Here is a 62,777-nt window from a genome sequence, read left to right as displayed (position 1 = left end):
CTTGGAACTGATAGTCTCCTGACGTACCCCCGTAAGGCGTAGGCACGCCTTGAAAACTCCAATCTTCTGTTGATCACCACAAAAATACTTATAATACAAAAATAGAACTGCGAAATTGCAAAGTAACGAAAATTAACAACAACTAATACTGTAGTCTTTGGGTTGCCTCCCAAGCAGCACATTTCTTTAATGTTTTTAGCTAGACACAGTAATAGCTGTTTAGACCGCACAATTTGGATCAACAAGAGATATGACCTCCACTTGCTCACTATTAAACCCTTCATAATAGGGTTTCAAACGGTGACAATTTATCACGAACTTCTTATCCGTCTTCAAACGGTGGATTTTCATTGTACCATAATGAAAAATATTAGAAATGACAAATGGACCAATCCAACGTGAACACAACTTACCGGAGAAAAATTTAAGTTTCGAGTGATAAAGGAAGACTTTTTGCCCTACTATAAAGACTTTCTTGAGACTTGCTGGTCGTGAAAGAGTTAGCTCCTCTCTTTATAAATTGCTACGTTCTCATAGATTTCATTACTTAGTTCCTCAAACTCTTGTAATTGGAGTTTTCTATATCCCTCGGTATCCACAAGATCCATGTTGTATTCAAAATTGGAGACTTCATTGCCCAAAATGTCTTGTGTTCAAATTTCACTGGAAGGTGGCATGGCTCCCAAAAACTAATCTGTATAGGGACATTCCAATCGACATTTTATATGCGGTGCGGTAAGCCCATAGAGTATCTTCCAACTGCAAACTCCAATCTTTTCTATCAGGCCGCACCATCTTCTCCAGGATTGACTTAATCTCTATATTCGACATTTCGGCCTGACCATTCATCTGCGGATGATAGGGTATGGATACTTTGTAGAGTACGTCATACTTACATAACAAAACAGTGATCGTTTTATTGCAAAAATGAGTGTCCCTGTCACTCACTACAGCTCTCGGCATTTCAAAGCGGACAAAAATGTTAGATTTTATGAATTCTGCAACCACTCTCGAATCATTAGTCCAGGTGACCTTTTTCTCCACCCATTTGAAAACATAATCGACAGCAAGTAAAATGTACAAGAAATCAAAAGACGAGGGAAAGGGACCCATGAAATCTATACCCCAAACATCGAAAATTTCAACAAACAATATGGAATCGTTTGGTCTCTACGAGAAACATTCCTTACCCTTTGACACGTATCACAAGATTTACAAAATAAATATGCATCCTTAAAAAGAGTAGGCCAATAAAAATCACTCTCCAACACCTTATGAACTGTTCGCTTTGGCCCAAAGTGCCCTCCACATGCAAATGAATGACAAAAAGTTAAAATAGAATAGAACTCACATGTACTTACACACCTTCTTATCACTTGATCCGAGCATTACCTCTACAGCTAAAGGTCATCCCAAATATAGTGTTTGGCATCACTTCTCAATTTATCTCTTTTAGTCTTTGGCCAACCTGCGGGGAATTGATTCGTTACCAAAAAATTGACAACATCAACATACCAAGGTACCGACGAATCAATGACTAGTAACTGCTTCTCGGGAAACGATTCTCTCAATGGCAAATCCTCCTTATTCGTAAGCAAACGGCTTAAATGATCAGCCACCATGTTCTCAACCCCACTCTTGTCCTTAATCTCTAAGTCGAACTCTTATAGAAGCAAAATCCACTGTATGAGCCTAGGTTTTGCGTCCTTCTTCGCTAACAAATACCTCAAGGCAGCAAGATCAGAGAAAATAATTACTTTTGCATCCAATAAATATGACCTAAATTTTTCTAGTACAAAAATAACGGCTAGTAATTCTTTCTCTATCGTGGAGTAGTTAAGTTGAGCTCCACTCAATGCTCTCGATGCATAGTAAATCGCGTGCGCCGCCTTGCCAATTCTTTTCCCCAGCACTGCTCCTACGGCATAATCACTTGCATCGCACATTATTTCAAATGGCAGGCTCCAATCTGGGGGTTGAATGACGGCCGACGATGTCAATGACTCTTTCAATTTATCAAAAGCCACCTTACATTCATTGGTAAAATCCAATGTCACGTCTTTTTGCAGCAACTTGAACAAGGGTGCTTCGATCTTTGAGAAATCCTTGATAAACCTCCTATAGAACCGTGCATGGCCCAAAAAGGAATGTACTTCCCACACACATATGGGAAAAGGCAAAGTAGAAATAAGATCTACTTTTGCTTTATCTACCTCTATTCCCTTAACCAACACAACGTGCCCTAAGACAATACTATGTTCTACCATAAAGTGGCATTTTTTTTAGTTAAGAACTAAGTTCGTCTCTATGCACCTTTTCAAAATTAGAGCTAAATTATCGAGACATTCATCAAAACTATCCCCGTATACACTGAAATCATTCATGAACATCTCAATAATCTTTTTTACGTATTCGGAGAAGATACTTACCATGCACCTTTGGAAGGTTGCTAGAGCATTGCAGAGGCCGAAAGGCATCCTTCGGTAGGCAAACGTACCAAATGGCAGGTGAATGTGATTTTCTCCTGGTCCTCCGGTGCTATCGCGAACTGGAAGTACCCTGAAAAACTATCAAGAAAATAGTAATAAACACGACCAGCCAACCTCTCTATCATCTGATCAATAAAAGGGAGAGGGAAGTGGTCCTTTTTTGTTATGGCATTCAGTCGCCGGTAGTCGATGCACTAGCGCCATCCCGTGGCTTCCTAACCGGAACCATCCCACTTTCATGGTTCTCTTCTACAGTACTTCTGCCTTTTTCGGGACTACTTGAATTGGGCTTACCTACGGGCTGTTCGAGATAGCAAAGATAATCTCCATCTCTAGGAGTTTAACTATCTTCTTTTTTACTACCTCCATCATCAGTGGATTCAATCTCCGCTGCGCCTGTCTTATCGGTTTCGCATCATCTTCGAGTCGTATCCGGTGCATGCACAAGGACGAACTTATTCCTTTAATGTCTGCTATACTCCACTCAATCACCTCCTTATAATCCCTAAGGATTCGCACCAGTTTGTCCTATTGACTTGGAGATAAATGTGCAGGAATGATCACCGGAAGCGTCTCTCGGTCTCTCAAAATGCGTACTTTAGATGTTTCGAGAGAGGCTTAAACTCTAATTCCGGTGCTTGCATAACTGAAAGCAACAATTTTGTCTGCATTTCTGGCACAAAAAGAGAGGTAAGCTCTTATCTTGGAGAAATGGTTGGAAGTGAATGTAATGCTTCAACTGCACGGTGCAACTCATCTCTCATGTCCACATTAAGAGTTACACCCAATTCAAGAGATTTGGTCAAGGCCACTTCTAATGCGTTTTCACCATCCAATTCGAAAGTTTCTTGTACAATGGGCTCAATAACACTCAAGGCAAAGACTGAGTTAGATTCTTTCGGATACTTCATCGCCTCAAAATATTGAAATTTATAATTTCGCCATCAAATTTTATTGATAAAGTACCCTCATTCACATCTATTTTAGTCCTAACAGTGCCAAGAAACGGTCTACCTAACAAGATAGGTGACGGATTTAACGATCTTTCATCTCCCATATCTAGGATATAAAAATCTGCTGAAAAAACTAACTCATTTACCTGAATCAAGACATCCTCAACTAACCCCTCTGGATAAGCATTGGTGCTGTCAGGTAGTTGGATTATGATGGCTATTTCTTTTAGTGGCCCAAGATTTAGAGAAGCATAAATGATTTTTGGCATCACGTTGACTGAAGCCCAACATTGCTTTTCTAATCGATGTATTTCTTATTTTGCATGGGATCGTGAACATACCTGGATCCCCACACTTAGGTTGGAGCTTTTTTTGGAGAATAGCTGATACATTTTCTTCCACCGCTACTCTTTCATCCCCTCTCAGTTTCTTCTTATGAGTATATAAATCCTTGAGAAATTTGGCGTACTTTGGCACTTGCTTAATTGCCTCCAACAATGGGATGTTGATCTCTACTTTTCGAAATATGTCTAGGATTTCTTTTTCCTTCTCTGCCTTCTTCGTCTTTTTCAACCTGCATGAAAAAGGAGATAAATTAGATTTAATGGGAATTGATGCAGTAAGAGTTATCTCAGGGTTTCCACGAATGTGTCATTCTTCAATCTCCTTTTCGATCTCTTTTTCACTTTTACTCTTTAGATTCGTAGCCTTAGGCTCTTCCACTTCCTTACCACTCCTCAGTGTCATGACACTCACAATTTTAGGACTTGTCTCGGGTTACGATGGCAATTTTTCAAAAACTTGAGACTCTTAGCGATTAATTGCAGTTGCCATGTGGCTTATTTGAGTCTTTCCTGCTGGAATTGAGCAGTACTCGTGGCCAGACTCTTGATAATATCCTCCAAAGAACTTCCCGCATTAGAGGGCGAAGGTTGAGGCTTTGGTTATCATGGTTGCTGAAATCCTGGTGGATGATTTGAGAATGAATTATGTGCCCTGTTCCCATAGTTGAAGTTGGGGTGGTCTCTCCAATCCGGATTGTACGTGTTCGAGTATGGATCGTACTGCCTACGAGGCGTGGGCATGCCTCCAGCCATGTTAACTTTTTCAGCCCCATCCTCTTACAAAATAGGGCATGAGTCAGTGGGGTGGTCCACGTTTGTGCAAATTCCACAGGCCTTTACTTGATGCACGCTCCCCACAGCTAATTGCTGAACAAAAGATGTTAGCTCCGAGAGCTGCTGCTGAATGGACGACATCTCTACCTCGTTAACCCTACAGGTAAGGTTACTCTTGCGGAAGCCAAACTGTTGAGAATTTTCTGTCATAACTTCAATAAGCAACCATGTTTCTCTCGGTGTCTTATTTGCCAGTGCTTTCCCACTCGCAACATCAATGATACTTCTGTCAGATGATTGAAGTCCCTCATAGAAGTATTTGATCAATAGTTGCTCATTAATTTGATGCTATGGGCATCTAGTGCACAACTTATTGAACCTTTCCCAATAATCATATAGAAATTCTCCGGGATACTGCTTAATGCTGCATATCTCTTTTCTCAGACTTGCAGCTCGGGATGCAGGGAAAAATTTTTCCAAGAATTTCTTTTTCAGCTGGACCCATGTTGTGATACTAATTGCAGATAGGTAGTATAACCAATACTTCGCTGCATCCTTGAGAGAGAAAGGGAATGCTCTAAGTTTGATCTGTTCTTCAGTAATCCCTGGAGGTTTCATACTAGAACATACCACATCGAACTCCTGGATGTGTTTATGGGGTTCCTCACCCGAGAGGCCATGGAATGTGGGTAAGAGGTGAATTAATCTGGACTTCAATTCGAAGGAGGTATTCTCAACTAGAGTTGGAAATGTAATGCACAACGGCTGCTGGGTCAATTCCGGAGCAGCCAACTCCCTTAGTAGTCTTGCATTCGCCATAGGGATGTTTTTTTGGCTTGGATCACTTGAATTTTCACCACTCGAATCTGTTGACTCAACCTCTGGATCCAGTCTCTGAGATGCAATGCTAGTTGTTCCTCTCTGAGCTGTCTAATCTCTTTCCTAGTTCAGCGTGCAGTCTTCTCTACTTCCGGATCGAAAATCAATTCACATGTACGAGAAGAACGAGACATAAATTAGAAAAATACCAGACAAATCCAACGAAAATAACTTAGAAAGAAACAAATTAACCAAAATACTGTTCCCCGGCAACGGCGCTAAAAATTGACAGGTGTCGAACCTGTGCAATAATAATAATAAAACCTAACTACCACCAAAAGCAGTCAATAATCAATTCTAAGTACTGGAGTAGGGACTCTAGGTGTGCAATGGGTTACTTGATTCACCCTGTTCCCGAAGAGTTTGTTTAATCCGATATACCAGAATTAATTATTTGACTAAATTCACTAACTAGTAGACAGTGACAAGTAGGGTCGATTTCACAGGGAATGGGTAGGAAGTTGTTTCTTCCCAAATCAATAAAATGAAAGTGGGAGATATTTAATGGAATAAAAAATAAAAATAAAATAAACAAAACTCAAAAGCTAACTCACCAAGTACGATTTACTAAAAATAGCAATTAGTAAAGTTCTACCCAAAGGATCAACTTTTCAGGTACGGTCCAATTAAATGATCATCGATGCAAAGATATTTCATTCATTCGTCACTAAGTTGGTTATAGCTATCAACAAGCTCTAACAGCCAATTTTTTCTTACTTTCTTGATAGCCAAGGTACGACCGTTGACTGCTTCTCTAACAAGAAAATAACTCTAGGTACGACAGTAAGAGTTTAATTATCCAGTTGCATTAAAATTAGAAAAATCCAACTCTAACTAATAAACATGCTAAGAGGGTTTATTTAAACTAGATCTTATATTTTTTCAACATAAAGCCAATTATGATGGTTGTCACTAGTTGTTGACTAAACGAACAATTACGGATTTAATTTAGTTGACGTGACAGTAGGCTATTAGATTAAATCAAATATCCGGCTGTTGATACCAATTAATAAAATACCCATAAATAGTTAATCCAGGAAACACACGAATAGTAACGGATTGGACGAAATAGTGAAAGTTCGATTAGATCTTACAGATGTGATGGACCGCGCCTTCGCATCTACCTTTGGTAGAGGAGAAACCTAACCGCTCCTCATCATATCAATCTCGCGTGGGTTGATTGTTATCATCCACTTAATTACCGCAGAATTGGGAAAGATGAAAATAATGAAGGAGACAAACGAAAAGTCTTGCTTCTCTTTGGGTTTCGTGTTCGTACTAGAGAAAAACTGAAGCAAAGGTCTAATGAAAATCGTACGAAACAAAGGCGGACAGAGCAAAATTGTCTACAGGGAAAACTAAAGGTAATCTATCGATCACACGTAAATCTGGCTTTTCTCCTATTCACCGCAGATTGCCGCCGTTGAAAAAATCAAAGTTCAAAAGCTTTTTTGTAGCCTTAAGACCCTTGGTCTCCTTTTCTCTTTTTGGCCCATGTGAGTTTGGCTTTTTCAAAATCTCCCAAAGTAGCCATTGAAAAGAAAGAAAACGTTAGACCCTCTACTTTCTCTAGGAATAGAGTTTTTATCCCCTGCACCTCCGCGGCCCACGAGCCTAGTGATTTCCTAATTGCCCACTTTTTCTACCAATCTCGCGGGTCCATCTTTTAGGTGTATCTCCTCAGTTTTTGGCGTAGGCACGCCATGAAATAAAGAGTCTTCTGAAAATTTGCCTCGAGAGAGTACTTTTGAGAACAACCACCTACAATTTACACAAATATCAAATATGAGCAAAATCTCAACACTTAGCACAATAAGTAACCAAAATTATGACCAAATAACAGCGCAAATGGTGCCCAATAATTGCTCTATCATATTTATATGAGAATCTCCGAAAGATTCAACATACCTGAAGTATGTAAATCAAATTCTAAAGATATTTATTCTATTAAATTACAAAGGTCTTTATATGTGATAAAACAATTTTGATGTATGTGGTTTAACCGTCTCAGTGAATGTTTAATTAAAGAAGGTTATATCAATGATCCGATATGTTCATGTGTTTTTATCATGAAAAATGGGTCAAATTTTGTGATTATTGCTGTATATGTTGATGATCTTAATCTAATTGAAACTCCTGAAGAGATCCAAATTACTGTTGAATATTTAAAAAAAAAGAATTTGAAAGGAAAGGCAAAATTTTGCCTTGGTTTATAAATTGAGCATTTGAAAGGTGAAAATTTTATCCACCAAACTGCTTATACTCAGAAGATATTAAAGCGATTTTATATGGATAAAACACATACATTAAGTACTCCAACGATCGTCAGATCATTAGATCCTAATAAGGATCCTTTTAGATTGCGAGAGGAAAATGAAGAGATATTTGATCCTGAAGTACCATATCTCAGTGCAATTAATGAACTAATGTATCTTACTAATTATACAAGACCTGATATATCATTTGCAGTGAATTTATTAGCAAGATTTAGTTTCTCGCTTACAAGACGACATTGGAATGGTATTAAACATATTTTTCGCTATCTCCAAGGAACAATTGATCTTGGTTTATTTTATTTAAATATATCCAAACCTGAATTGCTTGATTATGCTGATGTTGGATATTTATCTGACCCGTATAAAGCAAGATTTCAGATTGGTTACCTATTTACATGTGACGGTACAACTGTTTCTTAGCGATCTACAAAGCAATTATTAACCGCCATCTCATCAAATCATGTTGAAATAATAGTAATTCATGATGCCAGTCAAGAATGTGTTTGGTTAAGATTAATGACCCACTACATTCGGAAGAGTTATGGGTTATCCTCCGAGAAAGAAAATCCTCCAACTATATTATATGAAAATAATGCAGCTTGTATAGTTCAATTGAAATAAAGATATATTAAAGAAGATAGGATGAAATATATTTCACCAAAATTTTTCTTTACTCATATTTGCAAAAGAATGGTGAAATTGATGTGCAGCAAATCCAGTCAGATAATAATTTGGCAGATTTATCTATCAAGGCATTACCGACTGCAACATTTGAGAAATTGGTGAAGAATATTGGAATACGTCGGCTAAAAGATCTCAAATAATATTTACATCAGGGAGAGAAATTAATATGCAAAAATAGTGTACTCTTTTTCTTTCATTAGGATTTTTGTCCCACTGGATTTTTTCCTAATAAGATTTTAACAAGACATATTCTTTGTGTAATGGATATGCAAAGGGAAGTGTTATAAAACAAAAAGATAGATGTCCATTTGTATTTCCAAAAAAATTAATTCATGGTTCATTAGATGAACCATTTCAGGAGTTATATTGGATGAACCGTTTCAGAGCTATTCATATACTTGAAGTATTAAATGTATGAATGAATAGAATTCATGTACCTTTGAGTTTGTACTACATATATATAGATAGAGGTACTCTAGCACCTTTTAGGATGACTTTTGATCAGTCGGAATAATAGAAAATAGTCCTTTATTCTCTCTACTTCTTTCTTTAATATTTCAATCCCTATTATAGTAATTTATTTTATTAGTTTTACAACAAAAATGATGTAAACTTCGATAGCTAATCGACAAGGATCCACGGACGAATCCAAGCTAGACAGCCATGGATCCGCCTTGTGAATCCATTACTCCATCTTCTGCATGGAATCTCACATGAGAATGCAACTGTGGATTCGAGGCCCGAATTGCATTCAAAAGTGAATACCACTTCCTTTTTCCCTTCGTCAACAAGAGAAAATCCACAATAATAATAATTGTCCTCCTAAAAATAAATAAGTAAGAACAAGAAAACTATAGAAAATATCCTTTCGAAGAACTCTAAATTAAACATATATTGATGCAGACAAGGAATATGAGAATTCAAATATCCTCGTTTTGTATCAAGTTCTATCACTTACAAAGAACTCGTCCTTGAGTTCCACGAAAGAACTTGACACAAAAACCACATGAAGACATAGCAACAAATCTTCTATGAATCTTGTAGGGACGATGCTTGTGATGGAACCTGAGTACCCAATTATGAACATAGAAAACTTCTTGCAATCCTAGGACTTGTATGGAGAGTTCAAATGCTACAATTTCTCCATTTGCTAGTGTCAAAACAAATTTTATGATTTTTCTTCGATTGATAAGGAATTCAACTTTCTTGGTCTTCACAGGAAAATAATCTTCAATTGGAGAAAATTTGTTATAAATAATTTCCTTACCAAAATAAAAATTCTTGCTATCCGGGACAACAATTGGCTTTATTGATTTAACTGAAAACTTACCAAAACTAGAACTGAACATTGTTTTATTATATATACATATATATATGTATGTATGTATGTATGCATGCATGCATGCATGCATGTAAGATTTCAACTGTTTTGAGCATGGTGCGAGACACGTTAGGAGAATTTATTATTTTTTGAGAGACAATAATATAATCTCATCAGTACTTTTTCGATGCAACAAATAAACAATCATTTACTTTATAAATCAACTAATTAAACATGTGTTCATCTGTCACTTTAGAGTTACCTTGCCGCATGAGGCATTGTGCATTCCAAAGATGGATATGATCACTAGAATTAGCGTAACCTCCTGACCCCATTGAGTTGGTCCAATAAATTTTGAGATGAAATCATGGGTTTAAAATTGTTAACCCAAAATTATTAATAACCCAATATGGCGAACGTTATATTTCGTTTTCTTCTCATTTACTATCCCCATGTGGGACATTTCACTCACCCCACTTTTAGAACTTTGCGCCCTCGCAAAACCCGTTACAATCCAAATTATCCACTTGGTCATGTATGAATTTTAGAGATGGCTCGTACAGGATCTAGAGGTAATTCTTATCAAGCGCGACACTTAGTTCCGTAGATTCTAAATGTGATCACTGTCGAACATGGCAACTTAATCCTACACAACACTTAACTTCTTGCATTTTCTTGCATAGTTGGAATCATAATGCCATTGAATCCCAATCTCATTTCAGACAAAAACCATACGAAATTTGCTTTGATACTATTTTGTAACGTCCCAACCCCACTGGATTGGCCCAATAACTTTTTGATTTGAAACCATGATTCAAAATAATTAATCTAAAGTTATTAGTAACCCAACGAATCGGACGTTATATTTCTTTTCCTTCTCCTTTACCATCCCAATGTGGGATATTTCACTCTCCCCCTCCTTTACTTATATTTTCATACTAAATTTGATAAACAATACTTTCTATTCTTAAGCTATACCTTAAGTCACAATAAGCAATTCATGCCTAATGTTTTACAAAATCTCTAAACCTTTTCTCTGATACCACTAAATGTCATGCCCCAATTTCCATTACCACATTTAAAAAATATTTAACTTATAACTTGGAGGGCGGCATCGGCATACCCTCTCAAGAGGATACGAGCTGTCTATCGAACTTATAAATACAAACTAAATAATTACATAAACCACAATATAAGCTACAAAATGTCCACTTTTAAAAAATCACTCATGCTTACGATAGGAAGACTTAGTTGCACTACAAGGAAACTTATGGAGATGGTGGGAAGCTGTGATGCAAGTAGCAAAGGAAACACAAGGAGTAGATAGGATCAGGCTTACGGTGAACCTTTTATGGCAGATTTGGAAAGTGAAAAACAAGTTAACATTCCAGTGTGAGGTAGTGGATGCAAAAGAAATAATTGACAAGGCACAGCAGGAATGGATAGAGTACGATGCAGCAAATGAATCAGACACAAGAACAACTTCAGCTCCTGAAATGGAACGACAAGTCCAGCAGCGGTGGGAGCCTCCCAAGGAAGGAACAATGATGATCAACACAGACGCAGCAATTTCAGCTAAAATGGTCAGATCAGGTTTGGGGATCATTGCAAGGAACTAGCGCGGGGTGACAGTGAAAGCGAAGGGAATTACTGACAGGAGGAAAGGGGATGCAGCCACAGAGGAAACTCTAGCAATCAGAAATGCACTGGAAATGGCTCAAGGAGCAGGATGGACAAACATAGAAGTCCAATCTGACTGCAAGTACGTTGTGAGCCTCATCAATACGGACAATGTCCAGGAAGGTAGACTCCAAACTCTCCTGGAAGACATTGATGACCTGAAGAAAAGATTTGAAAGTTGCAATTTCTCTTTTGTCCCCAGAACTGCTAATAGTTGTAGCCATGAGTTGGCACAATTTGCAGTCAAGGCAACTAGAAATTTTGAATAGGAAGGTTCATTCCCAGCTTGGCTTTCAGCATTAGCTAGAAAAGATATGGGGGTAATTACCCCTTTTTGTAATTAGCCCTTGTACTATCAAGTGTTAATATCTATAAAAATGTTATCGTTTGTCAAAAAAATAAAAAATAAAAAATCACTCATGCAACACTTTGAACTAAACTCACAACATCTATACATTACTAGAGTTCAATAGCTATATAGGTTACATTTTAGCAATTTAACTCTTAGAACATATAGGCTGTCACAAAAACTATTCTTCAAGTTCACATAGACTTGATTCACATCTATGGAAGAGTAAATAAGTGGAATGAATATCTACTTGCCCAATAAATAGTCCAATAATATCTCAACTAGTTCGAGCATATTTAATAAGATATATAACATTTAATAAAGTCACTTCACATAATTCAATCATAATTTAATATTTTACATGCTTACGCACACACACATATACACATACACACACACACATACACAATGCATGTCTGTGCATAAATCCATATTTCTTTAATCTTTAATTATGATATGTGGAATCTTTTTTTCTTTTTTTTTTCCACTTTGCCTTCATCTAAAGAATATGTTACGGTCACTTAATAACCATAATAGAGCCATTACCTACTATCATATCCCATGGTAGGGCCATACTAACATTTAAACATAGCAATTTTAGAGCCTTTTCTTGTCCTTTACTTATTTAAAGGAGAAGGAGAAGAAATATAATGTCTGACCCATTTGATTACTAATAACTTTGAGTTAACCATTTTGAACTCATGATTTTAACTTGAAAAATTATTGGACCAGTCTAGTGGGGTCATGATGTTACAAAACGGTATCAGAGCAATTCTCGCAGATTCAAAGCAATTCTCACGTGATCTCTGCATGGAGTGAGTTTGGTGCCAAATGGCATTATGATTTGACTTACGCAAGAGAGTGCAAGAAACAAAGTACTGTGTAGAGTTAAGTGCAATGTTCAACGAGAGCCTTTGAAACCTACAGGACTAAGTGTCATGTTAGATGGAAGCCACTTCTAGAATTCGTATGAACCACCTCTAAAATTCACGCATGATTAGGTGGACAGTTTAGGTTGTAAAGAACATTCCGAGGACGCAAAGTTAAAGTGAAATGTCCCACATCGGGACAGTAAAGAGAAGGGAAGGAAATACAACGACCAGCCCATTGAATTACTAATAACTTTGAATTAACTATTTTGACCTTGTGTTTTCAGCTCAAAAAGTTGTTGGCAGTCTAGTGGCATTGGAACGTTACAATTAAACTAATCTTTATTTAATTAACCAATGATTACCAGAAACCCATAGATATGATAAGACCAAAAAAAAGGACAAATGCATCTGCAAGATATACATTTCAAGATCGGGATAATTTCAGAAACTTCAAGGGAGGTTTCTAACTATTTCATTGGCTTCTCTCCAGGTTTCAAAAATTACACTAACCTCCTTTGAGGTTAATTATCTTGTAAGATTTAGGCCCAACCAATAATTAAAAATGATATTAGGAAAAAAATAATTTGATTCCACCATTGCCCGCATCTACTACATTATTTAGTTACTTTAATACCAATCCACACATTACAAAAAAAAACACTAAAATTTGCTATTTATAATTAGGGATCAAATCACATAGAATAGCAAAAAATAGTATGTCATTTTATATTTTTCATTTAATGCAATATCCAAATTATTCTTTTCAATTACATACCCAAAATCAAACATGATCAACAATAAATAATCAAAAAATTTGCAACCAAAATATTAGATAGACTAAACTTTAACATTATAAATATTCTTGTTAACATATTAAGATTAGTTGTTGAGATTTTTATGGTATTAAAATTCGCTTTTTCTAATTTTTTGGTTACAGAATTTTTTGATTATTTGTTGTTAATCATAAGTTGAAAAGAGTAATTTGGATCTTATATTAAATGAATTAGATAAAATAATATACTATTTTTTAATATCATATGTGATTTGATTCCTAATAATAAATAGCAAATTCTAGTGTCTTCTTTAATATTTAGATTGGTATTAGATTAACTAAACAACATAGTAGATGAAAGGCAATGGAGGAATCATATTACCTTTTCTCTTCTAATATCACTTAATGTTACAAGGTAATAAATCTCAAGGAATGTTAGTGTAATTTTCAAAATTTGGAGGGAGATCAGTGAAATAATCAGAAACCTCAGGGTCTTAAATCAATTTAAAGATTTTTTTAGAATGGTGTGTTACACGATAGGAGATTTTGTAAATGCTTGACAGCCAAAAATAGCTATATCTACTAAAAGGACATAGTTAGGTAAAAAGTAATTGCCCAATTGAAGAACATGGTGAATTAAACAATTGAAAGAAATTGACTTTTTAAAGGCTCTCCTACCTCCATTTGTACTAGCGAGTGCTTATAAAATTATCAGTCCCAATTTTATTGTGCAGTGTAGGGACTGACAAAATAGATGTAAACACCAACATAATAAAAGTAACCACTCATATAATGATATGTAAAAATATAACAAATTTTAAGACACAAATTTCAATTGATAAGAAAATTTATTGTGTTTTTACTTGTTATTCTCTTAGCACGGTGTGCGACACGTTTGGGGTGCCTGACAAAACCGGTAATGGTCCTACGGTTGTCGGGGCAGCACTGAAATACTGGAAAACCGGTAATTGCTTATGCACTGGAAAAGCACTAATGGTACCAAGGTTGTGGGGGCGGTGCTAAACTAATTGCAAAGAGCCAAATTTTCGTACGTCATGAATGTCCTCAAAAGGGGGCCAGAGTCAACCTCATCTTGATCACCTTCCAGCTCCGTAAAGACGCATAATGCAGCCAGATCAATTTCAAGCAGTGGTATCATAGTAGTTGGTTAATTAATTACGAGTGCTTTATGTAGCAGTAGCATTGTGGAGATCCTTAATTGAAATTGTAAAATAAGTTTAATATCAAATTGATTAAAAATAAAAATTAAAAATTAAATCGACAATCAATAAAAAAGTTTAGAAACAAAATTGGTCCAACAAAGAAGTTAGCTTGTTAGAAAGAATTTACTCTCTTAAACAATCCATGGGTTACATCTTGACGTAACTACAGAATCCATTTTTGACAAGTTTTCGCATCAGGTTTAACTCTTGGGTACCACTTGTCAGCATCACAATAACTGCAGTAGGTTCATTCATTTCACAAATCATTAATATATTCTCTGCTTTTATAAACTTTCAACTTGAATGTTATAGATGACTTATTACTGCTTAGTTCTAATATATTTGCAAAGTTCATTTAAATAATTAACTTATGGAGAGTACAAAGTACAAACAATCGACACAAATTTTTAGTAGTATTAAATTTTTTATGGTAAACACAGTAAAAATCTTACGTCTACCAAAGGAAAAAAAAAAAAGATCCTTTACATTGAAATTGATGCTCATACCATGTCTTCTGGAATTGCTACTCATACCATTTAAAGCAAGATATTGTCGGCAACAAAATAAGGTCCTTGAATCACATATTTTCCCTTCACATATCTTGATATAACTATTAGCAGACCTAGTGGAGCGTATTACTTCAAAGGTCAAGGTACATCTTTTCAGGTTGTGACGCGTCATAGTTGTTGCATTTTTATTAATATATGTAGAAACTCTAGACCTGTCAACGGGCTGGAATTTATTATTCTGGATCTGGACCGGCATACTATATCGGATTCAGATCCGATCCGTTTACCCGACGGGTCTTCCACTTTATGTTTCGGATCCGAATCTGAATCCGAATCCGACGGGTCCTGGATCCGGGTCGGGTTTACCCGATAAAAACTATCAAAACTTACAATTTCTAACAAAAATGAGAAAAAAATATATTTGTAAACTAATTTCTAACTAATACAAAAAAAAAAAACCAAATAAGAAAAGAAATCAAATTGACCTTACTCATATACATCACCCTAATCAAATTATATTGATAAATATATATATTTTAAATTATTAATTCATTTATATCCGCATCTGGGTCATATACGGGTCGGAATACTATATTTCGTATTCGATCCATTTTTGTTTGACAAAACAGATCCGGATCCGGGTCCGAGTTCGGGTCCGGATAACGGAATTAAATCCCTACCCGTATCCGGAATAATTTGACGGATCCGGTCCGGGTTCGGGTCGTTGACAGGCCTACTGATGACCAATAGTTCCGAGGGCCAAGTTTATATATATATATGTCTAATGCGGAGGTTCAACCTTGCAGCATTATAATCTGCTACAACGCAGACGGCTTCGAAGGTAGTATGCCCTGTTGCGTACAGAAATTGTTTGGTTTGGTTCCTCCTACAATTGCAATTTAATTGACATCCAGAGACCCTATGCCGATTCCGTTTAGTTCCACAGTGCTACCATTGTACTCTCCCCTAGCAAAGTGAATACTATGCCGGAGTCTCTGTGGTGGTGCCAGCCGTGCTTATTATGCACTATATTTTGCGGTCATTTTAGAAGTTTTTACTCGTATTTTGTTACTAAAAACCAAGATTTGTAGGTGATATTATTATAAAGAGTAAATCTTTTCTACACTGACGGTGTATACACTATTATCGTTGGATTCATGACATGTGTGCAAAAGTTGAAATTCAACTTTTGCATAGTTGTCAATCATCCAACGCTGATAGTGTATACACCGTCAGTGTAGGAAAGATTAAAAGTTGATGTTTGAGTGTGGTGATTAAATGTTAGAACTTTTGCTTCCTAGTACTCGTTAGATTTGTTGATTTTGTAGGTGAAAGGTTTGAAAGGAATTTGGTTGCCAAGACAAGTGACGAGCATCTCCACTTTGAAATTCATGGTCGTACACTGTCAAATTTGTGAACACCGTCTTCGATTGTGCCAAGATTGCTATTAAAAGCACGCAAAGAATTTGGTGGGATGCTATAGCTAAACCTTTTGCCATTGTTTTGTTATAGAGAAAACGAAGCAAAGGAGAAGAAAGAAGGAAACAAGCTGATGTCATGTGAAGTATAAAGCTGATGAGGAGAACGATTTATGGCGGGCCCCTTTTGAAAGTTTCATGGGTGCAAAAATTTAATTCTTTGCAATTATTTTACAATCACCCGCGGATAATAATTTTAATTTTGACTAGGACATGTCATCCATCTTTATCCAATGAAACATGTGCGAAAATTTTAATCATTAAAGGCCTAAAACTTATGTATAACCCCTCATGATTTGAATCATATGCATATATAATAAAGTCGTATTTTGATACTTATCTTATAGTACTTCCTCTTTCATACGTGGCACCCTAATTGAGTGAGTTTTTGTAATGCACTCTGTGATAAATTATGTGCTCTTATATTTTAATTATTTTCTCTCTCTCTTCTCAAAACAAGTTGTTACACTTTAATCTTACTTTCATCAAATTTCAGATAGGCTTATCTCTTTTTTTTCAGATAGGCTTATCTCTTTAATGAGGCTTATCTTTCCCACTTTATTTTCAAAATATTTTCTCATCCTAATACTCTCAATTAAACTTGGGATATCGATTACCTTCCGTGCTTTTACTTCTACATAATGTGTAGTTGTATACACATGTTTTTTTTTTCTTCATCAATACCTAAGTTCTTCATCAATACCTTAGTTGTTTTTTTTCCTCTTTTTTTTCCTTGGAACTCCTATGCTTTGTACAATTTTTTTCTTCATCAATAGGCAAGTTTTTCTATCTTTTCTTGGAACATTTTTATAGTTTTAACAATTCTTTGAATTATTTTATACCAAGTTTATTCATGATATAGGTATCACAAAAAGGGTGATGGATAGGAAGGTGAACCTAAAGAAGTTTTAACAATTGGGCATTTGTACTCTTCAAAAAACCATATGACTCTTGATAGTGAAAATAGAAAGGGATTATAATTTTATGGTTGATAGGCCGTTTGTGTTCATAAGTCAAGAATATTGTTGTAACATTTACAAGATTGTAGCTTTTACAAGTGAAACATGGTAACATAATTTCGTGATTGTTATTCATTATCACAGTTTTTGCTTCTTAATTGATTTGTTATTCACACAATAATTAGAACAGATTGTAAAAGGACTTACAATAATTCTTATACGTTGATGTCTATTTTGTTCATAATATAGGCATCACCGCAACTTTTTGTAACAATTTTAACTGTTTTTTTTTTGGTTTAATAGCAATATGATGCTCAAGATTTCAAAGCTTCTCCTTCAGGTTTTGGTTGAATTATTGCTTTTATCCTATAACCTGAAAGCTTTTGCCACAACCAACACTAACAGTCAATCCCTTCTATGTTGCTACTAACAACTGTAGACATCAAATTTGGAAGATAAAGAAAATGGAATAAATATAATTTGGTAGTAATAATTGAATGAATAACGGAAAATGTACAGGATATAATAGGGATTGTATATCTGTTTATATTTTATTATTGTTTGATGCTTGTTTTCGATTTGTTTGGAAGAGGAGCTATTAATGAGATTTCTTGGCCATGGGACGCTACTATTGGAAGATAGGAAATTTTGGATATACTATTAAAGGAGATTTGGTGGCCACCCATTGTGGCCGTGTAATACCCATTACACAAATTATTCTGATGATGTGTGTAATGGGTGGGCCAGCCAGAGTGTTCAACTTACTGACAAAATTTTGCCCAGCAATCTTGAAGGTTTCAACGTTCATTTATTGCAACGGTTATGTTTTTGCAACGTTCATTTTTTTCCAACGGTCATATTTTAATTCCCTATATAAACACACAACACACTCTTTTTTTTTCATATCCCACTATTCTTCTCTATTATTTCTTTTACTCTCTCACTCATTTTCCTCAAACTCTGTGCACAATTTTTTTAAAATTTCCATATTTTGTGATTATGGATGAAAATTTTAGTATTTTTACAAATATGTTAAATGCTCCAAATATAGAAAATATATCATCCTCACAAAATCAAAACCCCCAAAATTTTCCAAATTACCCATTTTCTGGTATTCCTACAAAAGTGCAAAATTATACATATCCCCTAAATTTATCCACTTCCAATCATCCATCAAATTTCCAAAATCTACCAAATTTTTCATATCCAATTCCCATGTATCCTCCACCTACTTATTTTAATCCAAATATGGAAAATCACTACACATCGGGGTATTATGACTTTGGTATGGGTTGTGGAGGCTCAAAAACTCCGACGGAGATAAGGAAGGATTTTAATTTTGCCGGCCAACAAGAAAATGCTGCGTCAACGGAATCAACGTCGGACTCTCAATTTCCACCATATTCAACACAACGTGGAGTGGATAACATTACTCTCACCAATGAGGCGATGGAAGAATGTGATTATAAACGCGTTCCATGGAGTGTGGATGATGACAAGATGCTTGCAAGTGCTTGGCTCACAATTTCTAATTGTAGCATTGTGGGAAATTCTCAAAATGATGAGAGTTTCTGGAAACGAGTCACAAACTACTTTAACGAGAATCGGCAATTTGGGCTGCCAAGAAAATATAAAGCTGTGAAATCACATTGGCACTGGTTGAGTCGAATGGTCAATGAATTCAACCAATACTACAACAAATTGGTTGGAGAACATCATAGCGGATGGAATGATGATCAGATCAAACAACATGCACGAGAGCTTTTTCACCAGAATAAGAATAAGCATTTTTTACATGAACATGTATGGGTGTTGTTGAAAAATGATCCGAAATGGAAAGCAAATACTCCTATGCAGCGTTCTTCAAAAAAGGTAAGAACTGATGAAAGCAGGGCATACACTTCTTCATCCAATGCGGATTCAAGTTTCGACATCGATGACAGTGAAGTACGTGAAGTTCATCCACTTGGTCAAAAAACAGCAAAGAAGGGAAAGAGAAAGGGAAAATAAAAAACGAATGAACAAGATATGGGTGGAGAACTTAGTCAAATCCGGATCATGTTGAAAGAGCACAAAGAAGAAAAATTGCAAGCGATGGAAAACTTAGCAAATAAGTTAGACAATTATAATTTCCGAAGTGATTATGAAATCCTATTGAAGGATACCACAGGCATGTCCGAGCAGCAGCTTAAAATTCATGAGCATATGTGTTCCATCCTAAAAGCCAAGTATAATATTTCTTAGTTTAGTTTTAATTTCATGGTTAGTAATGTAATTTTTTAATTTTCCATTTTGTATTTGAGTGCTTAATAATTTGTTTGCAACATGTACTTATAATTAATTTTGCATTTTACTATTTTTATTTTAATATTAAAACTAGCCGTTGGAAAACTAGCCGTTGGAAACTAGCACTATATATGTATTAGTAAGACTCCACACATTGAAACCATAAACTCAACACACTCCAAAATGTCTCAATATCCTGATCCCTCTCTTATAGAAGAAGTAAAAAAAATTTTAGCCGATGAAATGGAGGACGACACAGAGGATCAAATTATGATGCTGTTGGAGCAGTGGCAAATGCACCACACATCTTCAAGTTCTAATATGCATCCACGTAGTCGAAGATATTACGATCGAGAGCAGGGTGTCGGGCATGTCCGACTCTTTAATGACTATTTTGCCGACAATCCAGTTTATCCTTTACATATATTCTACCTACGGTTTCGAATGAGAAGAGAATTATTCCTTTGAATTGTGGAGTCCATTACAAATCATTCTGAGTTTTTTCAAATGAGGGCTGATGTAGCAGGCAAAAAGGGACTTTCTCCTCTTCAAAAAATCACGGCAGCTATCCGACAGTTAGCATATGGGGCACCAGCTAATCAGTCGGACGAATACATAAGAATGGGTGAAACCACTACAATCGAGTGTTATTGTGCCGATGTGTGATCGATATTTATGAGGCACAACACTCGAGAAGGCCTAATGCTAATGACGTTGAACGTTTACTTAATTTGCATTCCTAGCGGCATGGCTTCCCTGGCATGCTTGGTAGCATGGACTGCATGCACTGGCAATGGAGGAATTGCACCGTGGCATGGAAAGATCAATTTACTCGAGGTGATGAAGGATCTCCCACAATAATGCTAGAAGCAGTCGCATCAGCAGATTTATGGATATGGCATGCATTTTTTGGCGTCGCGGGGTCTAACAATGACATCAATGTGCTCAATCAATCTCTACTATTTAACGACATATTGCAAGGATACGCTCCTGATGTTCAATTTATGGTAAATGGCACCCAATACAGTAAAGGGTATTATCTAGCAGATGGCATATATCCAGAATGGGCAACATTTGTTAAAAGTTTCACATCTCCTAGAGATCCAAATAGGATCAAGTTTAAGCAAATGCAGGAGGCTGCAAGAACAGACGTTGGAGTGCTCCAATCTCGTTGGGCTATTGTACGTTGTCCTGCTCGATTTTGGCATAGAGCAAAACTGAAAGATTTAATGTACACATGCATCATATTGCACAATATGATTGTCAAAGATGAAGGAGATGCAATAAGAAACTGGGATGCTGATGATGACGATCCAACGATTCCCTTGACTCAAGGTTTGGCCAAAAATTTTCAATATTGCCTTCAGAGGAACGTGGAATTACGTGATCGAGAAATACATCATCAACTTCGATCAGACTTGGTCGAGCATATTTGGGAACAATTCAGAGGCAATAACAATGAAAACTAGTATTCATTTTGTTATTATTTGTATTTTATTTGATTTAAGTTATGTAATATTATGTTATGGAGTTCAACTAATTACTTAAAGAATTATTAATTAAGTATGGATTATTATGATATCTTCGCAATTGAGGTATCACATATTTGTTTAATGTTCTGCATAATTATTTTTCAAAAAATAACAATATATTATTTTTGAGAGATAGAAAAAAATATATTGTTCAAACTTAGAAATTAATAATATTATTTTTAGAAGATAAAAAATTCAAAAGGTAAAAAATTTAATGCAAGTTAATACTTTATTTTTTAAAAATAACAAAAGTATTTTTAAAAATTACTTTATTTATTTATGGGATGTAAGTTATGCATTATTAAAATAAATGTTTGATTTAATTGTAGACCCATGCTATTACACCTTGTGGAGTGTAATCCACTGTGAGTGGAAGTGTAATAAAAGAGGAGAAAGTGAAATGCTGACGTAGCATATTGATTACACTCTAAACAGTGTAAACCATTGTGGATGATCTGAAGAGCATCTTAATACATTGCTGGTTAATAAAGGGAAAAAATTCGTTGTAATAAAAAGCAAGTATTAATGCATAAATAAAGTAAAATAAAATTTATAGAAAAAGTGTATATTATGTTTAGTGGCAATTTCAGTTGGTTTATACAGGTTTAACTAGTGCTAAATAAAATAAGTGAAGTGACTAACTTGGAAGTGACAAGTGAAGCAAAAATCTTGAGTATTGAAAGTAATGCTGCAAAAAGAAAACACAAAACATGCAAAAGAAAGTATATGTTACTACAGCAAGATATAAATGCATAGATCTGTTGAAGTAAAAAGTAAGAAAAATTATATTACTACATGTGAGAAAACAAGAAAGTGAAGGTGAGAATGAGAATGAAATAAAATGGGAAGGAAATAGAGCACAATAAAGGTTGGTAGTGTATGTAAGGGTGTGTATTGTACTATTCAAGATTAGTTTGTTGATAATAATTTCATCTAAAAAGGTAGTTTATGAAAGCTAAACTAAGCTAGTACTTTGTCTTTCAATCTAATGGTTATAAACACATGGAGTACAATTGATAATTCATTAAAAGGTTGACTTTCTTGTGAAGGGCAACCTAATGTTGCCGAAAAATGTAAGTATTTAATCTGGTTATGTAATTAAGATAAAGTTGAGTAGTTCAAGAATGATTGCATTACTTGACTTATGACTTATTACAAAAGCAAAGCAAAGGAAAAAATAGGAGAACCAAGCAATCTGTAAACTGACTTATTAAATAATCTAATAATGCAATAAATTTGGAAAAACATTTTTCTCTCCAAATTAGAACTTCTAATAAATAAGCTTTATTGAACAATTTAATAATGTAACAGCATAGAAAATAAGAAAAAAAATGCAAATCTAACTGTTACCATGAATACAACAACAAAGAGCATTTTAATGAAATATAACAGAGATACACATATTTTTGTCATTTAGATGTTAATGCATTCGTTTGATCAAGAAAGGAAAAAATTAATTATAATAAAAAAACACATATTAAGGTATAAATGAATTAAAATAGAATTGATAAAAAAATATACAAACACAAAGTCAAATGCTACAAAAAATTTTAATATGAACAAATTTAAAAATTTTGAAACAGAAAAATGCATACTACATTAAGCAGCAGTAATAATCTTTTTCTTTATACTAAGATGAAATTAGTTTTAAATAATCTTTTTTGTTACATTAACAAAATAACAAAATGTCAAAGAATATAACAATTTGAAAAAATCCATGCAATTCGACAATTTTTAACAAATGCAACTTAATTTGTCAAATATAACTTTAAATGATAATTCATATTCAAATAAATATAAATATAAATTCAAATAATAATAATGATAATAACATTGTAATCCGATTAAAACTTAAGTTAATTTATCAAATATAAGTTGAAATGATCATGTAAATAATACTCCAATTGAATTATATCTCTCCAAAATCTAGAGATTGAAAAGTTTATTAAAAATATTTCAACCTTATAACCGTAGGTAGAGGGCCTTACTCCTTTAGTCAACCTTATAATGTAATATCAAATCGACAAGACAATGCCAAATCCATAGAGAAAGAAAAAAAATTATCCATAGTGCCATGTGTCGGTAAGGAGAATTGTAACAGTAACTTTGGACCTTTGTTTATGTTATAGTAAGATTAGCGTGGTTGTTATATCACCTTTATGTTCACATTTTGGCATTTTTTGCTCATTGTCCTATTTAGGCTTAACTACTTTTCTTTTCTTTCTTTTGTTTTTAAGTTTTCTTGATTGGTGGTTTTTCTTTTCTTAATCATTAATCTGGAAGGAACATGCTACGGTATGATTAAAACATGCCTACATCATATATTTTAAAATCAAAAAATGGTTTTGCTTAATTTCCCCTTTGGTAGTATGTCATAAGAGGAAGGGATGAAATTATGTAAAGATATAGAATTTCTTGGATCATGTATAAAATTTTTCGTAGTTAATTTATTTAATATTGCAAGTTTATTATGGTAAATAATTTTGCACAAAATCTTATTATCAATTGTGTTTTTACAAGATCTAGATATTATTAGAAAACTAATGCATATCATGTTGTTTGTATCTTATATATTTTTTTTCAATTTAAATTTTGAGACTAATTTTTTTAGACTAATCTAGCCTTAAATAAATTGGGCAGTTGAACATATTGGATCATTACGAATCGAGTCAACTAATGAATGTAGTTAACACTCAAGTAGAGCTCGAATAGCTCGAGCAAGCCTTTAAGTATTTCAAAGACACTCAATACAAAGGTTCGCGAGTCTAATAGTCTTAACTTATTTTATTTTTTATCTTTATGATTCTAGTGTAATGCCTATTTTATTCATTTTAAAAATATTAACTTTATTCATTTTATTAACTAGTGTAATGTTTATTTATTTTATGATACTAGTGTACGGTCTTCCCGCTTTTACGTTCCTGCGTCGTTTGTAGACAAACTTGGTCCCTACCAAATTGTGGCACCGCAATAATTTGATTCCTACAAGAGAACAAAGAAAGATATTATTTAGTTCAGTTTAAAAGAAAAATTCCCAAGGGCAAGCATTTACTTTAGTTTAGTAAGCACGCAGGCATTTGCTTTTAGCAAATAAAAAAAATCCTCAAGGGCCTGCCATGCTTACTAAACACGGGACGCGGGGCTGGAGCGGTTGTCAGAACAACCGCTCCGGAAGGTGTAACACCATTTGTACATGGTGTAACATCATCTGTATAAGGTGTAACAATGAAATAACGGCGAATAACAATAGAACAATATTTTTGTGGATCCCACACGGCGTGAAAATCGAATTACAAAACGTGATTTGAGCCGCACAAATTTTTGAGACCTCATCCAGGCCGTGAACTGCCTGGGACGGTTGTCTCTGACAACCGCCCAGGCCCCTCGTCCCTAAACACGATATAGTTTAAGTAAATTATGTTGTCAGATCAACATTCACGTGACTTTTTTTTTAGTCGATATTCTAAGCAATTAGCCTTGGAGACGAGACAAGGCGGGCTTTCGGTGGAGTGTGGGCAGATGGAGAAGGGAAGCAAATGAGCCGAAAGGCATGTGACAGAGATACGTGTCACCATTGTATTTGTGCGACCGATTTCACCGTTAGCTAGGAGGCGACAATCACAAGGCTAGAAAAATTGTAATAAGTTTGGGACAGGTGAGGAGGTACCTCTACATCTCCTCTGTCCTCTCTTTTGGAAATGGAGATTACTTTTCCTGCTCTTCTGGTAAGCCTCCTCCTCTTTTTTCTTCTATGGAAGTTGACTGGGCTATTCATCAAAAGTTCCAGGAGCACTGATAGTCCCAGAAAACTCCCAGGGCCATGGAAGCTACCTCTGATTGGAAGTATGCACCATCTAGCTGGTTCTTTGCCACACCATGCTCTAAGAGACTTGGCCGACAAATTTGGACCCATCATGCATCTGCAGATGGGAGAAATATCTACAGTGGTCATATCAGCACCACAGGAAGCAAAAGAAGTGCTGAAAGTTCATGACATTTCCTTTGCAGACCGACCAGAATTTCTATCTTCTAAGATACTTGGTTATGATAACCTGGATATCGCCTTTTCTCCTTACGGTGATTACTGGAAACAGATGCGAAAAATCTGTCTCCTAGAACTCCTCAGTCCCAAGAGCGTGCGGTCTTTTGGCACTCTCCGGGAGGATGAGGCCTCGAAGGTGATTAGATCCATCAAGTCTTCAAACTCACCAGTCAATATTACTGACAAAGCCTTCACTTTTACGAATGACATAGTCTGCAGAGCAGCTTTTGGAAAGAGCTTCGCGCACCAAGATCGTCTGATAACGCTGATAAATGGGGCAATTTTAGCAAGCGGAGGTTTTGATATAGCTGATTTGTTTCCTTCGCTAAAATTCCTTCATTCCCTGAGTGGTTTGAAGCCAACACTGCTAAAGCTGCATCACGAGATTGACCAGATGCTTGAAAACATAATCAGTGAGCGCAAACAGAAGCGAGCAAATCAATCAATCCCCGTTGGCTCTCAATCAGAAGTGGAAGATTTAGTTGATGTCCTATTAAGACTCAAGGAAAGTGGTGACTTCAATATTCCTATTTCAACAGACAGCGTCAAGGCTGTTATTTGGGTAAGTATATAACATATCACAGACACCTCAAGTAAATTTCCCGTTTCATCATATTTTTAAGTAACCATTTTCTCTCCAACTGCAATACAGGACATTTTTGCAGCTGGGACTGAAACTTCTGCAGCCACAATAGACTACGCAATGGCAGAGCTGATTAGAAACCCAGGTGTGATGGAAAAGGTGCAAGCCGAGCTGAGACAGGTCCTCAAGGGGAAGGAAACAGTACAAGAGACAGACTTGAAGGAGTTGAATTACCTAAAAGCAGTGATCAAAGAGACTCTGAGGCTGCACCCTCCTCTTCCACTGATACTTCCAAGAGAATGCAGGGAGCCATGTAAGATTGGTGGTTACGATATTCCCGTCAAAACTAAAGTCATGATAAATGCCTGGGCAATTCATCGGCATCCTGAAGTTTGGCCGAGCCCCGAAAGGTTTAAACCGGAGAGATTTCTTGACAGTGGCAGTGACTCAATAGGGATGAATTTCGAGTATATCCCATTTGGTGGAGGAAGAAGGATTTGCCCAGGAGTATCATTTGGTTCGGCAGGGGTTGAGCTTCTTCTTGCTAAGCTGCTCTACCATTTTGACTGGTCACTTCCTAATGGAACTATAAGTCCTCAAATGCCAGATATGACCGAGGCCTTTGGTGCAACTGCAAGAAGAAAGAGCAGCTTGATTTTAGTTGCAACTTATCATGATCCATTTGCATAGTTCAAATTCTGGAATGCACTCAATTGTTTTGCTGGCCGGTTGGATTCTGCATTAGCAAAACAAACACCAAACGGAATCCTGTAACCACAGAGTATCCTATGGAAGTTACTCCATATTTTATTGCTGTAATAAACGTTTAACGTTCGTGGATTATATATTGCCTTTTGATGATGAATCCAGATGGTTTTGATATGGTCTCAAGACATCGTATATTTGGGTTGTTGTCAATATATGTCACTAAACAATGTATGAAAAGTTGAAAACCCATATTTCGTAGAGATCTACAGCCCCCGGCGACAAAGACAAGCGTTAGATCACTGCGGAGTCTAATTGGGTACTAATACACACCAAAAACTACATAGTAAAGCATGCTAAAGATATGCAAAATAAGCACTTATCATGTATCAATATTACTTAATTTAGGGTTTTTAGATAGGGTATTTTATATAGTTTTTTAACAATTAAAATGACTAATACACATTTAATTGTACTTCATGTTAAAACCTACATTTTGTTGAAATCTAGTGAAGTTTGCATTTTGTAATTTAAGTTGAAAAATTGCATTTCTACATATTTAAGTAGTTTAAACTTCATGTTTTTGAATGTTTCAATGTTTCAATCATCAATTAGAATGAAGTGAGAAGATATTTGGATGATTTTTGATAATTTGAAGTAATTTTAAGTGAACATGAAGTACAAAATGTTCAAAAGATGAAATGCCATCAAGTTCAAGTGAAGAAAGCATTGGAAACCCTAAGAGAATCTGGAATTTTGGCTATAACTTGAGTCATAAGAATTAGATTGAAATGATTCTTATATCATTTTAAAGCAAAAATCCATAGCTACAATTATTATGAGACATCGAAGTCTAATTCATAAGTTTCAAGGGTCAAAATGCTGCAATATAGAGGTGCATTTTTATGTCTATCTTCTACAAAATGTCTTATGACCAGTCAAGGGGGTATTTCTATCATTTTCCAGTTTACAGAATTTCAAATGAGATGATTCTTAATACATTAGAAAGTTAATTCAAAAAATTACAACTTTTATGTTTTGTACAAGAGTTAGTTTAGCTTCCTAGATTGAGAAATTTGCAGCTTTAATTGATGCAAAAATCGAGCAATTTCCAAAATCAAGAGAAACCTATGGGGAAGGACAATATGCGGACCAATGCGCGACCCTCCTCTACGTATTCTACCCCTCCCCGGTATGCATATTTCGGCTATGCAAGTTGTAGGGCAATTTGCAGTTTGTTTACACAACTTTTTGACCATTTTTCTAATCAAATTTTGGTAGAAACTGCCTAAGGAAGCATAGAGATTTCAAGAATTAACTTTTGGCAATTCCAAAAGTCAACTTGCATCAACTTTAACATGATTGATTGGAATTTTAATTTGCTATAAATAAAGGTCTTAGAGAATTTGTTTTGTAACTTTAAAGTCCAGAGAAACAATATAAAAATATAGTCTTCATTAGCATTTCCTTAAGTCATTAGATTAGTATAAGAGTAGTATAATTCTTCAAATCCTTGTAGCTAACTAAAAGAAGGAGATAAGGATGAAAATGAGAGTTTGGAACTTATGTGACAAGCGTGATATCTTTTTTATACTTTATTTTTTGCATTGGTTTTTATGTTTTGTTATAATACAAGTTTGGTTCTCGTTTTCTTAACTTATATGTTTTGCTAGTCTGTATATCTAAGGAGTGGATAAACTTCTATGATTGTTAAATGAGATTTTCATGGTCATTTAAACTTTTTTCTTGAGTAAGTTATTTAACACTTTTGTTCTACAATCATGATTACTTGGTCTCATTACCTGTGATTATCTAAAAAGTATTGTTTCACCAATAACCATTATGATTTAGTACTCGTTCATGGAATTGTTAAACTTAGAGAGTTAAATCATTAAAGTATGGTTGCACCTTTGTGGCTTTAGTAGTTTGTTCCATATAATTTAATGAATTTATAACTATTTTCATGTCAGGTTAGTAGGTGTGGAGTAGTTATATAAATGATTGGTATACTTATGAAAGCATATATCATGTGTATTTAGAAATTACACTATAACTAGTCAAGGTAAATAAACTCATTTAATCCGTAATTTTTACTTGCAAGAGTAGTTAATAAATCAATAACTCTATTGATGTCTTTGTTATTATTTTTACTACTTTTGTTTCATGTTAGAAGTATAAATTTACTTGATTTATTTGTGATAGTCCAAATAATAGATGATTAAAATCACATCGGTAATTGAAGAGGCGATTTTTGGTGGATAAGTAAGCCGACCTAAATCAGTCCTCTTGAGATGAGGTGAGGTGAACTCTGGATCCGAAGTCAACCTCCTTGTCCGAAGTGAATGGCGGGGCTTCTCCCCTGGGATCACTCCGACGATCAAGTTAGTATGAGAATGAGAAATATGCTAGAGTATGAGCAAACGAACAGTGTATGCTTACTTGTTGGGAGTGTGCGGGGTATTTATAGAACGAGAGTGGAGGGCATGACGGAGGTCTTATGCCGGCGGGACCCATGTCCTGCCATTACGGCTCTGCTCCCTGTCAGATGGCCTGACTCTGACACTGTAGCCGCCCGGACAGGGTGACGGGGAGTCCTTTGCAGTAGCCATTAAGTGCAACAGTGCTTTTCAAATAAAGCACACTGATCCCGGGTGATGTCAGGTGTCCTGACATCATTAGCGTGCAGCTGAGGTGAAGGTGCCGAGGTCACCTACCCGGTAGACTAGGGATTTAGCCGAGCTTAGGGGATATCCCCGAGTCGCGGATGAGCTCTGATGAAGGACGAGGTGAGTTCACCTCGGTCATGAAGGATGGCCGAGGTGAGCATCCTCAATAAGCCCCCCAAGCCTCGGGAGCTCCGGGCTAGGGAGGTTCCGAGGCTTCCTTGTGCCGAAGTTGTAGAGAGTCGGAGTCCCGAAACTGCCCCGGAAGATGCGGGGACGCGACACGTGGACGTGTCAGTTGACAGGACGTGGTCACTGGTAACCGTCGCGTCGTGAAGTAGTGGGACGTTTCGTGCAGGGTGTCAGCCGAAAGGACGGGGCATTAATGAGGAGAGAGGGAGGCACGACGTTCTGAGTTCGAACGTGGCCGTCCTTTCGCATTCTTGCCGCCTCTTCATATTCCGCCCAAACCCTTATAAATAGGGGGGGCCCCCTCACCGCACTTCTCACACCTTTCATTTTCATCTGAGATTTGCAAGTTCACGAGCGTAGCCGAGGTCAGTTCTTTCAGCCGAGGTCGGTCTAGTAGCCGAGATCAAAGCCGAGGTCATCAACTTCGTCCAACTCCGTAGGCAATAGTAAGTATTCTTCTTCTTTCTTACCTCATCTTTCACCCATGGCCAAAACAGCTAAGACCCACAAAGAAACCGTGACACCGAGTTACCGAACCGAGGTGAGGCCGGATCCTGTAGAAGTGACGACGTCCAGCTCTGATGGGTCGACGCCGAGCTCTGGGGAAGGATCCACCGAGGAGACCCGCGAGGAGGTTGACGTCGAGTTGGAGTCATCCGAGATGAGCGAGAGTGGCTCCGAAGTGGCCTATGATGAGGAGCTCGGCGTCGAGATACCACACGACGAGGACGCACTGGAGCCTGTCGCTCCCGAAGATACATCCAACATCGACTTCGGCAAGATGCCGAAGTTTAGGAGTCGCATCGGAAGAGATAGGGCCGTGAAGGTGATAAACAAGTACCCTTTCCGGTCGGGGTACGAGATCACACCGCCCGGGGTGGATGACTCAGCCGAGAAGCCCCCCATTGGCATGGTGGCCATCTATGTCCAACAATTGGAGGCCGGGCTGAGGATGCCTACGTCGAGGTTCTTCAGGGATCTGCTCCGTCACTTCGGCGTGAGGATTACCCAACTCGCCCCGAATGCGATCCGCATCATTATTGGGTTCGAGATGCTGTGCCGACATCAGGAGGTGACTCCGTCTGTCGACCTCTTCCGCCGATGCTATACCCTCAAGGCGCACGGGACAGACAAGGGATGGTTCTATGTTGGCAATCGGAACAATGCCATTCCGAAGTTGGTGGTCGGCGCTCCCAGCTCAATCAAGAATTGGAAGCGCGACTACTTCTTTGTGTCCGAAATGGACTTCCCCAGGGGCTTTTGGTGGAGGCCAATCAAAGCGAAGGCCGATCCCTCTGCTGGGGATGCCAAGGAGGAGGACTTCCAGAAGCTGATGGGGTCGGGACTTCGGATATACAGTCTGGACTACCCCGAAGCCGTGCTGGTTGACGGGGGAATTAGCCGAGCTTTGATCCCTCTTGACAAGACTCCCTTCACCTCCACTAAACTTAAGATACCTTGTAATTTTCTTTCATAGCTTTGATTTCACTTCGGCTAAGGCACATGATAATATTTGCTCTTTGTGCAGTGACTAAACTGTCCGACCTCGTCGTCTCTGGCTCGTCCGAAGTGGCCAAGAGGCAGAAGAGGAAGAGCACTGACGAGACATCGGCACCTCCGCCAAAGAAGAAGAAGTCACAAGGACCAGCCGCTAAGACTTCGGCGTCTAAAGGCACTCCCACCAAGGTTGGCCAGAGCAGCTCGGCCACGGCGACTACTGGGTCCACCTCGTCTGTGCCAGAGGGAGTTCCCCTTGGAGTTGTTACAACAGTCACATCTCCTTCTGGCCGAGGCAAGCAGCTGAAGCCTCCAGTTAATCCGGTGTCGGGGACCTCGCTATGGAATCGTTTCCATAGCCCCCCAGTGTTTCCCGGAGGCGATAAGACGCACCCCGGCGGGCATTGGTGTCCGGACTGGAAAATTTCGGTCAACGACAGGTGCCAGCATCCTCGGGTTGCCCAAGAACTAGTGATGCACTCCCCCTTGCCGAGGGACTTGGAGTTCATGAAGAAGCTGAGCCCGGCCGAGATGGTTCAAAGTCTCATGGTGTCCACAGCTTCCACCTCGGCCTTTGTGGCCGAGATGGCACACCGCTACTGTGCTCTGGTCGAGGAACAGGACACCGGCAAGTTGCAGAATCAAATCTCCAAGTTGGAGAAAAAACTGTTGGTGTCCGAGTCTGAGAAGGCCGAGCTTGAAAGGCGGCTTAAGGAGGCCGAGGTGAAGGATGAGGAGGCCGCGGCTACTATCAACAGTCTCCGATCGGCCCTCGAAGAGGAGCAGAAGAGGGGGGACGAGGTGAAGGCGTCCCACGAGCAAGCTCTCGAGGGTACCGGAGCCTCGGCCGTAGACGCTTTTCGGAAGTCCGAGGCCTTCATCAAGGACCTCGGCCAACTACTTACGCCTAACTTCATGTTTGGCTTCACATCGGCCGTTGACGAGGCCGCAGCTCACCTCTCCTCCGAGGCCTTGGAGTCCTTAAAAAACCATACCAGCTACAATGAGGACTCCAAGGAGTTATGCGATCGGATGGCCGAAGGCATTCAGGCAGGAAGGAATTTGGCCGAAGTCCAGGTCGAGTTCAACAAGTGGCTGTCCGAACTCGACGAAGTGTTCGAGGACGTGGAAGTGGAAGAAGCTGGAGGAGAGGACGCTGAGGGAGACGAAGCCGGAGGGGACGTCGGCAAAGAGCATGGAGATGAAGTTCACCCCGGCGGAAAAGAGGCCGAAGAGAAGGATGCCCAGGAGGGAGCCAAGACCGGGGATGGAGCCGAGACGGGGGTCTAGGCTCGCGGCTTTAAGGGGGTGGCCGAGGTGGAGAGTGCTTAGTAGCATTCGGACCTCGGCCTTGTACTTTTGTAACGCTCTTTCTTATTGAATGAAAGCATATTTCTTCTCGTCTCAGTGCTTTAATTTCTTGCTTTGACTTCATCCCTTGCTTGTCCCCCTTATTTTTTAATAGCGTAACAACGATATTGAAGAATAACATAATAGCTGAAGTCATTACTTGATTAAAAATTCAGGCGTAATACAATCTGAGGTTCTCGGCGTGCCAAGACCTCGGCACTAATGAGCCATCTCGGTAACTCAGTTTACAATACCCCTTAGCGTCAGATTCCACAACTCGGTAAGGGCCTTCCCATTTCGGGCATAATTTCCCTTGCGGTTCAGCTCGGCTGACTGAGTTTTTTCTAAGAACCAAGTCTCCAGGTTGGAATCTACGATGTCTCACGCGGGCATTGTAGTAGTGTGCCAGTGTGTTCTTGTAAGAAGCTATCCGGGCTGAGGCGAGATTCCTTCGTTCTTCGACGAGGTCGAGGTCCAGCTGCCTCTCTTCGTCGTTCACCTCGGCGGCATAGGCTGCCAGCCGAGGGCTGGGGGTAAGGATCTCAGCCGGGATGACCGCCTCGGCGCCGTAGGTCAGGGAGAATGGGGTCTCTCGCGTCGCTGACCTCGGCGTGGTCCGATACGACCACAGGACACTGGGGAGTTCCTCCACCCAAGATGACCCAACTCGGTGTAGTCGGGTCCTGAGACCATGTAGAAGAGTCCGGTTGAAGTTTTCTGCTTGACCATTGGCCTGGGGGTGGCCTACCGAAGTGAAGTGTTGTTTGATGCCGAGGTTCTCGCACCAAGTCTTGAACGGGTTCTCGGCAAACTGTCTCCCATTGTCCGAGATGATGACCCGAGGTATGCCGAAGCGGCAGATAATGCACTTCCAAAAGAATTTTTGAATGGCCAGCCCTGAGATGGTCCGAAGTGGCTCGGCCTCGACCCACTTGGTGAAGTAATCCACAGCGGTTACTAAGAATGTATAACCCCCGACGGCTTTGGGGAAGGGACCTATGATGTCTGTCCCCCATTGCTCAAACGGCCAGGGTGAAGTGATGGGGACCATGAAGTTTGAAGGCTGGTGGTGCTCGGGTGCGTGGACTTGGCAGGAAGGGCAGCCGAGAACGAGGTCCTGGGAGTCTTGCCGAAGTGATGGCCAGAAATATCCCAGGAGCATAGCTTTCTTAGCTAGCATCCTGTGGCCGATGTGAGCCCCACATAGGCCCTCGTGGATCTCGTGGGGGACCTCGCGTCCTGCCTCGGGGGTGACACACCTCAACCATGGGCCGAGGTAGGAGCGCTTATATAGTTCTCCATCGCGGAGTGCATACCGAGCGGCTTTGCGTTGTATCTTCCTTGCTTCAGCTCGGTCTTCGGGAAGGACTCCTTGACCCAAGAAAAGGATGAACGGGGTCATCCAAGTTTCTTCAGAGTGCACGGGGCAGGCCACCTCTTCCACGTACCCTGGTTCACTCAGGACCTCCACCAAGACGGTTTTGCTGAGGTCAGAGAATGAAGTGGAAGCCAGCCGGGATAAGGCGTCGGCTCGCTTATTCTGGGACCGAGGGATCCTTTGGATTTCGAATGACTTGAAGTACGCGGTGAGTTGGTGAACTTTGGAGAGGTACCGTTGCATGGTCTCATCCTTGGCCTCGTACTCACCAATAACTTGGCGTACCACGAGCTGGGAGTCACTGCGGACATGGATTTGCTGGGCGCCGAGCTTGCGGGCTAGCTGGAGTCCAGCGATTAGAGCCTCGTACTCGGCTTCATTGTTGGTGGCCGGGAAGTCAAAGCGGAGGGCGTAAGAGCAAACCTCCCCCTGAGGTCCTTCCAGGAGCAGTCCGGCTCCGCAGCCGTCTCCATTAGAGGATCCATCGACATACAATGTCCACAGGGATGAGGTGGACACCTCGGGTAAGGCTGAAGTGGACTCCGGACCTTCCGTGAAGGTGAGCTCAGCAAGGAAGTCAGCTAAAGCTTGAGCTTTTATGGCGGTGCGTGGCTCGTAGGACAAGTCATATTCTCCCAATTCGACAGCCCACTTGGTGAGGCGACCAGAAGCTTCGGGTCGCACCAATATTTGCCGAATGGGCTGGTCGGTCCTGACCGAGATGGGATGGGCTAAGAAGTAGGGTTTCAACCGCCGAGCTGCGTGGACGAGCCCCAGCACAAGTTTTTCCACTTGCGTGTATCGGGTCTCCGGCCCGCGGAGGGCTCGGCTGACGTAGTAGACCGGCACTTGGGTGCCCTCATCTCGGATGAGCACAGCGCTGACAGCCTCGTCGGCTGCGGAGAGGTAGAGGTAGAGCTTCTCCTCGGGCCGAGGTGAAGCGAGAGTTGGTAGGTGATGCAAGTACTGCTTCAGCTGGTCGAAAGCAGCCTGACACTCCTCAGTCCAGGCGAACTGGTCAGCATTTTTCAGCACCTTAAAGAAAGGCAGAGCTTTCTCGGCTGATTGGGACAGGAAGCGATTCAGCGCGGCCAGGCGTCCATTCAGCCGTTGGACTTCTCGGATGTTCCGAGGTGGGGACATGTCCTGAATGGCCTTCACCTTGTCGGGGTTGGCCTCGATTCCCCGGTGGGAAACCAGATACCCCAAGAATTTTCCCGAGGTGACGCCGAAGACGCACTTCTTGGGATTCAGCTTCATTCTCGAGTCTCGCAGGACACCAAAGACTTCCCTCACGTCTGACAGAAAGGATGAAGTGGCGAGGCTTTTAACGAGGATGTCATCCACATAGGCCTCCACATTGCGGCCGATCTGATTCTGGAAGAGTCGGTTGATCAGCCTTTGGTAGGTTGCCCCGGCGTTCTTTAGCCCGAAGGGCATGGTGGTGTAACAATAAGTACCTCGGTCGGTGTAGAACGCCGTTTTCTCTTGGTCCTCCTCACTCATTCCTATTTGATGGTACCCTTTGAAGGCATCTAGGAAGCAGAGGATTTCATACCCCATCGCCGCGTCGACGAGGGCGTCTATTCTCGGCAGAGGATAGCAATCTTTGTTGTTGAGGTCGGTGAAGTCGACACACATTCTCCATCCACCGGTGTCCTTTTTGACCATGACTGGATTGGACAGCCAGGTGGGATATTGGACTTCGTGGATCATCTTGGCCGGCAAGAGCTTGTCGACCTCATCCGATATGGCCTGACTACGTTCGGGGCCGAAGTGCCTTCGTTTCTGTCGCACAGGTCGGGCCTGTGGGTCAACGTTGAGTTGGTGGGTCATGAGTTCGGGTGGCACTCCGACCACTTCATCCGCGGACCACGCGAAGACGTCTCGGTGGTCTTTGATCAGGGAGATCATTTCTTCTTTCAGGGGTGAGGGTAGTCCAGCCCCTACTTGGACCACTTGGTCAGGTTTCGCTTCATCCACTACCACCAGTTCCACCTCATCCCCGGGCTCCAGCCTGTTGGGCTCTTCTGCCTTCTGAGGGTCGATGCGGTCTATGGAGAGGACCGCTGGCCTCTTTTCTTCTGACCTCGGTGAGGGCCGGTGGGTGACTGCTGCTTGAATGGTGGCGAGGTAGCACTCCCGGGCGGCGCCCACATCGCTGCTTACCTCGGCCACCCCCGCAGATGTTGGGAATTTAAAGCTCAGGTGGTAGGTGGAGTATACGGCTCTCAAGGCATTGAGCGTGGGCCGGCCTATCAGCATATTGTAGGGGGAGTCTGCTTTGACCACCGCAAAACTGACAGGCACAGTTCGGCAGCGTGGATGACGCCCGATTGTTACCACCAGGGTCAACATGCCTTCCGGGTGGACGACGTGTCCCCCGAATCCCACGAGGGGCGTCCTGACAGGAGTGAGTTGCTCCCTGGTCAGTTTCAAACTTTCGAAAGTCCGGTAGTACAAGACGTCTACCGAGCTTCCGGGGTCTACGTAGACCTTTTTGACTACGTAGTTGTTGGTGAGGACTTCAATCACAAGAGCTTCATGATTGCTGGAGGCCGCAGGAACGGGGTCAGCGGGACCGTAGGTGATGACCTCGGACAGCCGAGAGCTCGGCTCGGCCACCTCCATCTCGGCCTGGCGGTAGGTCCGCTTCCGGGAGTTCTGGCTGTCTCCTCCCGTTGGTCCTCCCGCGATGGTGTTGATCACCCCGGCGATGTTGGGGCCGTAGCCCGGTGAGCCATCGCGTGGGGGCTGCTTGTCCTCCCTACGGTCTTCGGGACCTCGGCAATGCATGTTCGTGTCCCGTCGGTCGTCTCGGCGGGGGCCTCGGTTCTCCCGGTGGGAGACGCTTCGGTTGAAGCCTCCATCCTTGCGGACGAATTGCTTCAGGTATCCCTGCCGGATCAAATTTTCGATTTCCCGCTTCAGGTCATTGCAGTCTTCAGTCTCGTGCCCTACATCACGGTGGTAGGCACAGTAGAGGTTCGAGTTCCTCTTATCTCTCCTCCCCGGAATTTCGGGAGGGTTGCGGCCGAGGTGATTCTGCCTCATCACAGCCAGGACGTGGGTCCGGCTCGAATTGAGGGGCGTCAGCTCGGCGTCCGAGGTGGACGATCTGCCTTTCACGATCCGGTCGAAGACACTTCGGCGGTCTCGGGGTTGGTTTGAAGTGCCACTTGGGCCTGGTTCACCTCGGCCAGTGTCTTTCCTCCTCCGGGGATCTTGCCCCGTACGAGATGCTTGGGCTTCTCGCTTCATGCGATTTACATCTTCACTTCGGATTCCCTGGTCCACTCTTTCCCAGAGCTCCCGGAGTGTACGGGGGTACTGCCGATGGATTTCGGTGTTAAAGATCCCTGCTACTAACCCGTTGGTGAAGGCAGCAATAGTTACCTGCTCGTTCTGGTCAGGTATCTGTACATTCTCCTCGTTGAACCTTTGGGCGTACGAGCGAAGTGACTCGCCCTGACCCTGTTGCAGGTTCAAGAGGTAAGCTGAAGTCTTTGTTATTGGTCGAGACGACACAAAGCGGTGGATGAACCGGTCTATCAGCTCATCCAGGGAGGAAATGCTCCCTGGTTCTAAACTCCAGAACCACTTCCGGGCGGTCCCGTGTAGGAAGATGGGGAAAGCCCGACAGATCACGGCGTCGGGGACGCAGTAGAGTCGGAATGCGGAGATGAAGGCGCGGAGGTGATCCTCGGGGTCACCTCGGCCGTCATAGGTGTGCAAATTTGGAAGCTTAAAGTTTGGGGGCACCATTTCCCCATTGATGTCATCAGTGAAGGGCGGAGCCCTCATGTAATCAGAAGCTAGGCCTCCGGGACGCCGAGGTGGGTCCTCGGCTCGTTTTCCCAGTAGTCCCCGAGAAAACGCTCGGGAGATGGAGGCAATCTTGGAGGTTGCCTTGGATGAGGCTCGCCTGGAGGTGCTCCGAGATAGACGCCCATCTTCGGAGTCCTCGCCTGAGGGCACTTCAGGGGACTTCGTCGGTCTCCTCTTGGAAGACTCGGCTTTTTCTTTTCCCTGCCTCTTGAGGTACCTTCCTAGTTCCTCAAAGATGTTGGGGTTGTCCGTGACAAACTCGGCCATCTTGGCGATGGCCTCCTCATTGTTGGGCTGGGTCCTTTGGGACCCATGTTCCTCAGAGATACGATCTTGCTGGGCTCCGGATGTCTGCCCAGCCCCAGTTGAGGGAACTCTTCCGCTTCTGGAGCGCGTGGATCTCATTTTAGCAGTAATCTCCTTCCCACAGACGGCGCCAATTGAAGAGGCGATTTTTGGTGGATAAGTAAGCCGACCTAAATCAGTCCTCTCTGAGATGAGGTGAGGTGAATTCGTGTGTCCGAAGTCAACCTTCTTGTCCGAAGTGAATGGCGGGGCTTCTCCCCTGGTATCACTCCGACGATTAAGTTAGTATGAGAACGAGAAAATGCTAGAGTATGAGCAAATGAACAGTGTATGCTTACTTGTTGGGAGTGTGCAGGGTATTTATAGAACGAGAGTGGAGGGCAGGACGGAGGTCTTATGCCGGCGGGACCCATGTCCTGCCATTACGGCTCTGCTCCCTGTCAGATGGCCTGACTCTGACACTGTAGCCGCCCGGACAGGGTGACGGGGAGTCCTTTGCAGTAGCCATTATGTCGCGCCCCCACTTTTTGAATGAATTGTGTGAGTGATGTGTGTGTGAAGTGTGGTGTGAACGTGTGCAAAATGAAAAGTAAAAAGGCCATGGGACTTTGGAAAGCGACGATTTGGCCAATTGAAATTTTAAAAAGGGTTTTTTAAATATGAAAACGGAGTCGCCACTTGGTATAGATTTGGGGTGTACCAAGTCACCCAAAAAGTGTTTTTTAAAGACAAAGTAGTAAAACCCTTTTTAAAACGACTCCTAGTCCACGTAAGCCAAAGAAAAAGGTTCGGGGGTCACGTTTGACAAAGGGGAAGGCAAGGATAGAATCCAAGGCACCCCTTTGACCTAGCCAAGGCTAGTTGCGCGACTTAACCTTACCTTTCCTAATTTTCTACCCAATATATGTTCGCACGTTGGATATGACTATATGAATGCAAAACGGAAAAAAATGCAATCCTAAATTCTACGATGTCTCTCGTGAGGCTTTTGGTCCCAAACCACATGAATTGTGGCGGCCAACAAAGGAAAACCCCATAGAGGTCGATTAATGCAAATGAGACTCAAATGTGCAAGTGTGGAAGTGTATGAAAGAAATTAAAAATCCAAGTGTTTGTGTGCAAGTGTATGAAAAGGTGCACGTGTGCAATTGTATGAAGATTCCAAGTGTTTGTGTGCAAGTGTATGAAAAGGTGCACGTGTGCAATTGTATGAAGATTCCAAGTGTTTGTGTGCAAGTGTATGAAATATAGTGATAAGTGCATATAGGTGTAATTAAATGCAATTTTGTGAAGTAGAAATCAAAATGAACAATAAGGAAAGGAAAATGTGAATTGAAAAGAATGAGTGAGTGATAAATGAGAATGAATGAACCTAGGGGAATGCATCAGGTCGGGTATGGGAATGACTCCTAACTTGTCGACTTCGATTTTCCCTGTGATTAGAAGGCGAAACTAGCGTGCTAAGGCTATCGAGTAGCCACACTCGCTCGTTTCCCTTATCGGAAGGGGACACTCAAGCAAAATGAACCCTATAACTAGCATGAAATGCAAAAATCCTAAAATGGAGGGAAAACGGGTTCGAGGATCATGCCAAATGATAAAACTAAGGAAAATGCGTGATATGTGGTGAACAAGCAAATGATATGCTAATGAGGGGAAATCCCTAAGGGTCTAGCGTTGGACTAGCCCATTCTATGAATTCCGACTAGCGTTGGACTAGCGGAAACGTACATTCATCCATTCCATTCATTCATGGCTATGAAAGCAAGTAGACATGCCAAAACACTCGTAAACACATAGCACATAGCACTTAGCATGCTCGACTAGATGCAAGAGCCTAATAAAGCAATTAAACATGTAGCAACAAAAACAAGCAACCAAGGGGAAGGGGAAATGGACCAGGTGCTCTCCGAGCGCTATCTATTACAAGCCAAGAGGTGTACACATACCCCATAAAAACTTAAATAAAAGTAAAAAGCAAGTAAATGCACGCAGGGAGGTAAGGAAAGCGAAGTAGACATGCATATTCACATAACACGTAGGAGCACGTAGGGTCAAATGAAGTGCAAATGAGGGATAGAGTGTACCTCCCTTGAATTGACGCCCCAATGAAGTGAAATTATTCAGTTACCCTCCAAAATAATAAAATGGTCAAGGTACCAATTTATTTGAGAAAATTAAACACAAGCTCACTTGGTCACAAAGCCCCTAAAATCATGAATTAAGTGCAATCGAAACAAAGCGTAGTTAATAGTTGAAGTAGTTGAAGCAATCAGGCAATTGGATTGAAAATTTGAAACTACCAAGGACCAAATGAAAGACATTAACCAAACACTCAAGAACTTCAAGGACTCAAAGGCAAAGAAAAGGTCAAGTAATGGCTCAAAATTCAATTATTCTAAGACCTATTCACAAGAAAATATAACTCGAATGAGTCCTCATGGCATTGCTGCAAAGTTACAGGGATCTAATTGATTAAATGTCCCAATTTGTCGGGTCACAGTGGCATAAAAGGAAAATTGAGGGATTAAAGTGCAATTTTGAAAACATGTGCATGCATGTTTCATGCAAAATCACGATGCATCATTCTTTAACAAGAAATGCTCCTGGTGAAGTATTCTGCAACAAATCAACATTGCTGCAACTTCTATTCCCGTGAGCAAACCTCAACTTTCAACACAAACTTGATCAAAATCTTTTCAACCAATCATCCAAAAACATGACAAAACAACTTCAACATTCAACCAAACCAAAACATAGCAGAAAAATCATGCAAATGCTGAAGAATTCTTACGCAGAAAGATTCGGCAATCCTGATTTTCATTTTTCTCAAACACTTGATCCTAATCCAAATATCTCAGCCCCAAACATGCAAACCCAGCTAGCAAAAATGGATGGCCGAAACTTTAATCAGGAAATGCAGGTAAAAACAGCCAGGCATGAGATGCAGCAAAAGAGGAAGGTGAAACTTGCAGCAATATTAATCCAGAATTTTTGCAACTTCAAGCTTTCAAATGCAGGTCTCAAGCAAACTTCAAACGAAACCAGCAAAGACTAACACTTAACCTCATTTAACATCCGGACACTTTGATTAGCGCAACTAAATTGAATATGCAACAAAAGAAACAGCAAACACCCTGCATTTTCTGGTTTTCTGCAAGTTTCGGCAATGCTACATACAAAGAAAGTTCAGAATTTTCTTGTTTTCTGCTGCACTTTTCATTTCCATTTCAAAACTTTGATCAAAACAATTTAATCTAAGCATATAACCATTCCATCGTTGCAGGATGAAAACAGCAACTCTTATTGCAGGATTAAAACAAGAAGTGAAGCTAACCATCAAAGGTAGAAGACTAAACAGCAATAGAAAAAGGAAAAAAAACCGCAGGTTTTCTGCAATATTTCTTATCCATCAAACCCCAAGGCCAAAGCTCCCAACCCGTGTTGTTAATGCTGCCCATATGCAACAGCCTCTACCCAAAAAAAAAAAAAAACCCAACCATACGACTAGACAACAAGAAGACAGCTTAGGGTGAATACATAGGTAGTGCACCCATCAAGCCACAAGCTGACCAAACAGTTCAAACAAAACCTGAACTTCAACAAGTAAAGGAAAGAAAGGGATCTGTCCAGATTCTTGTGCGCCAATCTAAGCGCAAGGCAGACTAAGTCCAGGCGGCAGGATCGTCAAACGTATCTCATACTTGTTGACACAGAAATCCTGGGACTTAAGCACAAAAATTCCGAAGAGGGTAACATGCAAATCTGGAAAACCTTATTCACAAAAGAGCATGCAAATCTGGAGCAAGCAAAAGAAATCAGCGGTATTCATTTTTGTTGTGAGCAAAGTAATTTATTCACAAGCTCAAACCATTCTAATGAGGTAGATGAATGACTCTAGTCCATAAACAAAAGACATGCAGCTTTTACTTGAATCAAATTAAACCCCAATAATTTGGGTTGGTCAGACCCGAGAGCAAAACAGAATTCAAGGTTTGTCAATCTTGCTGCACGAGGTCGCGAGCCTTCAAGCTGGCTGCAGCAACTCCAGGTCTGACCCTAAAGGCCCTAATAGACTCAACTATCATGAAGGATCTGGGGCCATACTTATAAGAACACATCAACATCCACCACAACAGTGATACACGGATCGTAAAGCGAGGAATCACCCAAACCAGAAAACTATAGACCCCTACACAAACTCATCAAATCTGAAAGCTAAAGTGAAAGCTTTACCCAGAACCAGAGTCAAATATGGAATACCTTCTATTCCAGCAATGTTTAGTCATGAGATACTCCCAAGAGAATCGCGAAAATGGTGAGAAAGCCTCTGGCCAGCAATTTGGAGCTCTTCCTCCTCCCGGTCTTTGCTTGCTTTCTTCTCTTCAGATGCTATCCCGTAGCTTCCACTTCTAGCCCAACACTCAGTCCCTCTCTTTTCTCCCTCAGCTATTCTCTCACTCGGCCCCCCACTCCAGCTCTCTCTGGTTTTTAGCCGTCAGCTGCCTCTCCAAGATTCTAGCCGTCGCTTTCTTTTCTCCTCTCTCTCGGATCCTCTCTTTCTGGTTTCTCTCGTTTTTTCTTTTTAGCAGCTCTCTCCCCTTCTCCCAGACCCAAAAACTCTCTCGCGGCTGCCCTTTTTCTTTTCCTTTTTTTGTTTTTCCTCTCCCCGCTTGCTAGCTCTCCCCACGATGAAGCTCCCTCTCCCTTTATCTCTCCCGTCGCTCCTCCTAACCCGTTAACTCCCAGATGAAGCCCCCCAAACCCTCGGCTTTTCTTCCCGTTGGTTCCCCCCACGAACCAAGCTCTCCCCTTGCGGCTACTCTTCTCTTTCTTTATATACCTGAAAACATCCTCCTAAACCCTTAAACATTCCCACATATTTGCAGCTTAAGGAGCCGCACAAGTCCTCCTTTGCAAGCTGCAAAAATTGCAGCTTGCCGTGACTAGCACCCTTTTCTTTTTTTTTCTTTTTTTTTTTTTTTTTTTAACTTAACCCTTAATAAATACAGAAATGATAAAATATAAATAATAATAATAATAACAAATTGACAAAAACCAGGTAATAATAATAATAATGAAAATAATTTAAAAACTAAAAACAACAAAAATGGCCATTTTTCCATCTTTTTTTTGTTTCATTTTTCATTTTTATCATTTTTCATTTTTTCCAAGAAAACATTGAATTAAAACATATTATTATTATTTTTTTTGAATGCTTTTCTTTTCATTTCGAGAAATTCTATGCTAAAACTTAAAAATAATAAAACTATAAACTAAAAACTAAAAATCGAATAAAACTAACACGACAAAATAAAAAACTAAAAATAAATAGTAAATGAAATTACACCAAAAATTTGGTGTCTACAGTTTGCCCCTCTTTGTCTGAGTTTTGAAAAAACTTGAGACAAAGAAGTAGACACCAAATACTTACCTGTTTTATTCGGCGGCGAACGTCACGAACGGTGGACGTTTTAAAAATGGGGACTGACCCCTTTGACAAAAATTTAAAATGGGATTGACCCAAACAGAAATTTAAATTTGGGATAGACCCACGGGATAGACCCGGACAGAAATGTAAAAATTAGATGAATCGAAGTGAGATGGAGTGTTGGTGGGATGAAAACACGCACATTAGTGAGATAAACTCGATGCTAACGGCGGATGAAATGAAACACGCACGTTAGTGAGATAAACTCGATGCTAACGGCTGTTGAAATGAAACACGCACGTTAGTGAGATAAACTCGATGCTAACGGCGGTTGAAATGAAACACGCACGTTAGTGAGATAAACTCGATGCTAACGGCGGTTGAAATGAAAACACGCACGTTAGTGAGATAACTCGATGCTAACGGCGGTTGAATGAAACACGCACGTTAGTGAGATAGACTCGATGCTAACGGCGGTTGAATGAAACACGCACGTTAGTGAGATAGACTCGATGCTAACGGCGGTAGAAATGAAACACGCACGTTAGTGAGATAGACTCGATGCTAACGGCGGTGAAATGAAACACGCACGTTAGTGAGATAGACTCGATGCTAACGGCATGAAACACGCACGTTAGTGAGATAGACTCGATGCTAACGGCGGTTGAAATGAAAACACGCACGTTAGTGAGATAGACTCGATGCTAACGGCGGTTGAATGAAACACGCACGTTAGTGAGATAGACTCGATGTTGAAATGAAACACGCACGTTAGTGAGATAGACTCGATGCTAACGGGGTTGAAATGAAACACGCACGTTAGTGAGATAGACTCGATGCTAACGGCGGTTGAAATGAAACACGCACGTTAGTGAGATAAACTCGATGCTAACGGCGGTAGAATGAAACACGCACGTTAGTGAGATAAACTCGATGCTAACGGCGGTTGAAATGAAACACGCACGTTAGTGAGATAGACTCGATGCTAACGGCGGTTGAAATGAAACACGCACGTTAGTGAGATAGACTCGATGCTAACGGCACGTTAGTGAGGACTCGATGCTAAAATGAAACACGCACGTTAGTGAGATAGACTCGATGCTAACGGCGGTAGAATGAAACACGCACGTTAGTGAGATAAACTCGATGCTAACGGCGGTAGAATGAAACACGCACGTTAGTGAGATAGACTCGATGCTAACGGCGGTTGAAATGAAACACGCACGTTAGTGAGATAGACTCGATGCTAACGGCGGTTGAATCAAATGTGGTTGTCAAGAGTGGGGAATGGAAAGGTGCGCGGCGGACACTAAGCTTTGCCAACAAGAAATGAAAAATGGATTTTCAAGAAATAGGAATTTGAATTTGATTTGATTTTGATTGATTTTTTTCTGATTTTTTGATTTTTCGTTCTTTCTTTTTCTGATTTTTTTTTATTTTTCCTTCTTTCTTTTTCTGATTTTTTTGATTTTTTGATTGAGAGAGACTTGTGGAAATAATTTGCCCCAGTGATGAATTGGTCAGTGGGATTAGACCCGAGCCTGCCCAATGAAATTTTTGAGATGTTGGCGGCACCAAATCCAGGCCCAATAGGATTTTTGTGAAGTTGGCGGCACGAAATCCAGGCCTAACGAGATTTTTGAGATGTTAAGAGAAGGGGGGGAAACAGAATGATGCGCGGCGTGCATTGAAGCTTTGCCCACAAGAAATCAAATTTGATTTTTCAAGAAACAAGAATTTGAACCTGATTTTTGACTTCTTTTTTTTTTTGATTTTTTTTTGATTTTTTTTTTCTTTTGTTTTTTTTTTTTTGTTGTTGTTGTTTTTGAGAAAGAATTTTTCAAAAATAATTTGCCCAGTATGGTGAATTTTGCAAATTGAACCCATAGTTGATGTTGTTGCACCTTTTGATCAACTTTGCTTGCAAACATTTTCGATCTGCCTTTGTTCACTGGAGGACTCTTTCCGACACCGATTCCAGTGCGAGGCGTGGTTACTTTCATCTGTGCATGCAATTTTTCCTGTGAAAGAGAAAAAACAAAGAAATTGCCACCACCATTTGATCCATTTTCCTTTGTGAATCGTGTAAACATGAGTTTTTCGATGCCCGTATCAACTTTTGCTGCGGCAGCCGATTGAGTTGGATTTTTCACCCTGAGGCTTTTCTGATTTTCAAACTGACCAGGTATGTGCTTTGCTATATTGTGAAGTTTGTGTAGCTGGCTTGGCTGAATTTCAACTGTTCTCAAAAGATGACTGAATCCAAGCATACTTTTTGCAATAAACCACGGGGATTGTCATTCACCACAATTCAATGATAAAGAATGAGGTATGCAAGAAAATTCACATGTCATGTAAAAATGAATATACACGAGAATGTACACCTAACCATTTGTGCTTAAATTCTACAAAAATGCCATGAATGCAAGTAATGAAAAAAATGAGTTTCCTAAGAATGTATTTGCAAAAGAATGTTTTACAAAATGACAGCTTTGGCCAACGGATGTCATATTCGAATCTCTGGGTATCCTTGTTCTGGGATTCAACGTTGCCAGAGGTATGACAAAAATGAGAAGAAATCTAAATGGACCAAACCACCAGTTGTTCTTCTTTGTGCTTGCTCATTGCAGAAACCTACCTTGGCGCCCATTCGGGTTTTCACCAAGGTTGCCCCCCACCCTTTTTGTTGGTTTTTCTTTTCTCTTTCTTCTTTTTTTTTTTCTTTGAGGTGCCCTTGTGGGTTTTTCACCTAATGAAATAATGGAAGAGCTCAACCATAGTCGACTCAGGAATGTAAGTTGAAGATTGCTGGCATCAGTAAAAATGCGCTTCCCTTATAGACTTAATGAAGGCATTATGGACATCACGTGCCAGTTGATTAGCAAAATCCCTAATAGAAATGCAGCAAGTGACGAAAGCCAGGACTTTTGGGCTTTTGTAATGAGGTCAGGTGGGGTGTTTTTCAAGAAAAGTTAAGGCTTGAAAGCAGGTTTGATGAAAGGTGTGAAATAACCTGAGATTGCATCATTTTGAAATTATCTCTAATTTTGAACAAAACCGAGGAAATTTGCCCCAGTTTGATTGGATTTTTCTTTCTTTGCATTTTCTTCATCGCATTTTTCTCACTTTTTGCATTTTTCTTCAAAAAAAAACTAAATTTGCCCCAGTGTGGGGTTCTTTCCTTTTCATCTCTTTTTCAAAATAAATTTGCCCCAGCTTAGGGTTCTTTCTTTTTCCATATCTCTTTCAAAGATAAATTTGCCCCAGTGTGGGGTTTTCCTTTTCTTTCTGATCACCTTTCAAAATGAATTTGCCCCAGTGTGGGGTTTGCAATCTTCAGGGGCTGCCAAACGAAAATTATTGTTCTGATAGCTCAAAGGGGATGACTAGGGATGAAATGTTTTGATTGAAAAGGAAGATGGCCTGACTTTTGCCTCGCCCTTTGCATGATTTCCTAAAAGAAACTTTGCATAATCAAATAAAGAACATCTTACACATGTCCGAGTTGATAGGTTGAGGGAATGTCCATCCTTCCATCTCACCCAATAAGCTTTGTCAATTTGAAGCAAATTTGCCTTCGACTTCGTCTTTCATCGCTTTAGCACTTTGTTTCCTTTTTCAGAAGATCGGTGACGGATCCTTTTGTTATGAACAGAGGTCATGCGTTTTGACAACGTTGGTCATGGCACATAGCATTCAACTGCTTTCATTAATCAGAATCAATCGTTAATGACACTGCTTTAATCAATCAGCTTACAACCTGGCAGGAAAGGGATTTTCTCAATGAAGGAATTTCTCCATGAAGGTTTTTTTTTTTTATGAAGGCTTTCTCCATGAAGGGGTCTCTCAAAGAAGAGATTTCTCAATGAAGGGATTTTTAATGGAGGGGTTTTCAATGGCTTTCTCAATGAAGGCTTTCCCAAGGAAGGGATTTTCAACGAAAGGATTTTTAACGAAGGGGTTTTCAATGAAGGGATTTTTAATGGAGGGGTTTTCAATGAAGGGCTACATCAGATTCCAAAACAGTGATATTCAAAGGATCAAATAATTTCATCTTTGGCCATCTCAAAGAATTAACAAAAATTCAGGACAATAATCAAATAAACAAATTGTGCATTTCATGAAACTTCAAATTAAAGCAGAAATAAGACAAAACTCAATTGCAAAAGATGCTTTCGTTAAGCTATTCACATATGCAAGAAAAAGTTTTCGTGAATTTTAGTAAATGACAACCCCTAGATTCATCGAAATTCCCTTCGAGAGGGAGGATAATCAGCCATCCAAATTGTGCAGAGCTCCTTCAGGATTTTTAAGTTTTGTCATTGGAGGTGGATGCCTCAAAGGTGTCCTTGTATTCAGAAAAAGGATTCGTACTTATGTTCGGTCCTTGTTCTTCCCTTTTCCTTAACACTATATTTCCTGCTTCGATCATATCCTGGATCTTATGTTTTAGTACCCAACATTTACTGGTCGAATGACCGGGCGCTCCAGAATGGTAGGCACACGCGGCTTGAGGGTCGTATCCAGAAGAGAGACCTCGACGAGAGTAGTTTGGAGGAGGTATGTCATCTATTTTACCGGCAGCCTTCAATTGCTCATACAACTGGTCCAACGGTCTGCCTAGATTAGTAAAAGTGCGATTGCGGTTTTGCCTTTGAGGTTCAGTGGGTTGAGGGTAGTTGTAGGTGAGTCTATTTGGTGGAGGAAGTTGTTGATTGTAAGAGGGCCGGGATCGAATTTGTTGAAAATTAGGGTGAGTTATTTGAAAAGGGTCTACAGGTGGATTAGGATAGCTTGGGCGAGGTCGAGGGTGGTGGATGTTGGTGTGATAAACAGGATGAGAGTTTGGATAATGAGGGTAAGGGTTGGAGTAGGCAGGGTATCGTCGAAATCTGGGTTTTGGGGTAGGGTTTTGATCCCAGACAAAAGCAGTTTCCCCCTCTTGCTTTTTGAGTTGTTGCTTCTTCCCATTGCTACTTTGACTTTGCAAAACTTCCACTTGAGTTTTCAGGGCAGACACATTAACAATCTTTCCAGCTTTCACGAAGTCATCATATTCCTCCAGCTTATTGACAATAGCGGCAAATGAGCATCCAGTCATGCGAAAAATTTCCTCAAAGTACGGGGGGTCGTGTGCCTTAATGAAAGCTCGTATGATTTCGTCTTCAGTCATCGATGGCTCGACTTTTGCAGCTATTTTCCTCCATCTCTTGGCATAAGTCTTGTGATCCTCGGAGGGTCTTCTTTTCGTTCCTTCCAATGTGGTTCGCGTCGGAGCCAACTCGCAATTATACTCGTATTGCCTTATAAATGCATTGGACAGGTCCAGCCAGGTCTTTGCTTCTTCGGGTTTTCAGCTTGGAATACCAGTCGAGTGCGTCCCCCTCCAGACTTTCGGGAAACAAACGAACTGGTAGATTCTCGTCATCTATTGGTTTGCCCAACTTGTTGGCAAACATTCGGAGATGCGTCTTGGGATTGCCTGTGCCATTGTATTTGTTAAATTTAGGGGTTTTGAACCCCTCAGGCAACTGTACACTTGGAAAGAGACAAAGCTCATCGTAATCCAGCACTCCTTGTTTGTTCAACCCCTGACTTTTCCTCATAAACTCATCGAAACGGTCAAGGCGTTTGAGAAGCTTCGTATCAACAGGAGCAGAACATTTTCCTATCTCCGGCTTGTTTTGAATGGTATGGTCTGGCAAGAAAGGCTCAGCAGCAGCGTGGTAAAAAGTGTGTGACTCAGGTGGTATATTTGAGGTGATGTGAGGTTGTGGACCTTGCATGTAAGCGGGGAAAAATGAAGGATCAGGAGGGTAAGTGTATGGCAAATGTATGGTGGGGTATGTGAAAGTTCCTTCGGTTGGAATAGGGAAAGATGGAGCAACAGTGGCTTGAGTCGGAGGGAAGACAAATGGTTCAGATTCCGATTGTTTGATAGGCGCCAGTTCGGGCTGCACTCCGCTACTAACGAGCTCGTCGATTAACTTCTTTTGCGCTGCCATTTCAGATGCTATTTCACCAAACTTAGTAAGCATCTCAGTCAACTGAACCCCCAAACTCGCAGTCTCGGGTTGAGCGGTAGTAGTAGACCTATCTGCTTGTTCTGGTTGTGAACTCATGTTTACACGACTCCTCTGAGCTTGACTACGGGATCGTGTTATGATGGGGCTTCGACGAGAAGCTATGTTTAAATATTACCTGAGAATTTTTGAAAAATTGCCTTTAGATTTAACTCTTGCTTAGTTATTCCAATAAAAATAAAGAAAAGAAAGAGAAAAAGGCAAGAGTTAGTAGATTTCCAGGAAATTCGGATGCATGTCCTATGGGGGAACCCTTTTTGTGCCAAGGGTAGGCCTAGAATGAAAATGCAATCCTCTAGGGTAGGCACTATACCATACCTGATGGATCTGATCAACTCATTGAGTGAAAGTAACTTTTTACAAAATGAGGTCCACGTCCGAATGGATTGATCACTTTTGATCAATACAAGATTTTGCAAAAACGCACGGGTTTGACCTTGACGAACTTCCTATCGAAGAGTTTGGAATTCGTTGATAAAATTTCTCAGTGAATTTACGGGTCAAAACCCCAACTGATCAAATGGCTGGATGCAATGGATGGTTTTCTCAAAAATCGACTAAGTTTTGAAATCCGACATTAAAACCCTAATTGGTCAAATGAAATTGACAATTTATTAAAAATCGACCGGATTACCCAAAAAAGGGAAAAAGGTCAAATGAATTGAATGAAATTTATGAATTGACCGAACGACCCTAAAAAGGGTAAATTGGTCAGATGAATTGAATGAAATTGATTTATTCAAAAATTGATCGAATCACCCTAAAAAAGGGTAGATTGGACAAATGGACTAAATGAAAACTTGATTTATTCAAAATTGGTTCGATCGCCCTACCAATGGGTGAATTGGCCAAATGAATGAAATTGAATTAGTGACTTATTCGAAAATCGGCCGAATGACCCTAAAAAGGGTAAATTGGTCAAATGAATTGATGATTTATTCAAAATCGACCGGATGACCCTAAAAAGGGTAAATTGGTCAAATGACCCTAAAAAGGGTAATTTGGTCAAATGAATTGACGATTTATTCAAAATCGATCAGGTGACCCTAAAAAGGGTAAATTGGTCAAATGACCCTAAAAAAGGGTAAATTGGTTAAATAAATTGACGATTTATTCAAAATCGACCAGGTGACCCTAAAAAGGGTAAATTGGTCAAATGACCCTAAAAAGGGTAAATTGGTTAAATAAATTGACGATTTATTCAAAATCGACCAAATGACCCTAAAAAGGGTAAATTGGTCAAAAGATGGTTTATTCAAAATTGATTATGAATTGACAAAAATGGATCGATTGAAACGGCCGGCCATTGATGGTTTCAAAAAAATTAGTCTATGAGCCTTCTAAAATCACGATTTGGCCTCAATTTATTTATCGTCTCAATAGGAGGAATCATTTGTAAATTTCTTCAAATTAGTGTCCTTTATACGCAAGGGATTTTACCAACTTTGATAAAATGGCCAAAAAGTGATTATTAGACGTTCATATTCCAAAAATCACTCTATGAAAATGATTGGATCCTACCTTACCTTGTGCACTACCCCTTTGGATGATACAAAAATGTAAACGTGCAAGTCTCCTTGGATTAAGTATCCGAGACACAAGGTGGCTTATTCCTACACACGGGATTCCCTATGTGGCATTCCCTTTCTAGGGTTTATGCATGATGCCAGTTTATTAAAGCAATGTAAATATGTGACAAATATGGCCTAAAGGACATGAATAATGCATCGGGGGGAAAAGGTCTAAAAATGAAATGTATTTATTGAAAATCAAGTGTAATAACTGAAATTTAAACATGTGAGTCATCTAGTGGGTAAGTCACTAAAAGAGTGCCAAAAGGCCTCTTATTACTAAGGCCCATGGATGCAAGCCAAGAAAACAAAAGAATGGTTAGTGCAATTGATAGTTCACATAACACATTGGGAGCAATTAAGAAAAGAAAATACAATAAAAACAAGTAAAAGGGGTGGAACCCCTTCCCTCGTGCCTAATGTGCTTAAAAGAGGGTGAGGCTGACTCTAACCTAGGAAAATGCTAACATGGATGCATGAGGCTGGGGCTAACTAATGCAACTAGACTCGATAAGGCTTCGGCTCCCAAGCCTTCAGACCTAAAGGCAAAGGGTCATCACTCCCAAGGCCTTCGATCGGTGGCTCGAGTGATCCCTTAGGTAGCGCTATGGGCGCAGAGCACACCATCCGCCTACCCAAGGCAATCGGTCCTAGTCCTACAAGGCGGTGTGGGATGGCGCCCACGAAAATAAAAATAAAATGGGATAAAGCAAGTAAACATGCACGTATGAAGTGTTCCCCTATTTTGAGGGAAAGGGTTGAGAACCACGCGAGGCTCTAAAGGTGACACACACCCCCCCAAATGCAATGCAAGCGCGAGATACATACATCCAATCAACCAAACATACACACGTGAGTGAGGTAATAGTTTGATACGCGCGCGAGGCGAAAAAGTCCTAAAATAGAAAATGCAACCCTAATATCCAAATGCAATGCATAAAAAGGGTAGAAAAAGGAAACGAATGGTTAAGTCAAAATGCTTGGACCCACTTAGGAGTTCCCCAGTGGAGTCGCCAACTGTCGCGCCCCCACTTTTTGAATGAATTGTGTGAGTGATGTGTGTGTGAAGTGTGGTGTGAACGTGTGCAAAATGAAAAGTAAAAAGGCCATGGGACTTTGGAAAGCGACGATTTGGCCAATTGAAATTTTAAAAAGGGTTTTTTAAATATGAAAACGGAGTCGCCACTTGGTATAGCTTTGGGGTGTACCAAGTCACCCAAAAAGTGTTTTTTAAAGACAAAGTAGTAAAACCCTTTTTAAAACGACTCCTAGTCCACGTAAGCCAAAGAAAAAGGTTCGGGGGTCACGTTTGACAAAGGGGAAGGCAAGGATAGAATCCAAGGCACCCCTTTGACCTAGCCAAGGCTAATTGCGCGACTTAACCTTACCTTTCCTAATTTTTTATCCAATATATGTTCGCACGTTGGATATGACTATATGAATGCAAAACGGAAAAAAATGCAATCCTAAATTCTACGATGTCTCTCGTGAGGCTTTTGGTCCCAAACCACATGAATTGTGGCGGCCAACAAAGGAAAACCCCATAGAGGTCGATTAATGCAAATGAGACTCAAATGTGCAAGTGTGGAAGTGTATGAAAGAAATTAAAAATCCAAGTGTTTGTGTGCAAGTGTATGAAAAGGTGCACGTGTGCAATTGTATGAAGATTCCAAGTGTTTGTGTGCAAGTGTATGAAAAGGTGCACGTGTGCAATTGTATGAAGATTCCAAGTGTTTGTGTGCAAGTGTATGAAATATAGTGATAAGTGCATATAGGTGTAATTAAATGCAATTTTGTGAAGTAGAAATCAAAATGAACAATAAGGAAAGGAAAATGTGAATTGAAAAGAATGAGTGAGTGATAAATGAGAATGAATGAACCTAGGGGAATGCATCAGGTCGGGTATGGGAATGACTCCTAACTTGTCGACTTCGATTTTCCCTGTGATTAGAAGGCGAAACTAGCGTGCTAAGGCTATCGAGTAGCCACACTCGCTCGTTTCCCTTATCGGAAGGGGACACTCAAGCAAAATGAACCCTATAACTAGCATGAAATGCAAAAATCCTAAAATGGAGGGAAAACGGGTTCGAGGATCATGCCAAATGATAAAACTAAGGAAAATGCGTGATATGTGGTGAACAAGCAAATGATATGCTAATGAGGGGAAATCCCTAAGGGTCTAGCGTTGGACTAGCCCATTCTATGAATTCCGACTAGCGTTGGACTAGCGGAAACGTACATTCATCCATTCCATTCATTCATGGCTATGAAAGCAAGTAGACATGCCAAAACACTCGTAAACACATAGCACATAGCACTTAGCATGCTCGACTAGATGCAAGAGCCTAATAAAGCAATTAAACATGTAGCAACAAAAACAAGCAACCAAGGGGAAGGGGAAATGGACCAGGTGCTCTCCGAGCGCTATCTATTACAAGCCAAGAGGTGTACACATACCCCATAAAAACTTAAATAAAAGTAAAAAGCAAGTAAATGCACGCAGGGAGGTAAGGAAAGCGAAGTAGACATGCATATTCACATAACACGTAGGAGCACGTAGGGTCAAATGAAGTGCAAATGAGGGATAGAGTGTACCTCCCTTGAATTGACGCCCCAATGAAGTGAAATTATTCAGTTACCCTCCAAAATAATAAAATGGTCAAGGTACCAATTTATTTGAGAAAATTAAACACAAGCTCACTTGGTCACAAAGCCCCTAAAATCATGAATTAAGTGCAATCGAAACAAAGCGTAGTTAATAGTTGAAGTAGTTGAAGCAATCAGGCAATTGGATTGAAAATTTGAAACTACCAAGGACCAAATGAAAGACATTAACCAAACACTCAAGAACTTCAAGGACTCAAAGGCAAAGAAAAGGTCAAGTAATGGCTCAAAATTCAATTATTCTAAGACCTATTCACAAGAAAATATAACTCGAATGAGTCCTCATGGCATTGCTGCAAAGTTACAGGGATCTAATTGATTAAATGTCCCAATTTGTCGGGTCACAGTGGCATAAAAGGAAAATTGAGGGATTAAAGTGCAATTTTGAAAACATGTGCATGCATGTTTCATGCAAAATCACGATGCATCATTCTTTAACAAGAAATGCTCCTGGTGAAGTATTCTGCAACAAATCAACATTGCTGCAACTTCTATTCCCGTGAGCAAACCTCAACTTTCAACACAAACTTGATCAAAATCTTTTCAACCAATCATCCAAAAACATGACAAAACAACTTCAACATTCAACCAAACCAAAACATAGCAGAAAAATCATGCAAATGCTGAAGAATTCTTACGCAGAAAGATTCGGCAATCCTGATTTTCATTTTTCTCAAACACTTGATCCTAATCCAAATATCTCAGCCCCAAACATGCAAACCCAGCTAGCAAAAATGGATGGCCGAAACTTTAATCAGGAAATGCAGGTAAAAACAGCCAGGCATGAGATGCAGCAAAAGAGGAAGGTGAAACTTGCAGCAATATTAATCCAGAATTTTTGCAACTTCAAGCTTTCAAATGCAGGTCTCAAGCAAACTTCAAACGAAACCAGCAAAGACTAACACTTAACCTCATTTAACATCCGGACACTTTGATTAGCGCAACTAAATTGAATATGCAACAAAAGAAACAGCAAACACCCTGCATTTTCTGGTTTTCTGCAAGTTTCGGCAATGCTACATACAAAGAAAGTTCAGAATTTTCTTGTTTTCTGCTGCACTTTTCATTTCCATTTCAAAACTTTGATCAAAACAATTTAATCTAAGCATATAACCATTCCATCGTTGCAGGATGAAAACAGCAACTCTTATTGCAGGATTAAAACAAGAAGTGAAGCTAACCATCAAAGGTAGAAGACTAAACAGCAATAGAAAAAGGAAAAAAAACCGCAGGTTTTCTGCAATATTTCTTATCCATCAAACCCCAAGGCCAAAGCTCCCAACCCGTGTTGTTAATGCTGCCCATATGCAACAGAAAAAAAAAAAAACCCAACCATACGACTAGACAACAAGAAGACAGCTTAGGGTGAATACATAGGTAGTGCACCCATCAAGCCACAAGCTGACCAAACAGTTCAAACAAAACCTGAACTTCAACAAGTAAAGGAAAGAAAGGGATCTGTCCAGATTCTTGTGCGCCAATCTAAGCGCAAGGCAGACTAAGTCCAGGCGGCAGGATCGTCAAACGTATCTCATACTTGTTGACACAGAAATCCTGGGACTTAAGCACAAAAATTCCGAAGAGGGTAACATGCAAATCTGGAAAACCTTATTCACAAAAGAGCATGCAAATCTGGAGCAAGCAAAAGAAATCAGCGGTATTCATTTTTGTTGTGAGCAAAGTAATTTATTCACAAGCTCAAACCATTCTAATGAGGTAGATGAATGACTCTAGTCCATAAACAAAAGACATGCAGCTTTTACTTGAATCAAATTAAACCCCAATAATTTGGGTTGGTCAGACCCGAGAGCAAAACAGAATTCAAGGTTTGTCAATCTTGCTGCACGAGGTCGCGAGCCTTCAAGCTGGCTGCAGCAACTCCAGGTCTGACCCTAAAGGCCCTAATAGACTCAACTATCATGAAGGATCTGGGGCCATACTTATAAGAACACATCAACATCCACCACAACAGTGATACACGGATCGTAAAGCGAGGAATCACCCAAACCAGAAAACTATAGACCCCTACACAAACTCATCAAATCTGAAAGCTAAAGTGAAAGCTTTACCCAGAACCAGAGTCAAATATGGAATACCTTCTATTCCAGCAATGTTTAGTCATGAGATACTCCCAAGAGAATCGCGAAAATGGTGAGAAAGCCTCTGGCCAGCAATTTGGAGCTCTTCCTCCTCCCGGTCTTTGCTTGCTTTCTTCTCTTCAGATGCTATCCCGTAGCTTCCACTTCTAGCCCAACACTCAGTCCCTCTCTTTTCTCCCTCAGCTATTCTCTCACTCGGCCCCCCACTCCAGCTCTCTCTGGTTTTTAGCCGTCAGCTGCCTCTCCAAGATTCTAGCCGTCGCTTTCTTTTCTCCTCTCTCTCGGATCCTCTCTTTCTGGTTTCTCTCGTTTTTTCTTTTTAGCAGCTCTCTCCCCTTCTCCCAGACCCAAAAACTCTCTCGCGGCTGCCCTTTTTCTTTTCCTTTTTTTGTTTTTCCTCTCCCCGCTTGCTAGCTCTCCCCACGATGAAGCTCCCTCTCCCTTTATCTCTCCCGTCGCTCCTCCTAACCCGTTAACTCCCAGATGAAGCCCCCCAAACCCTCGGCTTTTCTTCCCGTTGGTTCCCCCCACGAACCAAGCTCTCCCCTTGCGGCTACTCTTCTCTTTCTTTATATACCTGAAAACATCCTCCTAAACCCTTAAACATTCCCACATATTTGCAGCTTAAGGAGCCGCACAAGTCCTCCTTTGCAAGCTGCAAAAATTGCAGCTTGCCGTGACTAGCACCCTTTTCTTTTTTTTTCTTTTTTTTTTTTTTTTAACTTAACCCTTAATAAATACAGAAATGATAAAATATAAATAATAATAATAATAACAAATTGACAAAAACCAGGTAATAATAATAATAATGAAAATAATTTAAAAACTAAAAACAACAAAAATGGCCATTTTTCCATCTTTTTTTTGTTTCATTTTTCATTTTTATCATTTTTTCATTTTTTCCAAGAAAACATTGAATTAAAACATATATTTTTTTTTTGAATGCTTTTCTTTTCATTTTGAGAAATTCTATGCTAAAAAACTTAAAAATAATAAAACTATAAACTAAAAACTAAAAATCGAATAAAACTAACACGACAAAATAAAAAACTAAAAAAACTAAAAATAAATAGTAAATGAAATTACACCAAAAATTTGGTGTCTACACATTAAGTGCAACAGTGCTTTTCAGATAAAGCACACTGATCCCGGGTGATGTCAGGTGTCCTGACATCATTAGCGTGCAGCTGAGGTGAAGGTGCCGAGGTCACCTACCCGGTAGACTAGGGATTTAGCCGAGCTTAGGGGATATCCCCGAGGCGCGGATGAGCTCTGATGAAGGACGAGGTGAGTTCACCTCGGGCATGAAGGATGGCCGAGGTGAGCATCCTCAGTAATTGATAATCTTCTTTATGGAATTGACATCTACATTCATAGAAAATGAGATATTTAAGTTTTAAAATTTGGAGTGAAGGAAAAATCTCATCAATACAAATGAAGAATGCCAGAATCAGGGGTCCTTGTTATGCATCAACCTTAAAAAATTATATATATATATATATATATCTTAGCACCAGACAAACTCCAATGGTGCCGACCAGAGAACCATTGACTTCCTCCTGAAATCCAGAAGTGGCTCCAAACTTCATGGTCAAATAACTTTCTAGTCAAGGCCCATTTGAAGTTTCACATCAAAATAGAGATTAAGTCTCCCTGGATAGGATTATTGAAAAGGATAATCTAGCTGAACCAATATCATCGTTCAAGATCTTAATTTTCAGTTTTCACCTTTAGAGGCCTTTTTTTTATTGATAAATTTTGGCACAGTGAACTTCTAGTGGCAAATTTACAAGAAGAAAAGCATCAAATCACGCAGCATTTGTCTCACAAAACAAATCTCAAGAAAGTAGTGTACACTATGACATCTTTGCGGTTGAGTCATTCCATCTTTCAAAAATCGATCAAAAACACAAATTCCAATGAAATTTTTGATAGTAGGCTAAAATTTAAACAAAGCTGGCTCTTATGACACCGTGAAGCTACAGCACAGACTACTATGCAACGTGGGAAACTGAACGTGCAGATTCCAGACAACCATGCAATTTTAGAATAATAAACATAAGGTAGTCTCCTAAATGGTTATCGTGACATTCAAATCAACCAGCTAGACATCAGAAGATTACATTTCAGTGTGTCAACGAGATTACCAATTCGTAATGATTTGCAGAAAGATTTCGAAAATCCATTTTAATAGAAAGGGATAATTTCAAAAACCTCCCCCAAGATTTCTTACAATTATACTTAAATCCTTTCTAATATTGAAAATTACAGTACCCTCTCTTTTCTGATAGATATGGCCAAATGTCACCATCAATAGATTCCAAATGATCAAATTGCCCTAAAAAAGTTGTGCATTTTCTGCTATTGAAAAAAAATGAGAAAAATGAAATTGCATCAAATATAATTTTTTTCCTACTTCTTGTGCCAATTAGCTAGTGGTGAGGAGTCAAGATGTTAAATAATACCATTATTGCGAGAAAAACCAAACTAGGTTTGATAAGAGAGAATTCAAGAAACCAGTGCATCCTCAATTGATGATCTTTCATCATGAAAAATCAAACTAATTGTCGTTTTCTATTGTTCACTTATTCTTCGTCATTGCCATTATACTACTTGAAATGGTCGCATATGGCACAACAGAAATATAATCTATTTGGATTTTTTTCACTTTTCTGAAATTCTAATTGTTGCGTTGCATCCGCAACTACAAATTCTATTTTAGATCCTTAATGATGTTCCTCCATGATCAATTGAGTTATTGTGTTAATTTGATGAAGACATACTTGTTCTTCGACGGTTGTGCTAGTCAATATGTACCTCTAATACTTGATGAAGGTCGCAACTCACTTCTCAAAAAAAAAAGAAAAAACTTCTTTGAAAATGGAATGAATGTTTTTCACACTTCCCTCTAGTTTATATGCTTCCAGGATAGAGTTACTGCAATTGATAATGCAACAACTCTTCTTGGTTTTAACAGTCAAAAGTTGACTTTTCTATATGTATCACTAAAGGGCCAATATTTTTTCTCTTTTTGTTTTGTTAATTTCATTACAAAAAAAAAGTGGTATATGTTTTCTCCTACACATAATGAGGGCAAATTTGGTAGAAATTTACGTGTCAGTATTTTTTCTCAATTTTTAAGGAAGCTTTGACAAGGGTTGAAATAGTTGTAAAAAATGTCATTTAAGGGGAGGGCATGTAATTTTCGATATTAGATGGTGTTTAAGTGCAATTATCTGAAACTTCGAGGGAGTTTTATGAAATTATCGCTAATAGAAAATGAGAATGCTATGTTTTGTCATGATTCTGGTCTTGCCTCTAAGAAAAGAGGAAAAATCTGCAGTACCAAGGTGGCAAAGCAAGAATATGTGTCATTTTTTGATTTGTAAGGGGTCAAAAGAAAAGTTTAAAGAGAAAAGTTTAAGAAAAATTAGTTAATGAAAAACATATATGCCTATACGGTTGAATTTAGAGCAACACTTGAGAATTATAGAGAAGAATGCAAATCTCAGGGAAAAAAAAAAACTATTACGACCCCAAACCAAGTAGAAACAAAAGCAAAGAGGGAAAACTCCAAATTATTCCAGAGGAAAGGTACTTCTAAGCTTCCTGTTATATAAAAAGGTCCTACATATGCAACCATGAAATGTGCAAAATTAAAAAAACAAAACAAAACAAAACCACCGCTAAAGTTGACGGTGAAGTCGGTGCATTCAAATCACGAATGGTCAAATTAAGTGCAAATCCAATCAAGAACCGGACTTGCATTAGAGTATGGAAAAGCACAAATATTATTATTTAAGAGGGATTAAATGCAAATCCAATCAAGAATTGGACTTGTATTAAAGTATGGAAAAGAACAAATATTATTTAGGGTTAATTTATTTACCTCCCTTGAGGTATGGCCAAATTGTAAATTGAACCCTGAGGTTTGGAAAAATAAGAAAACAACCCCCCATATACACAAAAACATATCAACGAGACCCAAGCTGGTAGTCTGACGTTTGATAAAAGTAGAACTGAATGTCCCTTACTACCCACAAGCCTAATTCTTTCAACTCATCTTCTTCATCCTCCAAAGGCCATGCAAACATGCAAAAAATGATTCCACTAGCTATTAAATCTTGAATGCCTTCCTGCTTCAATTCAATGGGTCTATTGCTTTGTGAGTTTATGAAAGGAGAGGATGGAGGCGGCAAAGTTAAAGATGAACTTGAAGAAGAAAAGACGATGTGATGTAGACGCAAAAATGGAGAAAACGATGTCTGGAATACTACTGAAATGGAATATTGTTCTTAATTATTATTTATCTTGCCTGTTTTCTTTTTTCTTGCCTGGTTCTATTCTCCTAGAAGCCTTAACCATTTCACGATTTCTCCTTTTCTAAAGTTTCTGGGCAGATTTCTTTTTCTTTTTTTTTTTTTCTAAAGTTTCTGGGCAGATTTCTATTCCTTACATCTCTTTGTTCATTACCATTTTTATGGTACTTAACTTTTTCTTTTATATTTTTGTGCAATTCCCATAATTCGTTTTGCTTGCTTCTTTTTTTTTTTTTCTTATTATGTTAGGGCTTGGAAACTTGAAACTGTGATTTTTTTGGGTGCAATTTTCATGCTTGTGTTTTTCTTTAAATTAGTTCAGTCATTTTTGTAGGGACTCAAAATATACTTTTGCAACTTTTTCTAATTCTTTTGGATTTTATTTAATTCTTCTAAATAAAGGATAAATTTGTCATTTCATTTATTCCATCCATCGATTTTAGGCAGTGTCAGTGACAAGGGAGGTAGATGTAAATATGGCCACACCTTAGGGTTTGATTCATAGTTTAGCTATACCTCAAGGAAGATAGATGTTATTTACCCTATTATTTAAAGGGGTGTGTTTGGACCGGTCATTATTCGTAAACAAATTATTTACTTGCATCAGATTCATTTTTTTGGAAAATTCATCATTTTGGTCTCTTAATTTTTACACTCAAATCAATTTCATCCTTCATAATTTTTTAAACTAATTTAATTCTCGAACTATTTTTCCTGTTCTAACTTAAGATTTTTGCGCGACACCAATTTTGAATTTTTACATCTCTATCGTGACCAATTAGGGGTATATTTGTCTCATCCTGTATTGCGTACTCATGTCCCTCTCTGGCCTCCTCACCACCGTGATATCTACCATCATATAGACCTATGCGGCCTTGAGGTTTCTGGCAACCACTATGGTAGGGCCTCCATGGGGACGTGCGGGTTGATGCTGTCGCCGGAGCGAGTGGGCAAAAGCCAAAAGGTGGAGTGACCAGGTTGGAATGATGAGCTTCTTCTTTTCCACCATGTTGCGTTTCTGTCGTTAATGCTGATGGCCAAGTTGACTACTAAATGCCATGAACTGCCTTAAATTATTCAAGGGATAACCTCCCTTGAGGTTTATGACATTTATACTGACCTCCCCTGAGGTTACTAATCCTTTGCAAATTCAGTCCAAACGATTAAAATATTGTTTTAGGGAGTGAAATTAGAATTTTTTACCAAATTTGTCCTTTGTACTACATGTCCAATGAATGACAAAATATTACAAATTAATTAACAATTAATAAATTTTAAGGAGTATAGTTTATAGGCAAATATGCATTACCTATTTAAAGTACTGACTCTTTATGGGTATTTTACTTTCAAATATTTAATTTAATACAAATATTTACGCTCAAATACATATTTGTATTTACTTTCAAATATTTAATTTTTGTTAAATACAAAAACTACCAATCTCTCTTCCGTAAAAATATTAATATAACACTTTTTCAATTTTAGTTACAAACATTTATGTATTTAACATAAATTAAATGATTCAGGATAAAATACCCATAAAGAGCCAATATTTTACTCATGTAATGGATGAAAGCCATAAAGAATTAATACTTTATGGGTCATTTTTTTTTAAAAAAAATATTTAATTTATATTAAATAAATAGCTTATCGATTTCCTTTTTGCAAGAATATTACTGTAACACTTTTTGAATTTTACTAACAAACATTGATATATTTATCATAAATTAAATGTTTAAAAGTAAAATATCCGTAAAAAGCAGGTACTTTAAATGAGTAATGCATGTTTGCCTATAAAGAGCCGGTAATTATTTAAAGTACCGGTTCTTTAAGGGTATTTTACTTTCAAATATTTAATTTAATAAAAATATTTACCCTCAAATACAGATTTGTATTTACTTTCAAATATTTAATTTTTGTTAAATACAAAACCTACCAATCTCTCTTCCGTAAAAATATTAATATAACACTTTTTCAATTTTAGTTACAAACATTTATGTATTTAACATAAATTAAATGATTCAGAATAAAATACACATAAAGAGCGAATACTTTACTCGAGTAATGGATGAAAGCCATAAAAAATTAATACTTTATGGGCCATTTATTTTTTTTTAAAAATATTTAATTTATATTAAATAAATAACCTATTGATTTCCTTTTTGCAAGAATATTACTATAACAATTTTTGAATTTTACTTACAAATATTGATATATTTATCATAAATTAAATATTTGAAAGTAAAATACTCGTAAAGAGCTGGTACTTTAAATGAGTAATGCGTGTTTGCCCATAAATTATACTCCTTAAAATTTATTTATTGTTAATTGATTTATAGTACTTTGTCATTCATTGGATATGTAGCACAAAGGGCAAATCTGGTATAAAATTCTAATTTCACTCCCTAAAATAATATTTTAATCGGTTGGACTAAATTTGCAAAAGATTAGTAACCTCAGGGGAGGTCAGTGTAATTTTTCAAACCACAGGGGAGGTCAGTGCAAATATCAGAAACCTCAGGGGAGGTTTCTGCAATTATCCCATTATTCAAACATTGGAGAGAATCCACCCTAAAATTCTTCAAGTGGAGAGTCAGAATCTAATCAATATATTAATATATCCCCAATTCACTTGATCAAATTCAAATGCCACCAACTCATTTGATCAATATATTCCCACTTCACT

The 62,777-nt window shown here is 39.4% G+C and overlaps 2 protein-coding genes, 1 non-coding gene and 1 pseudogene across 3 annotated transcripts; all 4 read left to right on the top strand.

Annotated features, from left to right (window-relative positions):
- The first annotated feature begins 4,900 nt into the window (after positions 1–4,900).
- On the top strand, positions 4,901–5,007 carry LOC113776565. Its single transcript, XR_003469051.1, has one exon. It is a non-coding gene; the product is annotated as a small nucleolar RNA R71 (small nucleolar RNA).
- A 13,803-nt stretch (positions 5,008–18,810) lies between these two features.
- On the top strand, positions 18,811–19,572 carry LOC113774436 (glutathione S-transferase T3-like). Its single transcript, XM_027318973.1, has one exon. The coding sequence runs from the start codon at positions 18,811–18,813 to the stop codon at positions 19,570–19,572; it is 762 nt and encodes a 253-aa protein (XP_027174774.1).
- A 519-nt stretch (positions 19,573–20,091) lies between these two features.
- On the top strand, positions 20,092–21,317 carry LOC113774435 (annotated as a pseudogene).
- A 3,725-nt stretch (positions 21,318–25,042) lies between these two features.
- On the top strand, positions 25,043–26,896 carry LOC113774547 (premnaspirodiene oxygenase-like). Its single transcript, XM_027319088.1, has 2 exons — positions 25,043–25,984; positions 26,075–26,896. The coding sequence occupies exons 1-2, from the start codon at positions 25,079–25,081 to the stop codon at positions 26,693–26,695; spliced, it is 1,527 nt and encodes a 508-aa protein (XP_027174889.1). The 5' UTR covers positions 25,043–25,078; the 3' UTR covers positions 26,696–26,896.
- Positions 26,897–62,777: the final 35,881 nt, after the last annotated feature.

Source organism: Coffea eugenioides, chromosome 6 (genome assembly GCF_003713205.1).
Source record: "Coffea eugenioides isolate CCC68of chromosome 6, Ceug_1.0, whole genome shotgun sequence".
NCBI classification, from domain to species: domain Eukaryota; kingdom Viridiplantae; phylum Streptophyta; class Magnoliopsida; order Gentianales; family Rubiaceae; genus Coffea; species Coffea eugenioides.
This window is presented reverse-complemented; position numbering and strand designations above follow the sequence as displayed.

Excerpts from the sequence above, each read along its gene's own strand:
- LOC113774547 (XM_027319088.1), top strand. The coding sequence starts at position 25,079 with ATGGAGATTACTTTTCCTGCTCTTCTGGTAAGCCTCCTCCTCTTTTTT. Across the intron at positions 25,985-26,074 it reads GCGTCAAGGCTGTTATTTGG|GACATTTTTGCAGCTGGGAC; the intron begins GTAAGTATATAA and ends ACTGCAATACAG.
- LOC113774436 (XM_027318973.1), top strand. The coding sequence starts at position 18,811 with ATGGAAAATCACTACACATCGGGGTATTATGACTTTGGTATGGGTTGT.